General features: G+C 36.4%; 1 protein-coding gene and 1 pseudogene across 1 annotated transcript; one reads left to right on the forward strand and one right to left on the reverse strand.

Annotated features, from left to right (window-relative positions):
• Positions 1–18,726: 18,726 nt before the first annotated feature.
• Positions 18,727–23,210, forward strand: LOC110727844 (annotated as a pseudogene).
• A 17,909-nt stretch (positions 23,211–41,119) lies between these two features.
• LOC110728268 (uncharacterized mitochondrial protein AtMg00810-like) lies at positions 41,120–41,849 on the reverse strand. The gene is made up of 2 exons (XM_021907943.1): positions 41,507–41,849; positions 41,120–41,442 (listed from the first exon to the last, which is right to left on the reverse strand). Exons 1-2 carry the CDS (start codon positions 41,847–41,849, stop codon positions 41,120–41,122), a joined length of 666 nt encoding a protein of 221 aa, XP_021763635.1.
• Positions 41,850–60,441: the final 18,592 nt, after the last annotated feature.

A 60,441-nucleotide genomic window follows, 5' to 3' on the forward strand; every position in this document is an offset into this window, starting at 1 on the left:
TCATATATTGTTGGTTCTAAAGTTATTGTTTTTACTGATCATGCAGCTTTGAAATATTTGATAGCTAAGGCGGAATCAAAGCCAAGGCTACTCCGGTGGGTTCTCTTGCTCCAAGATTTCAACATCGAAATAAAAGATAAAAAGGGAGCAGAGAACGTAGTGGCAAACCACTTGTCACGTATCAGGTATGATGAGGGTAAGGATTCTCTACCTATAGATGATTCTTTCCCTGATGACAACCTATATGCAGTTGTAGAGCAATACCCATGGTATGCAGACTTCGCCAATTATTTAGTGGGTGGTACTCTACCCCTTGACTTGTCCTATCAACAAAGAAAGAAATTCCTTTATGATGTTAAGCATTATTTTTGGAATGATCCTTTTTTGTTTCGTGAGTGTGCAGATGGATTATTTCGCAGGTGTGTTCCCGAATGGGAAGTCCACGGTGTGCTTACCAGTTACCACACCTCACCATATGGAGGACATCATGGCCCCACTAAAACGGTGGCCAAGATTAATGAGTCAGGTTTTTATTGGCCTACAATGTATAAAGATGCTAACATGTTTGTGCAGGCTTGTGACTCTTGCCAGAGGATTGGCAACATCTCGGGGAGGCATGAGATGCCCCAAACAGGAATTTTAGAAGTTGAGATTTTTGACGTTTGGGGTGTTGATTACATGGGACCGTTCCCTTCTTCAAAAGGGAACCGTTATATTCTTGTCGCCGTAGATTATGTATCCAAGTGGGTTGAGGCCATCGCCACTCCTAACAATGACGCCAAGGTCGTCCACAAACTTCTTAAGAAAACCATCTTTCCAAGATTTGGCGTACCTAGAGCTATAATAAGTGAGGGAGGATCTCACTTTCATGAACAAAAGTTGGACACCCTCCTCAAAAAGTATGGTGTCTACCATAGGACAGGTTTAGCCTACCACCCCCAAACTAGTGGCCAATTCGAGGTTTCCAACCGCGAGATCAAGGCCATTCTAGAGAAGGTGGTGTCAAAATCAAGGAAAGATTGGAGTGACAAGTTAGACAACACTCTTTGGGCATACCGAACAACATTCAAGACACCAATTGGTACTTCACCTTATAGATTAGTTTATGGTAAGGCATGTCATCTTCCCGTGGAATTGGAGTTTAAAGCTTTTTGGGCAATCAAGGAGCTTATCATGGACTCTAAGGTCGCGGGTAAGAAAAGACTCCTCCAACTCAATGAGTTATATGAGTTTAGACTGTCAGCATATGATAGTGCGCGAATCTACAAGGAGAAGACCAAGAAGTGGCATGACAAGAGGATCTTACCAAGAGAGTTTGCACCAGGTGATAAAGTTCTTCTCTTCAATTCTAGATTAAAGATTTTCCCAGGAAAGTTGAAATGTAGGTGGTCCGGTCCCTTCACTGTCACAAGGGTGAATAAATTTGGCTCGGTAGAGTTGGTCAATGACAAGGGTGAAGAGTTTAAGGTAAATGGCCAACGACTGAAGGTGTATCATGAGGGCGCTACTAGTAGAGATGTGGAGGAAACCTTCCTAACTCCACTTCCAACCTGAACATCAAGGTGGTAAGGGGATCGTGCGAGAGCCTGTTAGATCTATGTTGATTAATAAATTGCGAGAGCCTGTTAATCATGTTACCTGTGCATTGTTAATTATTAATTACTTTGTTCTATCCCGGAATATTAATTGTTGGTGAGCCTGTGACCCTAGGCTTCCTTATTATTGTTTCTTTTCTCCCTAAACTTATTCTTCGTAGTATAGAATTTAATCCCAAAAATATTGGTTAATTAGATAATTTAGATTATAATAATTAATTAGAAGTAAAAAGACCTGTTTCCCTGTGGAGTTCGACCCTACTTCCCTATCTACTTTAGCTAGAGGACTTAGGTAATTTTTTTTTATTGGGGTCATGCGGGACCTATATAAACCAGCGCTTTGCGGGAGGCAACCCGTATTTCTTGCTTTCTAGACTAGTTTTCCTTTTTATTTATTTTTATTTTTATTTTCTTTTTGAGAGGCGAGGATAGTGTAATTTTACCGTTTATAAGTGTTTTTGTACGGGTATAGGTTTAAGAGGTCGAAAGACTTAGAAAAAATTGAAGACGAAGAAAAGCTAAGGAAACGACTGGGCACGGGCCCGATCGGGCGCGCAAGAGAAAGATTTTTTCAGCCTTTGATTCGCCCGATCGGGTGTGGCTGCCCGATCGGGCGCGAGAAGAGAGCTGAAGTCGAGCTTTTTTTCCGCCCGATCGGGCGGATCTGCCCGATCGGGCGCGCAAGTTCAGTCACAAACTCGAGCAAATTTCGCCCGATCGGGCGAGCAAATTGAGTGAAGGAAAAGATATGTCGGGCGAAGCTCGCTCGATCGGGCGAGCCATAGGGCGAATTTTTCGTTCGTGTTCGCGCCCGATCAGGCGGAGCTCGCCCGATCAGCGCTCGCCCGATCGGGCGTGCAACTCCAATTCTGGAATTCAAATGTTCTGCCCGATCGGGCGCGCCTATTTTTTGGCCGTCCCTTATATTTTTCTTCTTCTTTCTTTCCTCATTTCCTTCTTACTTCATCTTCTTCTCCGTTACTTTCTCTCTCTAAAACCTCCATTCTTACACCTTCAAACTCACTTATTCTTCAAGATCCTCTCCAATCCTTCTATCAAAACTCAAAAATTTTTACATATTTCTAATCCTTTCACCTTTCTCTACAATCTAAACCCAATTTCTACCATTTTCTCTCAACTTTTTCTAAACCTTAAGAGAGAGAAACCACTCAATTCCTATTCTTTACACCATCAATGGCTTTCAAGAGGTCAAGAACGGTGAGGGGGGAAGGCTCAAGGAACCAAGAGGCGAGAATTGATCCGGACTTGCAAATTCCGGGATGGGAGAGGGTGGTCATCACCACCCAAGAGCAAAAACAAAGGATGCTAAACCTCATCACGAGGCAGGTAATTCCCACTCGTTTCATTCATCACCCTACCCTTATTAGACTAGGAATTGATAAGTATGTGGAAAAATTATTCAAAGGAGTTGGCATGAGCGGTTTCTTTAACATGCATTACGATACTTATGATTATTTAACCTTAGAATTCGTTTCTAGTTTTAATGTCATAAAATCAAATGCGTTAATTTCTCATGTTCAATTTCGTTTATTCAATAATGATATTTGATTGACTTTGAAAGAGTTTGGTAAAATTTTTGAGTTGAAATCGGATAGGCCTCTTGAACCACCCCAAGACAACATTGTCGTTGTCTATCAATCCCTTACAGGGGATCCTAACTTGAACCTCCAACATGCTAAAGGTACTTGGATACAACATCCCGTGCTAAGGATTTGGCAACGGTTTGTTGGCCTTACCATTTTTGGAAGGCATGAACCCGCCAATGTTAGGCGGGATGAGCTTGAATTACTAGGGTCATACATGATCCCTAGGAGTGAAAAGCTCAATATAGTCCATAAAATGGCTAATCACTTCCAACGGGTGGCCAATGCGGCCAAGGCGGGTAGGTCTAGGGTACCCATCTACTTTGGTGGCCTAGCTACACATATAGCGGTCAAACACCTTAGCTTTGTCCCTAACGATGATGGTAAGGTCGCCGGCCCAACTCTTATGGACCTACCATATCTAGGTAGCCTTAACTGGATTAATATCATGGGAGGGGAGACATGGTGGGTGATCCAACGGGAATCGGGTAGGAAGGATAATTCTTTCACTTTACCCCACCCCACCTTGACCAAATTTGAGAAGGGGAAGCCTTCTTACACTTTTGAGCTTAACGGTCAAGGTGAGGTGCAACCACCTCACCCTTCACCTCAACCCCATCACTCTCCCATTGACCACTGACCATTCACCACATTATCCACCACCTCAACCCTTTACATACGATATCCCCACTTCCTCTACCAACTACAACATAGACCCCAATGCCCCTTATGACTTCTCGGCTTTTAGGAGCCAATTGGATAGGATTGAGACGGGGCAAGGGAGAGTTGAGGGTTTGGTTAGGGATTTGGATGCTAGAGTAGGGTCTCTAGATAGAAGGGTTGGTTATGTGGAGAGGAACCTAGGGAGGGGTTTATACCCCATGTATGATGACTACGCCCGTAGGGGGGCTATTCCCCCCGATTCACTTGTCCCTGATTGGTTCCAATATCCGCAGGGTGGATATACGAACCCAAGTGCCTTTGGTACCTACGTCGACTACTCATCGGTCCATGGATATGGGACCGATGTACCTTTTGGTGGGCTTGGGGGGAATGTGGACCCTAACTACTTTGCAGGTGGTTCGGGGTATGGAGGTGGTGACTCTAGCCATGGAGGAGACGGTTCTAGCCACGACGGGGGCTATTCGAGGATGGATGAGGATGAGGATGAGGAGTAGGCTACTCTCCCAAGTCAATGAGGGCATTGCTTGATTTAGCTTGGGGGGGTGTTCTTTCACTTGGTAATTCTCTTCCGTTTCTCTTTTTATTTGCTTTCCTAGTATAGTTTTTATTGCTTTCTTATATATGAAAAATACAAAAAAATTGAAAAATAAAAAAAATCAAAAAATACGTTCCAATGAATTATAAATCATGCTTCCCTGTGCCCCGTACTTGAGAAAAATTTGTTTTGATTCTTGGTTATTGATAATGAGCATTGTGGATTTGTTGGTCATGGTTTGAAGTTTTATTGCTTGGATTCCTAAACATGAGTCAATCTTGCCCAACTAGTTGTGAATATAGTGCTTGACTAGTTGATTTGGTTAGGAAATGTGTGATAGTTCCATAATTCCTGGTATGTCAATGAATTTGAGTATTGATTTGCAACTATGAGTAGTGTTTCATGACTTATTATTATGCACATGAGAAGGACGAAGGCGTTCATTCTTTAGATAGCCTTCAGAGTATTAGATACATTTGTTCCCTTCTTATTACCCATGTTGTTGCTTGTGCCCTTTTATTGATTATTTAGCCACATTACAAGCCTATATGAGCCCCATTGGTTACTAGTCCCAAGCTTGGCTTGGGGGAGCTATTAGTTGGTGAGGTGAGGGAGTTGTGGTGTGCACATTATTTGCACAATGTGGGAATAAAAGAAGAGTGATTATTCTTTGATTTTTGATTGGAAAATATCGATGTTGTGTTTCAAAGTTGAAAATTTTAATATGAGTTAAAAAGAAAAAAAAAGAGCAAAAGAAAAAAAATTAATGCTCAAATGTTCTATTTGAAGGATGTTCAAGAAAAAATTCAAGTTTGAAAAAAAAGAAAAAAAAGAATGAGTTCAAGGTTTATTTTTCACTCAAATTTCTACATTATCATATTTTTATGAGTGATTATTGTAAGTGTTGGGATTGTTTATGATGATTAAAGTTGTATTTGGTGGTTTTTGTTGGAGTTAGTTATGTTTTTGGAGATGTATGATCATCATTATTTTGATCATGGGTTTATTAGGTTTTGGCTCCCTTAATGCATAGCTTTTCTCTCACATAATCCCAAATTTATCCTACCTTTACCCTAGCCTTACATTACAAGCTTAAAAGACCTTCCGACCTTGTGCATAGAAGTTATGTAAATGTGAAAGTGTTGTTTATCAATGCAAGTTATGATTTGGCATATTTCGAGTCGATTAGTAGGATGAGCGTTTAATGTTTTTATACACACAAGAGTGTCAGTTGGGAGGGCATTGTTCACATTAAAGGGGGTTGGTTGGGGAGCGATCGAGTACATCCTTTACTCGCCACATAAATGAGAGTTGAGTGTGTGAGCACTAGTCTTGAATTCTATATGCTCTTGTGGTTTGCTCTACTTGACAATTGTTGGGGAGGAAGGGTGATTAGATGAATAAGATTGATTGATGTTGAAGCATGTTCATTAGATTTGCCTTGAATCGTTGGTTTTTAATTTGATGATTAGGGTGAAGTATGTTTTATATGTTCATTGATGAGTTTTTTGCTAAGGGATAAGCATAGGTTTGACTTGGGGGAGTTTGATATGTCCATTTTATATAGTGTTTTACCCCCGTCCCTTGGTCGTTATTAGTAGTGTTTTTGGTTCTTTCGGGCCACTTTTATTACTAATTTGTGTGTTCTAGTGTTTTCGTAGTTTTAGTTGTATTTTACAGGAAATTGCACTCTTGGAGCATTTTCCCGAGCTTTATGGATCAACTACGGAAGCTAGAAGGACATGGCCACTTTTGGAGCCCAGGATCGGTGAGAGCCGGTGATTAAGGGCTCGGTAATTGGGATCCCGAGGCATTTGGACCAAGTGTTCGAGACCCGAGAGGAAATCTGGATTGGGCCGAGAAATCTAGCCCAATCGAAGTCCAAGCCTCAAGGAGAAGCAACCGCCCGATCGGGCTACCTCTAGCACGATCGGGCGCGGCAAGACTAGTAGGCTGAGTGTGCTGAGGCGCGCCCGATCGTGCGAGCATCTAGCACGATCGGGCGATGCTGCTGGGTAGGAACGCGAAGAAAAAGGCGCGCCCGATCGGGCGCGCGTTTCTGGAAGACCTGATTAAGTTTAGTTTTAATTCTTGTTTTAGGAAACGTTTAAATACGATTTTGTACGGAATTATTAGATTACATTCTTTCTTAGACTTTCTCTCTCTACTTAGTATTTTTCTCACTCTTAAATTCTCTCTAAACTTTTGTTCTTAATACTTCCTTTAATTCCAGATTTATTTTTGGTACAATTTATTCCCTTTTAATTTCAGCTATTTTAATTGCTTTCTTGATTATGCTTTTACTTATTTACTTGATTGGCTTAGTTATGATGATTTGTGAGTAGTTTCATTCTAGGGTTTATGGGGATCCATAATTAATATGAAGGGATAGTTTGTTAATATTGATTATTGATATTGCATGATAATTTCTTATTGAATTGTTTTAATTCTTTGCAATTAGATTATGAATCGAGCAGATGTAATTTGATTGTGAATGTTTAGCAATATTGAATTGATGAATCGAGCAGATCTTAATTTAATATCAAAGGCTATTTTTAATAGGAACTTAGATCTAGTAAATTGCGAGAGCCTGTTAGATCTATGTTGATTAATAAATTGCGAGAGCCTGTTAATCATGGTATCTGTGCATTGTTAATTTTTAATTACTTCGTTCTATCCCGGAATATTAATTGTTGGTGAGCCTGTGACCCTAGGCTTCCTTATTATTGTTTCTTTTCTCCCTAAACTTATTCTTCGTAGTATAGAATTTATTCCCAAAAATATTGGTTACTTAGATAATTTAGATTATAATAATTAATTAGAAGTAAAAAGGCATGTTTCCCTGTGGAGTTCGACCCTACTTCCCTATCTACTTTAGCTAGAGGATTTAGGTAATTATTTTTTGATTAGGGAATACGACTTTACCCTGTCACCTTCACCCTGTGAACGGTTTACAAGTTCCTAAAACTTGTTGGCGACTCTTTTGCTCTATCTTCTTTCCCTTTGGACGCCACCATACTTAAGTGTATGACCACAGTGGGGTTCAAGCTAGGGATAAAGCTTGAAATATTCCCTACACTCCCTAAAGGAGGAAACATTATTATAAACCTAAAAAAACAATAAAGAAACAAGGATTGGGGCTCTCCACCGATTAAAATCGATGGAAGGCCTTCAAAATTCAATAATGGAGGCTAGGGTTTTGGAGAGAGAAAGGAGGAGAGAGAATATATATATATATAAATATATATATACTAGTTTTGTGCCCGTGCGATGCCCGGGTTGTTTATTGAATTTTAAGATAAATTTTTAATCTATATGTCAAATTTTAAAACATATCATTGATACAAAATTAGTTAGAAATTGATGTGTTTTTGTGATGATTTAAACCATATAGTAGGCTTGTAATGACTAATAATAATAACATTGGTGAAAAACGTTTCTTGACCCATAACCTGAAATAATGACCCTGCTGAAATGACTCGTGACCCGACCCGATTGACAGGTCTACACACAGTAATATAATTATATTAGATTGTAAAATACATTGTTTTAATTGATTAGAATATATTATAAATAATGGATGTGGTGCATTTTGAGCTAATTCCTTCGCTCCAGAAAAATACCATGATACAAAAAATAAATTTATATGATAATTTATGAGTGTTATAATTTTTTTTTTAATAAATTATAATTTAATTTGTACCTATGAAATATTGCTACTTTATCGAAAATAAAACTCTAAATTAATAGTTTTATCCTAAAATTCTATCCAAATTTGATTGAAAATACAAATCTAAATTAACTTTTTTATCCTACAAATTGAATTCTATATAACTCTACCCTACGTGGTGCGACACTTGGCGAAAAGTTGGAACGCCAAGTTTCATTATCTCGTTGTCTAACTAAAAGTTTAGCTTTATATATTAGTTATATGATTTGCACGTCTGAAATATTGGTATTTTATCGAAAATAAAACTCTAAACCAACAATTTTATCCTAAAATTCTATCTTATGAAGTCTATTTAAATCTATTCAACGTGGCACGACACTTAGCGAAAAGTAGGAACGCCAAGTGTCGCTGTCTCGTGACCTGGCTAAAAGTTTAGCTTTATATATTAGTTATATAATATATATATATATATATATATATATATATATATATATTTATATATATATATATATATATATATATATATAATATATATATATATATATATATATACTATCTTCATTAACAATTATTTGCAACAAAAGGGATCTGCGCGGACCCTAAGCAAAAGTTTTTAATCTTGATTATTGAAATATAAGGGTATGGGATTAAGTATTAATCCTATCTAAAAAAAAAAAAACCCATAACCACCGAAACCCAGACCCACCACCAAAACCACCGGAACCACCAAACCCACCAAAACCAATGACCCAAACCCACCGGAACCCATGACCCAAAACCACCACCATAACCACGAACCCAACCAAAATCACCACAAACTAAAACCCAATGAACCACCACGAACCAAAACCCAGAACCACCACGAACCAAAACACCCACGAAACAAAACCACCCATGAACAACCAAAACCAACACGAAACAAAACCACCCACGAACAACCAAAACCCAGAACCACCACGAACCAAAACACCCACGAAACAAAACCACCCACGAACAACCAAAACCACCACGAAACAAAATCGTTCACAAACAACCAAAACCCAGAACCACCACAAACCAAAACACCCACGAAACAAAACCACCCACAAACCACCAAAACCACCACGAAACAAAACCACCCACGAACAACCAAAACCTAGAACCACCACGAACCAAAACCAATTACCCACCCACGAACAACCTGCGAATACACCCGCAAGCCACCAAATCCAACCACAAATCAAGCAAACCACCCACAAATAACCAGATCTAAAGCCCACAAATAAGGATGGATTGGAATTTGAAAAGAGATTAGAGATGGAGAAAATGAATTGAGAGATGAAGGAGGAGAGAGAAAGATAATGGGGAGATGAATTGATGAGATTAATCTGATTATTAGGTGTGAAGGTTTGGATAATTAATAATTAATTTGAATTAAGGTTGTAATGTTTTGTAATTCTATGTAGTATTATTTACTAATAATTTTTAAGTGAGGGTATTTTAGTCATTTTGACAGAAAAAAGTTACTAAAATAGGAAAAAAAAATAATTTTGTTGCAAATAATAGTTAGCACCTTTTTTTGGTACGTAAATGTTGCAAATAACTGTTAACAGAGGTAGTATATAGATATTTGAACAACTTTAAAATTAAGTTTATATAAATAATTTTATAAATTTATGTTTTCTTTTATTAATTTAAAATTGAGTTTATATAAATAATTTTATTAATTTACTTTTTGAACAACTTCCCGGCAGGCCGCGTGTCGGGCCGTGCGCGTGCCAATTTCCGAAAAATTTGTTCACGACACGGCCCACAACTAGGCAGCCGTGCCGTGCTGGGCCCGTGCTGCCCGCATGCCGACACGGCCCATGCCCCCATTACCAACACCACAACATACACGAACCCCGACCCACCATTTCGGCATCTGTTTCTAACAGCGGATACGAAAACCCTAAGGAAAAAGTGAGAATTAAAGGGCATTGTTAACCGTAAAGGGTAGATATTTTACGTTTTCTAACGAGCATTTCCTCCATTGAAATTGCTACATAATACCTTAAGAAATCGAAATTTGATGATTTTCGATTAACAGTAGATTGTGAAATTGAATTTTAATATCTAAGTGAATTTCGATCAAAAATTCGATCAAACACATTGAAATTGATTTTTGATTAAAATAATTACTAGTATAATCATCTTGAACTTAGAAGCTTCTTCAATGGTGGAGGGAGGGGAGAGAAAACACAATACCTGCTTCTAGCCTTCAATGTAGTACTGAATTGTGAAAAAGGAAAAAAAATTGAAATGACATATTTATCCTTATTTTATTATTAGTTAAAAAGACAATTTTAACCCCATAAGATACCAATTCAATATTTATCTAGAAGAGAAACAGGAAATTACCTATTTTTTTCTCTTTATAATACGGTTATGTAAAATTATACGAGTATTAATTTTGAAAGAAGGTAAGGTATAATTGTAATTCGTTTATCATCTTTAAAAAAGGATGAAGAAAGGAGAAAAGAGAAATACACCCTCCGTTTAACTTTGTTAGTCCCCTCTAGAATCAATCACTTAAAATAAGAAAAGGAGGAATTTTAGTAATTTGGAATTTGATTATTTGCAACTTTGTAATTAATGTTTTCTTTTTTTTTATTTGTTTTATTTATGGTTATTGGCTATAATTAATCACCTATAATAAATTTTGATTGGAAAATTTTCCATGTCAGAAATCCACTAGCACATACATTAACCAATCAAAATTATTTGATTCTTTAAACACCCAATTAGATTAATTATTCATGGATTATGAAAATTATTCACCTTATAATAATGTTAGGAAATATTCAATATGGGTACATCATTTTGAAACGCCCAAAATAGTATATGGGACTAACAAAATGAAACGGAGGGAGTAATAATTGACAAAGTATTTGCATATACAGAGTCAATTGTTAACACCAAAATATCGTGGTCCTGTGCTAATTGTGCTACATATAAAATTCATCAAACCAAACCACAACTATTGGTGAGAAGGACTGTGTGTTTCATCCTCCGTAATAATAATTGGAAGGATACTTGTAGGCGTCGCTCGAAGTGCGGCTACGTCAAAGCATGTGTGAATATGCTTGGCACTCTTAGGAAGTGGGAATTGACGTATACGATTAGGGACAAGGAAAGTAGGGAGCCGCCAACAAGTTTTAAGGAACTTGTAAACCGTTCACGGATCATTAAAGACAACCACGATAAAGGGACAACGAAAGGCAACAACGATTGACCCGTGAAGGTTACACCCCATTCATAATCTATGAGATTACTAACTCCATATGGTTCGAAACCACAAAAGGAGGATCGGGGATGATAGTACGAAGTGAGTCATGGAGTCACATTCGCCCGTATTGGACTCTACTCGATTCTTATAGTGAAAAGTGATTCCTGCGAACTCAAAGGTATACAAACAAAAATTCAATTTGCTCCAATCTATTATTAAGCTAAATTGGTTTAATATTAATGCAACACATAATTCTAAAATATTGTGATCACTTGATTTAATAACAAGATTAAAAAGGAACCTAAACCGGTTGTCCAAATTATCTTATTAGGCGTGATTTTCAATTACATATTCCCTTTAAACATGCAATATAGTGATCGTAAAAATAATAGAATAAACATTAATATTGGAAACAATTTAACAATAATAACGTTAGTCAAATCAAATATAAAATAACCTAATCATGATGCTAGCAATATTTAAATAAAATAAGAGTAATTAAATTAATTAATCACTCACATTCCGCGCGTCCGTTTAAATTGCTACATCATGAATAAACTGTTAGTAAATTCAATAAAAATATAAAGCAAATGAAAATTAAATTAAATAAATATAGATTTGATTTGGTCCAAAACCTCAGTTATTTATACCTTTCACGCCTTGGTTTAAGGACGAAACCTCGGGTTTAGTATAGACTCCTTGGAGTGCTTAAGGGAAAAATGGTGTAATTAGGAATATAGGCTTAAGGCTTAATTAGAATATGGAAGAGAGAGAAGAGAATGATTTTTGGTGTAAAAGAGAGAAAGAGAGAAGGATTTGATGATCAAGCTTTTTGATGATTGAAAAAAGGGGAGATATGACCTCTATCTATAGAGAAAAAAGAGGGTCGAAGAATAAAAAAAAGATAAGAATTCGAAACGGATAAAACTCTTGCGATAGACATCAGTTTTCACAGTGTTTATTTTTTTATCATATCTTTTGATCCAAAAATCGAAATAAGATAAATAAGATATCGTTGGAAAGATCTTGAAGTCTAATTTCTAACCCAATTAAAATCAGATTAAAATATTTTATAGAATAAAAGATATAGCCGAAATAGTGAGACAATGTCAGTTTTGGATAGAGTTTGTAATTTTATTCATATCTTTTCCGTTATAGCTCGGAATTAATATTATAATATATCATTGGAAAGATAATTTCAAGGGCTATCCAACCATATAAAATTTGGATAAAAAATATGAGGCACGAAAATAATATCTGTCTATCTTTGAACGTCTTTCAATTCGAATAAAATTAGGACTTTTATAAGAAGGAGTTTTATTCAATTTCAAACTCTTTTATCTTTTCTTTTCAAAAAGGATCATTAGGATCTTTTAGAAACTTATAGAAGTTTCTAATTAATCCTAATTGGTTTAAGAATGAGATTAAATAATTTGGACCCTCCACATGATCATTGGGTCGTAGGTAAGGTGGCTTAGGTTCGGTTTGGGCTCAGTTTAATATTTTGGTCATAACTTATTCGTTACAACTCAGATTTGGGCTTATAATATATCGTTGGAAAGCTATTTTAAAGCCCCATCCAACTACTCAATCATTGGATCCAGATTATGGACTAAAATAAACTGGATCAAATGTTTTTATAAAAAGGACACGAAAAGAATGATTTTAAAGGACACGAAATGAATTATTTTGGGTTTAAAGGCACGAAAAGAGGAACATAAGCACGGTTGCTAAACACAACCTTCACTTACTTTACACACCCCCCCAAAAACCCAATTATGCCCTTACCTTCTCATATTCTAATTCTTTTGTCTCTTCCCTCTCTTTCACCCTAAAATCCCAAAACATTCAGTTAAACCATACACCCAATTCATATAATGCCAATGGAATTTCATAAATTCTTTTCAAGCTAATTATCAGAAATTCGTGACTTCGTCATCTTTGCTACTAATCTTTCATTGTTGTGGTAAAGGTAACTTCACAATCTCCCTCATTTTTCAATTAATTTTAGGGTTTATTTTCTGGGTTTTCTGCGCTCGAGTTTGACAATTTTGGGGCTTTAAGTGTTCAATTGCATATGAAGTGTTAGTTTTTGTAATAAAGATCAAGCCAAGTTGATAGCAATTTAAGTTAAACAAAGGGAGTCGGAAAAAGAGTTTGTTCATAAGTGTTAACTAATTTCTAGGTCGGGGTTTAACACTTCTAATTAATATTAATCAGTTTCAATGGGTTCAGTTGAGTTTAAGGTTTTAATCAAATTACATATTGATTTTCAATTGATTTTCAATTAGGTACGGCAAAAGCAGCAGGTGAATGTTGATGCACATGTCATGGTTGGTAATGGTGTAAGCTTTGGGGTGGTTATAAGAGGAGCAGCAGGTGAACTGATTGCGGCTGCTGTCAAGAAGATGGATGTGTGCTGGTCTTCTGATCTGGCAGAAGCAGGAGCTGCAACATATGGGGTGAATATCGCCACCAGACTGGGGTACAATGACGTGGAGCTAGAATGTGACGCGCTAAATGTTGTTCGAGCTGTTAACAGTAAGCATACAGGAGTTGCCCCAATCTACTTGTTTTATGAGGATTTTATCAGAGCTAGTCTTGATTTTAATTCTTTTAGTTGTAAGCATGTTAAACGGGGGGAAATGTGGTTGCTCATAGTGTGGCTCGTTGGGAAACTACTTTTGATATCGAACGTATTTGTATGTCTGTTTTCCCCCAAAGCCTAGTTGCTTTGGCGGAGCTTGATCTGATTTAATAATATATTAATATTCCACCCTTGTTTGCTTCAAAAAAAAAAAAAAAAAAAAGGTAAGGCAAGAAGAGAACTTAATTTATTATAGACATGCATACTAGTCAGAAGTACTGAAATTAGTTCTACTATGGAGATAATTACCATTACAATCTCTATTCTATATAATCACTTAGCACATAAAATATAAATTCCTAAATAGTGCAAAACAAAATACTAAATGAAAGTAATAAAATATAATTCCTGAAATCAATCACTAATGTTATAGTTGAAGCACAAAACAAACTTTTTCAAACAAGCTAAGCTACTGTTTAACGTCCTCGAACGTTTGCAACTTTGTGCCACTGATTAATTCTTGATTGCAAAGGTTTGTCCCATCCATTGACACTACCAAAATTGAATTAAATTAAATATACAACCAACACATACCATTATAAAGTGCTCAGATGACTTTAAAAACCCAAGTGTTATAATCCGTTCTGGAGAGCTTTTTCCGTTTTCAGCAATTAAGGGTAGAAAGGTCAAAAATTGGTCCACTGCCCAACTAACAACTACAACATTATATTTAGTGGCAATGATGAAACCCATATCAATCATACTCATCCAGTGAAATTTTGGTGCTGGTCCCACGTAATGTTGAACAGAATGCAAAGTCCTCTTACAGTCACGTTCCCCTAATACATCAAAATACAAGGTATATCTATTTTCAATTTCAATAGCTAGTTCATGCCTCACGGTTGGCCATCGATGTTCATCCATCGAGCAATGGCTCTATACCCACAATTTCCATCTCCAATAACATTATGGATATACTGAACGAAAGGCAGAATGGGCAAAGGTAGATCATCAGCAAATGGAGCAACATTCATAGACAGACCTTGGAAATTCTTTGAGGATTTAACACTTTTATTAGAAGAGACGTGTGTAGGAGATTTTCCACGACCACAAGAAGAAGACATACCACGTCCAGGAACAGAGGCAGATGAAGAAGATTGTCCACGACCACGACCTGTGACTGTCGTTTTAGAATATTTAGCGCACATTTGTTCAGTGTACTCCCAATTGCATGGGTCTCTTTTTGTAGAATTATTCTTTGTTGATGGACGACCTCTGTTATTTTCATTACACTCTGGCTCTTTCAAACTTGTGAATTCAGGATAAATCATTTTTTCTAATTCAGCTGCCAATTTTTTCTTCCTATCTTCAGGTTGATTCAAAATCTCCATAAAATATGAATGTAATACTTTATCAATATCATGTTGACACTCAAATTCAAATTTATCTGATGGCATATCTTGTGAAGAAGCATCATCTATATTAAGCAATTTCCAAAAAGGGTGAATATCAGAAAGTTGAATGCTCCTACCTTCACGTTCCATTGTCATCATCTCATGCGCGCATGGAAGACCATGTGTCTTTCTCAAGTAACACCCACAAATAGTATCATCCACACCAACAGATTCCATCCGTTTATACTCATTATCAAGTAAGCGTAAAGCTTTATGAGTAATTTTGCCTCTTAAAAACATAAAGAGTCGTAAGACAGTGACATGGGGATCTCTGTTTTGCGACCTTTGAAAAGTTGCCTTGATTTCGTGTGTTTGTGACTCTAAAAAGGTTAATTTTTAAATTACCACCCTAAAATGTAACCATTTTCGAACTAACCACTCGTTTAATTTTTTATTTTAAATTACCACCTCTTAAATTAAATAAATGTTCAGATTACCATCCATTTCAAAATCCCGTAGATTTTATGTCTATAGGCCCCACCTAACACTTATTTTGACCCTTTTGACTGATTTTTCCCCTAATTTTTCTCTTTAAAAACGATCTGTAAACTTTAATTCACATTTCCTTCACCAAATTCTATCAAATTTCAAATAGAAAGATGTGAATTGAAGTTAGGAGAGTGTTTTTAAAGAGAAAATTTGGGGAAAAAATCAGTCAAAGGGATCAAAATAAGCGTTAGGTCGGGCTCACAGACGGAAAATCCACCGGATTTTTGAAATAGGTGGTAATGTGAGCATTTATTTAATTTAAGGGGTGGTAATTTAAAATAAAAAATTAAACGGGTGGTTAGTTCGAAAATGGTTACATATTTAGGTGGTAATTTAAAAAATTTCCCTCTAAAAATGAGTGAATTTTAAGCCATATGGTATCCAAACTCCTAGTCGAGGTCTTCAACCAACATTTTAATGATGCATGCCCACGCCCTATATAGTAAGAGAAAAATGATTAAAAAAATATTAATCTACTAGTTTCATGTATTTTCATAAAAAAAAAAAAAAGCAAATATAGATTTCTTATAAAATTAATTAAGTACCTGTTACTTGTTTTGTTTCCAAAATGTAGAACATTCATCGTATATGATCGAACAAATCTGTTTTTATATGGATAATCCATGATTTATTCACATATTTGAGGATAGCAGGCATTTTAGCAAAAGCGGTAGTCATTTCTTTGAACCTTTTCTCATACATAGCAATAGTGTTAGCTTCTACTACTCTTTGCCACCTTTTCACATAAGCATTCACAATAAGTCGATTTTTTGTCAACTTGCACACATAATTCTCCACATTTTTCTGAATATGCCTTGTACATAAAAGATGGGAAGAATTGGGAAATACAATGGCAATAGCATTCATAAGAGCCAATTCCCTATCAGTTACAATTGCACCTGGTAATTTATCTGGATCAAATAATTATTTCACACAACTAAGAGCCCATTCATAACTCCCTCTTTGTTCATCTTTTAACCAAGCAAATCCAATAACAAAATTTTTACTAGTGGGAACCATGCCAACTATTTCTAAAAAAGGCATTTTATATTTATTTGTTTTGTAGGTGCAATCAACTATCAAAACGTAGTGAAATAAACGCAGCATACTAATTACATTAGGATGTGCAAAAAATATATCCCTTACCACATCTGTGCCTACTTCTTCCCGATGCCACTGAATGTAGCCATTATCAACAATTAGTTTCATAAGTTGTTGCATCACAGATCGACCTCCCAGTGACTCTGTTTTAAACTTTTGACTGGCATTGTATATGTGCTTCACTGTAATCATGCAACTTGAGTCACAACAGATAATCATGCAACTTGTGTTAAAAGAGTACTCATCATAGTTGTTATTCGTCCATAATCTTGATATTTTGGTAATGCATATGAAACAGACAACATGACTTTGTTCAACATGTGCGAAATAAAGTATTATATATTGTTAAATTTATACGAAATTCAGTCAACGATTTTGATTATCATTCACAATAATTGCTGCTTTATTTAGATTATCATTCACCATAATCTACTCTCACAAACCAATCGTACAACTGAAGTCAAACTTGTAACACAAATTTGTTATTAGGTGATCCAAGAGCTTTCTTAATTGGTCTACATAAACATGTGAAAGTTTAATTTGTACAGTTGTGTAATTGAAAACAGAGTTAGTGTAAACGAAATAGAGCAATTGTTACACTCGTATAGAATAAAGTGTACTCGAAAAAAAAATTATTAAAAATCGATAAACTTACATTAATTCCAAGATCTTCCAGATCAAATTCATCATCCATTGTAATCCCAATGAGTAATTATAAATTGATTTTGGTACTCTTGTGACAAAGAAGGAGAAAAGATAACTTTTTTTTTTTGAAGGGGAGGAGAAAAAGATAACTTTAATATTTCTATTAGGGTTAAAAAAATAAGGGAAAAAGGGTGAGGAGAAAAGATAACTTTTATATTTCTATTAGGGTTAAAAAATAAGGAAAAAAGGGTTGCGTCAAGTAAACCTAGGTTGCGTTTAGCACCCCCCAAAATAAGTTATGGTTTGGGGAAATGGGATAGGATTGGGTTGGTTTATGAAATGGAAATATGGATTTAAGCACTCCAAAGATTAAATACTCAACCCGACCAATAATGGCGGTGAAAGGTTGTTCATCATCGGGTTTGGTTTTGGGGAGACATTTTTAGATGTCTACAATACTGGAACCAAATCACTCATAACAGAACCGTTAATTCGAAATAGCCTAAAGGGTGAATCGGATTAAAAAAAAAAAAAAAAAAAAATCAAACCAAACCCCAAACGCAATGCAACATGCATCTTACAGATGTGTTGGGGTTGTTAGCATTAAATTATAAAAAGACTAAAAAACACTAAACAAACTTTGTTTGATTTAGCTCTTACTATAAATAATCTACTTATAGTAGATGAAATTTCATCAATTACATACTACTAAAAGCGAATCCGTAGGAACACTTGGCAAAATATTATTAAAAAAATTCCCGCCAAAATTACTTTCTAAATAAAATCGTTATTATATAAAAATAAAGATTGCATTTAGGTTATGACCTCTTTTTTTTTATTTTTTTTTTATAAAATTTAAAATAAACTTCCTAAAATATCAACTTGCACATTATAACTATAAATATTTTCTCTCACATGTTTTAATTGTTTTTATATATTTCATGCACTTTAATACCTGATGAATCGATTCATTAATTTTTATATAATTATATTATTATCATAATTATTCAACAACCGTGCATTTGCACGGAGTTTAACCTAGTTAACTAAACAAGCAAAATAAACGGTCTTATTTTTTTTCTTACCTAGCCACTCTTATAGCTTAAGGCATAGCCATGGGAATCAAGGTTCATGGAGTCCCCGTAGGTGCCACCCTTCGTGTTTTGGTGATTCTTGAAGAATTGGAGATCGATTAGAATTGGTTCTAGTTGACATGAGATCTGGTGCTATTAAACAACCTTTTCTTTCTCTTAGTGTAAGCAACTAAGCATCTTATCATATTACCTCCGTTTTTCTAAGTTAGACTTACTATCCGTTTTTTTTATAACTTTTTTTTTTAATCATATACTATTACACTTGTGGAATCAATTGTATTTAACAAATCTCTAGGCCCTGTTCTTTGAGCTGTTGTGGTTTGCTCTGCTGTGCTAAAATCTATTTTGCTATGTTAAGTCATGTTCTATTGACTTATGCTAGCTCTGCTCTATTGAGCCATGTTCTGCTAAGTATTAATAATCTGCTCGGTTTTGTTCTGCTCTGCTCAAAAGCTCAAAAGATCAAGATCTTATTTTCTATCTTCTTTTTATAGAATAAAAGTACTTTTATGCATAATCCTCATTTTCATCTCCCTTTAGTTTTTTGTAGCAATAACATTTGAATAAAGAGGTAAAAAAAAAAAAAAGAACGTGTGTTTTGTTTCATCTATTAAATACAAGACAGTAAGGCACTACACATAAATAAGTACCTTCGTTTCTTATTATTTGCAACAAATTAAAGAAGTAGCTTGCTTTTCCACATTAATTTTTGAGCTACAACACTTTTTAGCAACAAAGTGTTCCAATGGTAAGCTACAACATTTTTTAGTTTGTAAAAAATAAATTTTACAAAATTATTAAATAATTATACACATGTTACAATATGAGTGGAGTTTATTTGTCTATTTTTCAACCAAGCATGTAGCTTGTTTGAGCTACAATTGCTAGCATGTTGCTCAATTTATTGTTCTCCAATGGTAAGCATGTAGCTAGGAATTTTATTAATATTGCAAGCAAGTCCTTACAATTAAACTATTGGAGATGCTCTCACTCTTACAAGGTATAAGAAACAAAGTTAGTATTTTTATTTAAGTTATTTTCCATAATTGTTTTATATATCAAAATTCAAAACTGTAATTACTAATCAAAATGTTTCAGTATGATTTAATGCAAAGAATGATATACGTTATACTCCATTTTTCCGAAAATAGTTCGAACCCTTTATTGAGCATAAAGTTTAAGTTGATAATAATTTGTTGAGACGTTATTAAGTATCGTTAAAATGAATTAGAAGAAAGTGGTGCCTTGTTTTTTTTGTTAAAGAAGTAGATGTAATAAAATAAATCAAGTTTTATTATTTTTTATTTAGCAGTTGAATGTGATGGAGAGTGATACTTTAATTTTTTGATAATGGAAAGAGAGATTTTTTTTTTCCTCATAAAAAAATAATAATAGCAGAGTTGACCTTTTCCAATAGAAAGCTTTCAAACTAGTAGTTTGGATGAATAGAATAACTATTCGAACTATTTAGGACAAAGATTGATCGGAGTATTTATTTCTTATTCAAAATTGTTTTTATATTTGGGAAATTTGTTAAAACATAATCTCAAATTTCATGTATTTGCTTTAAATAATCTCAAATTTAGATTATTTTTAAATAATTTCAACTTTGGGGTGTATTCACTCAAAACAGACCCATATGACCGGTAACTTGTTAAACAAGTAAATTTTATTTTTTAATGTTAATTGACACGTGTCATCGTGTTTATGGTAAAAAATATGTTAAAGAAATTAAAAAAAGGTTAAAAAAAAAGAACAAAAACAAAACTCCCAACCCCAAGCCCCCCAACCCACGACAACAACGCAACCACCGTCGTCGGCCTGCCACTGACCTAGCTCAAGTCTCTAGCCTCAGCCTACCGCGGCCAGACCCCCTCCCCCACGCGGCCACCAATACTCAGCACCGCCCTTTGCCTCCATCCCAACCACCAAATCTCCTAGTCAAACCACCTCCTCTCTCTCTTTCCCCCTCTCTACACCGAAAGGTAAAAAATGGAGAGGGAGAGATAAAGAAAAAGGGCGGTGGTTAATTGACAGGATCGGAGGGCATATTTTCGTGGTTGAGGAAAGTGAGAGAGGATGGTTTCAAGGCCGATCAAGGTGCGATGATTTCGAGGCTGGGCAAGGGGAAGGTGGTGGTTTCTGGCCGGCAAAGAGGAGGCATAAGGTTTTTGGGCTAGGCAGCAAGGGGAGGGAAAAGTGTCGATCGCTGGCTGGGAGGGAATTTGGGTGGTGACGTGGTGTGGCTGCTTAAGGAGAGGGGGGAGGGTTTTGGGGCAGGGGATAGGGAAAATATGGTGGCCGAAGGTGTTGGGGAAGGGGAGGAAGAGGGTATTTGTGATGGTCATGGGAGAGTGTGGTGGCGGCAGTGGTGGAGAAAGGGTGGCATTAGTGGCTGTGTTTTTATTTTTTAATTGAAACTTATTTTTATGTAAAAAAAAAAATAATTAACAAATCACATTATGTCCCAATAACGTGTTATAATAGCTTAATAACCGGTTAGGGCCCAAAGAAAGCGAATACACCACAAAGTTGGGATTATTTAAAAATAATCCAAGGTTGGGATTATTTAAAGCGAATACGTGAAAGTTGGGATTATTTTTAACCAATTTTCCTTTATATTTTTGCCTTAACTTAGAAATATCATTAAAGCTTGACTCACTTGGTAAATGTGTTACTAGTTACCATAGATTCTTACATTTTATAATATGAATATTAATATATATTGTAAAGTGAAGGTATTTGGAGATGGAGATCCCTTTAATTTAATGGATCCCACTTATCTAGAGTCTAATCATAGTCTTTCTCAGAGAGACATCGTAGATTTCATTACTTTCCATATATCATTCGTAAATGTGAAAATTGACCTTCATCAATGATTTCATGCATCAAATTCGATACTTTGTTTAAATTGAAGGAAATAGAGGGAAAGCAAGAGAAGGAAAATGGAGAGATGTATTATTTTCTTTCATTTGGATAACAAATGAGAAATGGTGGAAATTGGAGGGGAGAAAAATGGAGGAACTAAGTTGTAAGAAATTGATCTCTCCAACAATAATGGAGAAATTTAGAAAGGAAACTCATTATTCTTCCATCCCCTCCCTCCCCTCCTTCCCCGTCTTTTCCTTCCTCTTTCTCTATCCAAACACACCATGAGGCTCTTTTTTTTTTGCCTTTGCAAAGGAGATTATAGCTTTTTTTTTTTTTTGAATAGCAAGGAGATTATAGCTTACATCGATCTTTTAAATTCTTTTTTTTGTCGTGTTATTTCAGCCATTTGGTCAAGTTCCAGCATTTGAAGATGGAGATCTCAAGCTATTTGGTAAGATATGATGCACCTTAAATTACATATCATCAACATGTAATATTTTGATTGCAACTTTGCAAGTGGTCTAGTACTCTAGTGGTTGAAGAGTTTAATCTCAAGCTGTTTGAAATACATATATCTATTTTTTTAGTTATTATTTTCAGGCGAATTGAATGACTTATTATTTTAAAAATTTTATACTCCATATTTATCACGGAGTAATATAATGCATCCAGTTAGAGAAATTTATGAATCCGCCACTAGCCTGATTGAACAACTTTCAATAACATGAATTATGAGCATTGTGATATTGTGAACTTGTGATTAATTAGGTTATGTCATTTAAAATTTTGATTAAATCTTCACTAATATTAAACAGAATCAAGAGCAATTACAAAATACATAGCACACGCCTACGAAGGCAAAGGAACTTCTCTTATAAATAAAGACAAAAACCAAATGGCAAACATAGCCGTTTGGATGGAAGTTGAGGCTCAGTGATTCCATCCTATAGCCACTAAACTCATTCATGAGCTTTTTTTTACCGATTTTTTTGGCAAGGAAACCGACAACACGATTGTTGAGGAGAATGAAGCTAAGTTGGCTAAGGTCCTTGACGTGTATGAGGCACGGCTAGCAATGTCCAAGTACCTAGCTGGTGAATGTTTCACATTGGCTGATCTTCATCATATGCCTGCCCTTCAATACTTAATGCGTACAAAAGTGAAGCAATTGATCGATGAACGCCCTCATGTTAGTACTTGGTGTAAGGATGTCTTGACTAGGCCTGCTTGGGAAAAGGTTTGGGCTTTGCAAGAAAAGAGGTTGAAGGGGTTGAACTAAGGTTTTAAAATTATTATAAGTTGGTATTTTAATAGTTGTGTATATGTGATTGTGACTTGAAAAATTTATACGTATGAATTAATAGTTTTTAATGCAAAGTTATTAAAATGATAAACGGTAGCTTATTGTATGTTCAGCGAAAGGTACGTATAAATTAATAATGAGAACTTGGCAAACTTATTAAAAAAAAATTAATAAACGGAGGAAGTATGAATGAAGAAAAAAAAAGTATTGTGCAATCCGTAATCATCCATTTATCATTCTCTTTCCCCTTTCTTAATTAAAGTGTTAGATTAATTAGAAATGATGCATGCAATTGCTTATGATTTGTGATTTATAGAAATGTGCCCTAAGGTATGAAATATTAAGAGAGGTAAATCTTAGCACAATCATCTAATAAACCACGACAATAGACCTAGCCATGAAAGCAATTTGTACTTTTGTAGTTAGTTGACTTGAAGTAGATTACATGAAGTCTTCATGATGAAGACAACTATTGAGGCCATGTATGAAAATGAAAGGGGGAAGGTGAAGGAGGGGAGGTGGTTGGTGGTTGTATTATTTATATTCCAAATTAGAAAATGTAATTTATGAAATGTTTTATTTTGTTATTAGATAATAATAAAAATATAAATATTCAAAATATCATCATTGTATTATAATTTGTCTATTTTAATAAAATATAATATAATCTAATATATATAAAGGGGAGTTTTTTTTTTTTTTTTTTTTTTCCGAGTTTTTAGAGAGTCACGTAGGATTTAATTTTTTTTCAGCGCGCCATGCAGGATAATAAATCTTAGTGGTAGCCAATTAAATACGAGATTATTAATTTTTTTTAGACTTAAATAATTTAATGACACGTAAGCAAAATTGGCGAATGAGATTTTTCATTTTAAATTAATTAAATATAAAATATTTTCTATTGATATCAGGAATTGTATCTAAATATATAACAAATTTTAGCACATAAATACATATATGAAAAAATTATTTTAAGAAAAATCAAACAAACCGTGCATCGCACGGGCTTCATCTAGTAGTATCTATAGTTGACTATATTTACTGACAAACATGAGAAACTTAAATACTTAGTAACAAAGTACCACATCGGTACAAACAAATTATTTTTATTTTATTTTTATTTTATTTATAAGGAAGTATAGAGCTATAGACCAATTTTCATAACGGTAAAGAATATTCTGCCTTTAAATACTTAGTAACGAAGTACCACAGAGCTGTACATAGTAGTTGTGCTACCATGTTAACTAGATTAGTACTCGTGCGATGCACGATTTAATTAGAATTAAAAAAAATCAATAAGAGAGTGTAAATAATTAACCACAAAATGAGGGTTTTTAATTTGAAAAGAGAAAAATCATTAATATGTTTTTGATTAATTGATGTTCACAGTTTTATTTATTTTTAAGTATTATTTTTTCCAATCTTGAATTTCAAAAGAAAATAATAGGAAAAAAATGATGATGTCATAAGAAAATTGGAGGGAAATTTTTTAATGATAAAATAACACGTGTACACAAATGATGTAAGGGGTTTTTTTTCTTTAGTTATAGTTATAGATTTTCATAACGGTGAAGAATTATATTCATATTTCACCTTTAGGCAATTTCGTCGAACTAAATCCCAGGCACGTAGTACTATCAAGTCGGTTTGACAGTTCAGTTTCGGGTTGATTTGAAATTTGGTCGATTTGAAATCGGTTCAAGTGTCTTACGGGTCTGTTTCAGTTTGGTTTAATTAATAACCGATTCGATTCGGTTTCGATTTATTCTTGAACGGTTTTAATTCGGTTCGGGTTGTAAACGGTTCGGGCAGTAAACGGTTCGGTGCAGACGGGTTTCGGTTTGTTAACGGTTCGATGTAAACAGTTTTATACCGGTTCAAACAGTTTTGTGTTGAAAACAGTTTCGAGTTAGAAATGGTTCGGTTCTTTTTCGATTCAGTTTTATTTTAGTTTGGTTTATAACTGGTTCGGTTTGTTAACGACTTCGGCTCTTATACGGTTTAACGTTATTCGGATCAGTTCCATTTTGCATTTACTAAATTGTGGTTTTTTATTTCAAAAATTCGGGTTTTATCGGGTCATTTGGATTTAGGCAGTTAAACGATTTTGGTTTGAAATTTGATAGTACTTGCTAACCTTTTGCTAGTTAACAAGTTTTATATCAAGCCGAGACTTCATCACTTCATATTTAGGCATTATATTATATACAAAATCTCATTGATTTTATAAATACGTATCATGTTATTTTCATGTTTAGTCATACCGATCTTACTAGTTTATTACGAGGTAAATTATAAAAGTTTAGTGTATTAATGAATTATTATTGTTTTATTATTAGGTTATTAGCTGCTTCTTATTTAGTCACCTAATTTTTTTTTTAAAACAATTTAATAATCTAATTGATATGTCATAATCATGATTTGATGAGTTGTTGTGACACGGAAATTACAGTTTGATTTATAGACGGTTCGATTTGTAAGTGGTTTGGTTTCTAAATGGTTCGGTGCAAACGAGATGCAGTTTGTTAATGGTTCAGTGTAAACGGTTTTTACCTTAATTCAAACTGTTTCGGTTGGAAACGGTTTAGGGTTAGAAATGGTTCAATTCTTTTCCAGTTCGGTTTGATTCCAGTTCGGTTTAGAACCGGTTTGGTTTGTTAACGGGTTCGGTTCTTATACACTTTGACATTATTCGGATTAGTTCGGTTTCGGGTTTACTTAAATATTGTTCGTGTCAGTTTTTGGCTTTAAAAAAATTGGTTTTTAATTGGTTCGGTTCTCATTTGGGTCGGTTGGTTTCGGGCAGTTAAACGGTTTCGATTTGAAATTTGACAGCACTACGTACATTACATCATTACAAACGTAATTAAGTTCAAGATCTCATCAATTATTGTTAATTTAAAATCATAAATTCAAAGTAAACAAACTCATTTAATTGGAAAAGACAGTTAAAGTTATTTTAATGGGACTAATTCAGCTCACATTATAAATATTCTACTTAGTATAGATGAGATTTCATCAAATTAAGTCAACAACCACTTTTATAGCCAACTTCATTCATCTCTTAGAGTATTCTCGTACATTAAAGTTTAAGGCATAAACATGGGAAACAAGGTTCATGGAATCCCTCACGGTGCATGATGAAATCTGCAATCTAACAGATTTCTCTTAAGAATTTCAGCAGAAAAACTCAGAGGATTTAGAGAGAAGAGTTAGAGAGAGAAAGAGTTTTGAGAATGTAGAATTTTATTCATGATTGAATAATGATATTACATCCCCAAATCTCTATTTATACAGAAATATTTTAATACAAAATATTGTTACAATGCATAACAGAATTCTGTTATAACAAAATTCTGTTAGAGAAGAATGTTGAGCTGGCAACTATAACTAACTCTGAGGAGAAGCTTGTAGGAGAATCTGGAATCATGTATAAGCTTCCAAAATGGCTGTAATAACTTGTGAGGAAAGAGCCCGTGCCACTTCCATGATTGCTTCATGCTGTATTGCAGTGTTACGAGCAAGATACTCTGAGGTGGCAATACTGGAAGCATGCTTATCACTAATAGTGCAACCCTCAAGCTAGGGGTAGCTGAGGTATCAGTCATACCAAGCTTGGACAACAGAAACTTGAACTGCGGTCCAGAAATGGCCTTAGTGAATACATCAGCTAGTTGCTGATGAGTAGGCAAGTAGTGTAGCTCTAAAAGACCATCTAGGACTTTATCTCTTGTAAAATGCACATCAATTTCTATGTGCTTGGTGCGTTCATGATGCATAGGGTTCTTTGCTATGAGTATAGCAGACGGGTTATCACAATATAGAGTGACTGGCTTGAGCTTTTGTACTCCAAGTTCTTCAAGCAACCTAACCAGCCAAGCTACTTCTGAGGCAGCAGATGAAAGGGCTCTATATTCAACCTCTGAAAAGACTTAGAAATCGTTCCTTGTTTCTTGGATTTCCAAGATATTGTAGATCCTCCAAATAGCATAATGTATCCAGTAACTGAGCGTCTAGAATTTGGACAACTGGCCCAATCAGAATCTCGTAGAGGAATAATTGGTCGTTGGACAATTACCCTAAAACCAAACAATATTTCTACCTAAACCAACCTAAGACAAGTCTAGGGTAAGCAAAGGATCGTATCCACAAGGAATAGGTAAAGAACACCAAGAATATGAAACGGTTGTAAGCGAATTCGGTCACAAATTGGGTTTTGATTGGTTAACTAGTATATAAAGGAACGCTAGGGGAACCAGGATTCAACACCAACCAAAACCAAGGAATCAATAACAAGGATAAATCATGAGCACACATGGAAGATAGAATAGGAACTTAACATTGTCTTCTTTCAAAGTCACAACATAAATACTCCTTAGATTAAGCGAGCATTAACATGACAAGGATTAAATCTCAAAGATAGGAAGTGGATTTCTAGCTCAAGTTTGTCTCTCGATCGTTCCGAACTAGTATGAGGCACAAATAATTGGGATTTCTCACCTAATTACCACACTAAAGCATCTTACTCAATGAAACCGAGCACCCACAATCATGAAAGTAGCATAATCCAATTGCACAAGAAAGGACTCACCCCAAAACTCCATCTTTCGATGTGAGAAGAGGGATGGACACATGATCATGAAGTGGCCATCAAAATACACATGCAATAATCAATTCAAATACAAACAATCATCAATCCAAGGTAGAACATGAAAAATTCCAAGTTAATCAACCATATTTTGGTTGGGTTTTCACCCAACCCCTAACTAAGAGACTACTCACTAAGCATGGTGAAAATTACTCTATCAATTAAATCTAAGGTTTTCATGAATTCAAATAAGTTAGGAGAGAGATAGAATAAGAATGGATTAAACATGCAAGAACAAATAAACAAGATTAAGGGAGAAATTATCAATTAAAAACAATTAAAAACTGAAAATTAAGAGTAAGCGATAGAGGAAAGAGATTACTTAATAAACTTTAAGGTTAAGAAATTGTTGAAATTGATGGAACAAACTTCCAATAATTCTTACAAATGATTGAGTTTTTGAGAAACTAAACTAAGGGAGAGGAAAACTATGAACTAATTAAGAGAATAATTCTAGAAGAGTTAAGGAGGCAGAAGGTCCCAAAAACTGAAGTCGAGCATCCTATTTATATGCCCCAAAATTACATTGTAAAATTTGTCAAAATCGGGCTTCAGAACATGAGGAGCGCCCGCTCCTCTATATGGAGCGCCTGTTCCTGGCTTCTTTGCGTGCCCGCTCCTAGTGGTACAGGAGATGGCAGAATGCTGGGAGGTAGGGAGGAGCGCCTGCTCCTTCTGGGGTGCACGCCCGCTCCTTCTGGAGTGCGCGCTTGCTCCTGCTTGGAGCAGGGGAGACATAATGTAGTGCTGGGTTTAGGAGCTGCTGCTCCGTGCTAGGTGCACGCCCGCTCCTTCCTGGTGCAAGCTCCCTCAAAAAAGTCTTCAAGCTTGAGCCACTTAGCCAAATTCTCATTGCACCTACAAACACGAGCAAACATATAAAAAGAAACGGGGAAGCCAAAAGATGCAAATTACCATAAATGGAGTTAGGGAAAGGGATTATACTAGGGGATAGAGTACAAAATCGTGTTTAAAATGCCATGATAAGTGGACAAATAAAACACTTATCAAATTCCTCCAAGCTAGCCAATTGCTTGTCCCTAAGCAATTCACTTGGCGCAAAACAAACCAATAGATTAGTCCGTTCAAAGAAAAGCACATGTAAAGATAAAATAATCCTTAAGCAATAAAACTCGAGCATAAGGTATATGCCTAAGATCAACCACGGTCATGACTAGCCAAGGCCTAGCTAACCTTCCCGAATGTACTCAACTTTTGTCCATTTAACTTATCTTACCGCGTCCCCAACACAAAGTTCAAATTCCCCCTAATGGTAGTGTCTCATAACTCCTCGAAGGAGCCAGAAGAAACATAGACAAAAGAAGGTTTTAGAACACTCGACATCTCAATGATAAGTACCCTCTCCATATGCTTGTGAACCAACTCCCTCCATCGACAATGGCTTCAACTACTCTACTAATATTACAAAACTCAAGGATTACAACACAAGGTTAAGGCATAGAGAAAACTAGAAGTGCATTGTAATTAAAGCCAAGCTAAGATGTATATACTAAAAGCAAACCCACATGGGTTTTAAAATTTTGACCCAAATTACAAACCATGAATAAACTTGACACAAAACCGCACCCCCAAGCTTATTTAATTGCTAGGGTGGTGGCTATTAATCACTTCTTTTCTTTCTTTTCTTTTTATTTTCATCATTTTTTTTTAAACTTGGATATTTACATCATAAACTACTAATTACAACAAATTAAAGATTGAACTAAGAAAACAAGATTGGTATGCCTTAACCTTTTTTTGTGAATAAACAATACATAACAACTTTAATCAATCACTAAGAGTAGTTTAGGCCGCAATCTTGGGAGTTGGGACTCAAGTTCTCGATCTAGGTACTAAATCAAAGAGGATCCTTGCCACTCATTCAAAATGTAGTAGGCTTGAAAAATTTTAAAACCTCACTTTTGGAAACAATTTGGGATCAAATACTACCTTTCGGGGTTCAAATTCCTTTGATATGGGCGACAACTTCTTACCACAATCCTAGACCTTAAGTCTCGTACATTCGGTAAGGTTATTCTCACACTAGCCTAAACTAGCCAATTTTATATTCAACCAAGGGCATCTAAACCTTGCTCGAAATTTTATTACCAAAAGAAAGCAAATATCCATCACATGCAATCCAATATCATTATTGAGGACTAGTCTAAAAGTAAAAGGTTTTTTATTTTTTATTTTTTATTTTTTTCTAGAGAAATATAAACAAGAGTAGGAGGAAAGGAGTTACCATTGACCTTGATGTAGTATCTTTCATGTGTACAAGATGATAAAAGAATAATGATTAGTAGCAAAGCAAATAAAGATAGAATATCACGAGTGGATCATGTAGATGAGAATCAAATAACATTCTACAATTCATTGATAAACTAGTACTTGCAAAACTAAGGCAATTATATCACATGCATTGAATTCATTTTACCATTAAAGATACGAATCGAATCATCAAGTCAAATGACTACAAGCAAAGACAATATATACAATGTCTAACCTAATTAAAGAAACCATTTTTTTAATTAAGAGGGGGGGGGGGGAAGAGGCACTAGCTAAAGAATTTGGATTAAGGGAAGAAGAACAAGCTAAAGAAGATTGGAAAGGAGAGGAGAAAAAGAGGAGAGGAGAAGCTAACTAAAGAATTTGGATTTAGGGCTTTGGATATTTTGGGTTTTGGATTTTTGAGTTTTGGATTTTTGGGAAGGAGAAGAAGCTCATCAACAAATATCATCACTAATGGGGAAGCACATAAACCAAACCAAGCTCATTAAAATGCGGACATTCAACTAATAATTAACCAACCAAGATAGGCGGAGCATAATCATATTAAGCACAAAACTAGCAACATCAAATCCCAAGTCAACACAAGGCCTAAATACTCCCCCAAGCTAGACATTTAGTTACCGCTTCACTGAAATAAGATAGGCAATGAACTAACCTCCCCAAGCTCGGGATTGGCACCGTCCTCGGTGTCCCAAGAAGTGAAAGGGGCATTGAAACGGTAACTAGAATGTCTAGATCATCTATGGCGCCCCGGCGAATAGTGATAATTGTAGTTGAAATCTACATCACTAGAACCGGGCGGGTCGTCTACATAAGGAGGTAGATCGTATTTGGGGCAAGAGCGGTAGTGACCATAATCCGGCATACCTTGCTCACCCCAACCACCATCATAGCCGGGTGGGAACCCGTAATGCCCTCTTATGGGGGGATCAAGCACCTCCGAAGATGAGCTAGCACCACCAACCTCGGGGACGTAGTAATAGCTAGGGTCGTCCTTATAATCACATCCCCCGGGTTGTGTGTATTCATAAGGAGGATAGGAGCGAAGCTCATCAATCGAATAGCGCGGGCCTTGCTAATAAGGGTAGGTGGGTTGACCATTGTGCCAATCTGGAACCGGCCCTTGTTGAACGGGTTGGTTGGGATAGCTGAGGTAAGGGGGAAAGTCTCCCCTCTCAACTTGATGTTGGTAGCTTCTCTCCGCTACAAAACTTTGATATTCATTTTGCTCAAGGAGTCTTTGGTTGGTTAGATTCAATTGGTTGAAAGCATATTCTACATCAAAGAGGGAAGATGAGGAGGAAGAACCATCTACCCTAGATCGGGGGATGGAGGATGTACTCGCACGATGGGGTATAGGTACATCCTCATCATTACCGGCCATACCACGTGGAGGCTGCTCACGTGGCACTTGCCACGTGGTCCCCACCGAGCTATTAACCGCCGAATTTGGGAGAGTGCAATAATGCTTCCCATTGACTTTCCAACTATAGAGAATATTACGGCCCGGAATTTCAGTAAGGAACTTCATATCATTAAGTGTCTTAATGTCAAGCAAAGTGTGGCCATGAATCGGGGTCATTTGGTCTAGCATAGACCCAAACCCTCGTTTCCTCGCTATAATTGAAATCATCCCCCCACATCTAATCTCACCACTCATCTCTCCACTCTCCCTTATTTCCTCGCATCTTCTAATGAACATGTATCCCATGTTCACATACCCTTCCACATTTCCTTCGAATCTTGAAGCTAGGAAGAGGCATTTGATCTCCTCTTTAGTTAGCTTCCCTAAGTCTTGTTTAGAGAAACAAGCATAGCTCATGATTCTCATGAAGATTTGAAGGACGGGGTGGATGATGTGGCTAGCATGGCTAGGCCGGGTTGTGAAATTGGGATACCCCTCAATGGTATTCCACCAAACTTGCTCCTAATAGCTTGAGAAGTAAGTACGAATGGGGTCATAGACTTGGTTAAAGACGGGCCATTTAAAAATTTTGTTCAATCTCGTTAAGGTTAGGGTCTTCTCGGTATTGAACATTTGAAATTTAATCTCACACTCTAATGGCTCCCCCTCTAGGTTTATGTGCTTCATAGAGACCGTTGATAGGAATTCAAGAGTTAGGGACTTGTAAGTCTCCTCCCTATTGTTTAAGAAGTTTAGCCAACCGAAGTTTTTGGCTACCCTTCTAATTCCATCATCGACCCCTGGAAGTCGCATTGAATCTTTATGATAAAATCGGGCTGGGATGATTTTTCTTCTTGAGAGTTCATTGAAAGCCTTTTTGTACTTTTCCTTGAGTTTAAGTGGTTGAATTGGGTTAGGATTTTCTTGTTGTGAAGGGGAAGAGGATGTTTGAAGTTCACTAGTCTTTCTTATCTTAATCCCTCCGATGAATTTCTTCAATTTTGGTATAGAAAAGGCTATTTAGGAATATCATATCACTCAACAACAAACAACTTCACACCACCCTTAACTTCAAACCCCCTTAAAATCCAAGTGTACATGTTTCACAATACAACCAAAATATATTCCAACACACAATTTTTCAAGAACAGTGCACTTCACAATTTCACAAAAATCAAAATAAAAAATTCACAAAGTTTAAGAAATTTTCAATTATAAATTCAACTATTCTAAAAATCATTCACAAAATTTTTCTAACAATTATCCATAGACAACAGTACTTGCTTAAATTCACCTAATCATGCAACTAGTCACACAAATTAAATGAAATTAGCAAGAATTAAGAAATTTTAAAGAAGGAAGTTGAGTAGAGTAATGGATTATACCAAATAGAGTATGGAAATACTCTAAAATCCTCCAAGAACACTCAAATTTTGCTCCTCCTTCTTCAAGATTAAACCTTTTGCTCTTATTCTTCAATGGAGAAATTAAGGTTTTCAAAATTTTGACCAATTTTGTGTATTTTTGTGATAGAAAGAGAATTGGAAGGGGAGTGAGAATTTGTGAATTTTGAGTGAAAAAAGTGAAGAATTGATGAATAATTTGAAAAGAGAAGGTAGAGAATATGGTGTTTTAGAGTGAGAAAGAGGTGGGTAAGGATGAGAGAGAATATGAATGAGATGAAATGAGAGGTGAGAAGTGAAAGAGGGTAGAAAGAGATAAGGGGGAAATCCCCTTATTTTTACCTGGATTGACGAGGAGCGGGCGTGCAGGGCTTTAAGAGCGCCCGCTCCTCTCTTTGAAATCCACTTTTGATCTCTCTTCGTAAGTAGGAGCGGGCGTGCAAGGGTGTCGGAGCACCCGCTCCTTCCAATTGTGTCGCTTACTGATCCTCTTTTAACAATAGGAGCGGGCGTGCTGTAGTTTTGGAGCACCCGCTCCTAGCAGCCTATCCAGATCCTGATTCATTTTGAAAATATTTTTATTTTTATTTTTTTTGCTGATGAGTGGAGCGGGGGTGCGGGGGGTGTAAGAGCGCCCGTACCTAAGCTGACTGAAGTTCCTACCTCAATTGAAGGACTTAGGAGCGGGCGTGCAGTTGATTTGGAGTGCCCGCTCCTAAGTTGAGATGAAGTTCCTGATTGTGTAGAAGGTTTTAGGAGCGGGCGTGCAGGGTGCTAGGAGCGCCCGCTCCTAAACTTGCTAAAGTTCCTGCTTTCCTTGAAACACAATGGAGCGGACGCGCTAGCTTCAAGGAGCGCCCGCTCCTTTACTGGATGGCCGAATTTGCCTCCTTTTCATCTCCCTTAGCAAACCACCTACAACAAAAGAAAATCACCAAACAAACACTCAAATTTGTTAAAGTGTTAGTTCGAGCTTTCTCATCATCATATTTTTTTTCTTTTTAAAAGTAATAAGCAAAAATACTCTGGTTGCCTCCCGGAAGCGCTTCTTTAACGTCACTAGATTGACGAATCTCCGATTAAATCAATCGGAGTCATTGAATTCTTTCACTTTAATGAAGTGAACCACACCTTTCTTGTCACCCTCATAATATACCTTGAGGCGTTGACCATTCACCTTAAAAGTTCCGGTGCTCTTACTCCAAACTTTGATTGAGCCATAGGGAAATACCTTAGTCACTTGAAAAGGGCCACTCCACCATGATTTTAGCTTTTTGGGAAAAAGCTTTAACCTTGAGTTGTAGAGAATGACCTTATCACCTTCCTTGAAGTCCCTCTTGATGATGTATTTGTCATGGAACTCCTTTGACCTTGCCTTGTAAGAGCTTGCACTGTTGTATGCATGCATTCTCAATTCCTCTAATTCATGCAAGTCTAGCATTCTATTCTCTCCAGCACTTTTAAGGTCAAAATTCAAGGCTTTGATTGCCCATTAAGCCTTGGGCTCCAATTCTACGGGCAAATGGCAAGACTTCCCATAAACCAACTTGTAAGGAGTGGTTCCAATGGGAGTCTTAAAAGCCGTACGGTATGCCCATAAGGCATCATCAAGCTTTGCTGCCCAATCCTTCTTGCTTCTAGCCACGGTCTTCTCAAGAATGAGCTTAATTTCTCTATTTGATACCTCCGTTTGGCCTCTTGTTTGAGGATGGTAGGACAAACCAACCTTATGGTGAACTCCATACTTACCAATAAAGCCTTGAATGTTCGATGAGCAAAATGAGACCCTCCATCACTTATCACAGCCCGTGGAACACCAAACCTTGGGAATATTATTTTTCTAAACATCTTCATCACCACCTTTGAATCATTCTTTGGTGACGCAAGAGCTTCCACCCATTTGGACACATAGTCCACTGCAACTAGAATGTGGAGATTACCTTAAGATGAAGGAAAGGGACCCATGAAATCGATCCCCCAAACATCAAACACCTCCAATTCTAAGATCGGGTTTTGAGGCATCTCATTCCTCTTTGAAATGTTCCCGGTTTTTTGGCATTTGTCACAAGTCTTCACAAAGACCCATGCATCCTTGAAGAGACTAGGCCAAAATAACAAACATTGCAACACTTTTGCCGCCGTTTTGTTTGCTCCCATATGACCACCACATTGTGATGAGTGGCACATATGAAGCACATCTTGAATTTCATCATCGGGAACACATATTCTCAAAAGATCATCCACCCCTATCTTGTACAAAATAGGATCATCCCATATGTACATCTTGGACTCATGCTTCAACTTTCTTCTTTGTTGAGGGGTGAATTCTGGCGGAATCGCCTCACAAGACAAATAGTTCACAATATCAGCATACCAAGGAAATGACTTTGCTTGGATAGCATACAAAACATCATCTTTTAGCTCATCATTAATCGGAAGTTGATCAACATCTTCATCTTGAATCTCAAACCTTGACAAATGATCTGCTACCAAATTTTCCGCCCCCTTCTCTTCTTTCACCTTTATATTAAAATCTTGCAAAGCAAGCACCCATCTCATCAACCTAGGCTTTGAATGTTTCTTGGACATGAGATACTTGATTTCCGAATGGTCGGTGTAGACAAAGGTCCTTGAACCCAAAAGGTAAGAACGGAACTTGTCAAAAAAATAGATTACCGCAAGAAGCTCCTTTTCGGCTGTGGTGTAGTTCTTTTGCGCATAATTCAATGTTTTTCTTGCATAGTGGATCACGTGCACCCTCTTTTCTTTCTTTTGCCCCAACACGGCACCAACTGACGTGTCACTCGCATCACACATTAATTCAAAGGGGAGACTCCAATTCGGAGCTTGCACTATTGGTGTCGAGATCAATGCATTCTTCAACCTACAAAATGCAACTAAACAAGCATCATCAAATACAAAATCACACTCCTTTTGAAGGAGTAAGAGGTTTTGCTATCTTAGAGAAATCCTTGATGAAAAGCCGATAAAAACCGGCATGTCCCAATAAAGATCTCACCCCTTTCACATTTTTAGGGGGTGGGAGGTTCTCTATTACATCCACCTTAGCCCTATCAACCTCAATCCCTTCATGAGAGATTTTATGGCCAAGAACAATGCCTTCTTTAACCATACAATGACATTTCTCCTAATTGAGGACAAGGTTGACCTCTTCACACTTTTTCAAACATTGTGTGAGATTAATTAAACAATCATCAAAAGAACTTTCCCCTACCGAGAAGTCATCCATAAAAACCTCCATTTCTTTCTCAATCATATCCGCAAAAATTGCCATCATACATCTTTAAAAAGTAGTGGGGGCATTGCATGAACCAAATGGCATCCTACGGTAAGCATAGGTGCCATATGGACAAGTGAATGTTGTTTTCTCTTGATCATTCGGGTGAATTGGGATTTGAAAGAACCCGGAATAACCATCAAGATAACTAAAATACTTGTGAGCCGCTAGCCTTTCCAACATTTGATCAATAAAAGGCAATGGGAAGTGGTTTTCTTGGTGGATGTGTTTAGCCTGCGATAGTATATACACATCCTCCAACCGGTAATAGTTCTAGTAGGGATGAGTTCACTTTTTTCATTTTTAATAATCGTCATCCCCCCCTTCTTAGGGACTACTTGCACCGGTGCCACCCATCTACTATTTGAAATAGGATAAATGATACCGGCGGCAAGTAGTTTAAGAACTTCTTTCTTGACCACTTCAAGCATTAGAGGATTAAGCTTTCTTTATCTTTCAATTGATGGCTTAGCATCATCCTCCAATAAAATTCGATGCATGCAAAGCGTTGGGCTTATACCTTTCAAATCATCCATTTTATATCCCAAAACTTTGTGATGCATCCTCAATAAATTCAACAATTTTGAGGTTTCAACCTCATCCAATGAAGCATTAACAATAACCGAAAAAGTAGAAGATGGACCAAGAAACTCATACCTCAAGTTGGATGGTAGAGGTTTTAGCTCTACACTTGGACATTCCTTACCATTGTCGTTCATGAGCTCTTTCTTCACTTCTTCTTCTCCAATCACAAGATTTACTTCTTCCTTGTCCATGGGGGTGGAGTCAAGATTCTCCCCAATTGGCTCCATCTCCATGTCTTCATTGCAAGACCTATCTTTGCTTTCAAGTTCACACTCAAGAGAATAATTAGTGTTATGCAAATGCAATTGTATGGATTCATTAATAACATTCTCAACAATATCAATACTCATATAATCATCCATGTTGGAAGGACATTTCATAACTTTGTTCAATTTAAAATCCACTTTCTCTTTTCCAACAAGCAAAGACAATTTACCATTTTTCACATCAATAATAGCCCCTGCCGTGGCTAAGAAAGGCCTACCTAGAATTATGGGGACATTCAAATCCTCATCCATATCAAGTACAATAAAGTCCACCGGAATGTAAAGTTTGCCCACCCTAAGGGGGACATCCTATAATTTTCCCACAGGCATCTTAACCGAATGATCGGCAAGTTGAAGAGAAATGTTAGTGGGCTTTAACTCTCCTAGGCCAAGTCTTTTTTCCATAGAGAGGGGCATCAAGGTTATGCTAGCACCAAGATCACACAAAGCACGATCAATTACCATTTCACCAATAGCACATGGAATAGAAAAACTACCGGTATCTTTAAGCTTACTGGGCAACTTATTTTGAATAATTGCACTACAATTTTTCGGCATATTAATCGTTTCCACAGAGTCAACTTCTCTTTTATTACTCAAAATGTCTTTAAGAAATTTAGTATAAGTTGGAATTTGTTTTATAGCATCGGTGAATGGTATGTTAACATAAAGCTTTCTCAAGACTTATAAAAATTTAGCAAATTGTTCATCAAGTCTAGACCCGGCAAACCTTCCCGGAAAAGGAAGTTTTGCCACATGAAGCGGGATTTCACTCTTATTTTTTCTTTTTCAACTTCTTTTACTTTGTTTTTCTCTTCTTCTTTCTCTTTTTCTTTTTCCACTTTCAACTCTCCATGGGAATCACTCATTTGTATCACATTTTCTTTTAACTTCACACATTCTAAGTCATGTTGCATTCCTTTCCCTTGTACCTCCCCCAAGATTTTCCCACTTCTAATTACAATGGCATTAGCTTTCTCTCTAGGATCTAAACCTTGGCTAGGCAATGAGGTACTAGACTTTCCTTTAAGGGCACTATCTATTTGGGCCATTTGATTTTCCAACATTTTATTGTGGGTTCGCTTTTGCTTTAAGCTTTCCTCTAAGTCATTTGTCTTTTCAGTTTGGGTGTTGATGAATTGCTCCATCATACTTTCTAAATTAGACTTAGGAGGAGGAGGGGCTTGAATTTGAAGTGGTGGTTTAGGAATAGGGGCTAGATTTGGTCTTATACCTCCATTGAAACCGGGTGGGTTGTGAGTGGAAGAGTATTGGCCTTTTTCTTGGTACCTATTGTCATTACTATGATTATGTTGATTATTAGACACATAGTTACCACCACCACTAGCTTGACCATGACCTTAACCACTACCTTGCCCATAGGTTTGGCCACTTCTCCAACCAAAATTGGGTGATGTTTCCATCCCTCATTATAGGTGTTGGAGTAGGGGTCAAACCTAGGATTAGCATGCACATTATTAACTTGTTCCACAGAAGGGGAAGGGGAACATTGCTCATTCAACAAGGGACACTCCGAAGATATATGGTCTTCACCACCACATACTTCACAAGACACCAATTGCATAGACATATTATTATTTGAAGAGTTAGATGCATGTGAGTTTTGGAGAGGGGAAATGGGAGGGGGAGAAGATTGCATTTGATCAAATTTAGAGGACAAGATATCTAATTTTGAGCTAAGCATATTGATAACACTAACCTCATACCTTCCTCCCTTTTTAGTGGAGTTCCTCTCATCATGACTCCAATCGGTGTAGTTTTGCACCACCTCTTCGATGATTTTGAGTGCTTCCAATGGTGGCTTGTTCATGAGTGGACCACCCGATGCTCCATCCAATAGTATGCAATCCGCCCTCAAGAGACCCCTATAAAACCCATGTAATAAGAGCCAATCTTACATGCCATGATGTGGGCATTGTTTTTGGTAGCTCTTGTATCTCTCCCAAGCATCATAGAGAGACTCATCGGGTTCTTGTTGGAAATTTGATATTTTGGATCTCAACTCCGCCGTTCTTCCAAGAGGTATGAACCTCCCAAGAAATTCCAAAGTTACCTCATTCCAATTTGTCAATGAGTTCGGATTCAACCTATCAAGCAAATCACTTGCACTCCCCGTGAGAGAAAATTCGAACATAATTAGAAGGATGTATTCCGGAGTCACCCCATTTGCCTTCACGGTGCTACAATACCGTGTAAATTGCTTAAGATGTGCAATGGGATCCTCATGCTTGGCCCTAGAAAATTGATGGCCCTCGATCAAGGTGATAAGGGCGGGCCTTATCTCAAAATTGTTTGCCTCGGTGGTGGGAGTAACAATCTCGCTCGCTTCTTGATATGGTAGAGGGACACCAAACTCTATCAAAGTTTTGTTCGGTTGGGCCATGTCGAATTGGCAGATAGGTGGAGTAGTTGGAGAATTTTTCCCTGGTGATTCTAATGGAATGGTGCCTCCACTAGATTTATTAGAACTAGAATGATCGGACTCAACCTCAACTTGCGGCTCACTTGAAATAGCACCGCTAGCTATCGCCCTCTGTTCTCTTCGATTGTCCCTCACAACTTTTTCAAGCTCGAGGTTCAATGGCACAAGAGGAAGTTTCCTATTGTTGCGTTTGGGCATAAAAAAAGAAGACTAGATGGGATATTAGTAGTTTAGTCAAAGAAAACAAAGAAAAATAAAGCTATACAAATGAACTAGGCTCACATATCTCATAAGTAACTCAATGCTTAACGCCATTCCCCGACAACGACGCCATTTTTGGTAGAGGAATAATCGGTCGTTGGACAATCACCCTAAAACCAAAAAATATTTCTACCTAAGAGACAAGTATAGGGTAAGCAAAGGATCGTATCCACAGGGAATGGGTAAAGAACACCAAGAATATGAAACGGCTGTAAGCTAATTCGGTCACAAATTGGGTTTTGATTGTTAACTACTATATAAAGGAACGCTAGGGGAAACGGGATTCAACACCAACAAAAACCAAGGAATCGATAAGAAGCATAAATCATGAGCACACATGGAAGATAGAATAGGAACTTAACATTGTCTTCTTTCAAAGCCACAACATAAGTACTCCTTAGATTAAGCACTAACATGACAAGGACTAAGTCTCAAGGATAGGAAGTGGATTTCTAGCTTGAGTTTGTCTCTCGATCGTTCCAAACTAGTATGAGGCACAAATAATTGGGATTTCTCACCTAATTACCACACTAAAGCATCCTACTCAATGAAACCAAACACCCACAATCATGAAAGTAGCATAATCCAATTGCACAAGAAAGGACTCACCCCAAAACTCCATCTTTTGATGTGAGAAGAGGGATACCACATGAGCATGAAGTGGCCATCAAAATACACATGTAATAATAAATTCAAGTACAAACAACCATCAATCCAAGGTAGAACATGAACAATTCCAAGTTAATCAACCATAGTTTGGTTGGATTTTCACCCAACCCCTTACTAAGAGACTACTCACTAAGCATGGTGAAAATTACTCTGGCAATTGAATCTAGGCCGGGTTTTCATGAATTCAAATAAGTTAGGAGAGAGATAGAACAAGAATGGATTAAACATGCAAGAACAAATAAATAAGATTAAGGGAGAAATTATCAACTCAAAACAATTAAAAAACTGAAAATTAAGAGTAAGAGATAAAGGAAAGATATTACTTAATAAACTTCAAGGTTAATAAATTGTTGAAATTGATGGAACAAACTTCCAATAATTCTTACAAATGATTGAATTTTTGAGAAACTAAACTAAGGGAGAGGAAAACCTTGAACTAATTAAGAGAATAAGTCTAGAAGAGTTAAGGAGGCAGAAGGTCCCAAAAACTGAAGTCGAGCGTCCTATTTATATGCCCCAAAATTACATTGTAAAATCCGCCAAAATCGGGCTTGAGAACAGGAGGAGCGCTCGCTCCATTAAGTGGGAGCGCCCGCTCCTCTATATGGAGCGCCCGCTCCTGGCTTCTTTGCGCGCCCGCTCTTAGTGGTACAGGAGATGGAAAAATTCTAGGAGGCAGGGAGGAGCGCTCGCTCCTTCTGGGGTGCACGCCCGCTCCAGCTTGGAGCAGGGGAGGCATAATGTAGTGCTGGGTTAGAAGCAGCCGCTCCTTGTTAGGTGCACGCCCGCTCCTTCCCGGTGCAAGCTCCCTCAAAAAAGTCTTCAAGCTTGAGCCACTAAGCCACATTCTCATTGCACCTACAAACACGAGCACACACATAAAAAGAAATGGGGAAGCAAAAAGATGCTAATTACCATAAAAGGAGTTAGGAAAAAGGATTATACTAGGGGAAAGAGTACAAAATCTTGTTTAAAATGCCCTAATAAGTGGACAAATAAAACACTTATCAGAATCAGAATAAGCTCTAAGAGTTAAGGAGTCAGAACCCTGCAGTAGAATACCTTGGCCAATAAAGCCTGCTATATACCCGAGAACATGATGCAAAGCATCCATGTGAGGTTGCCTAGGCTGATGCATAAACTGACTAAGTGTCTGAATAACATATGATAGATCAAGCCTAGTATGAGTAAGGAAATTCAGTTTCCCAACAAGTGACCTGTAGAGAGCTGGATTAGGACAGAAATTACCATAATTTTCAACAAGATTTAGATTTATAGGCAAGGGTGTTGAGGCTGTTTTTGAAACATCCATTTCACAAAAAGAAAGTAATTCTTAGTGAATTTCTTCTGTGTCAACCAATTCCATCTTGCCGATGTTTCACTTTAATGCCAAGAAAGTAACTAAGCATCCGAAGATCCTTGATACTAAAAGTATCATCAAGATGCTTCTTTAATCTGAGAATTTCATCAGTATCATCCCCTGTGATGATTATATCATCCATATAAACAGCAACAACTATTAGATACCCTGCACTCCTTTTTAGATATAAATAATAATCATTCTTTGATTGAGAGTAGCCCTGCTGAATAAGTTCATTATGGAGCTTAGAGAACCATTGCCTGAATGCCTGTTTTAATCCATAAAGGGATTTTATGAGCTTGCAGAATTTATTTTCTGGGTTTGGAATACGCTGAGGCATTTTCATGTAGACTTATTTCTTCAAATCTCCATGTAGTAGGAAGGCATTGTTAATGTCTAATTGATGCAGAGGGCATTTAAAAGCAGCAGTAAGTGATAGAATGCACCTGATTGTAGACATTTTCACAACTAGTGAAAAAGTTTCTTCACAATCCACACCATATTTTTGAGTAAACCCTTTAGCAAAAAGTCTAGCCTTGTATCTCTCTAAGGTACCATCAGCCTTTAGCTTTAATTTGGATACCCATTTTCACCCTATTGCCTTCTTTGAGGGAGGAATGTATACAATATCCCAAGTTGCGTGCTTTTGCTTCTAAAGCTGATATTTCCTTCTGCATTGCTTGAACCCAATTATGGTCTTGAGAAGATTCTATATAGGAAACATGGTCAATTAGATGAGAAGTGTGCGCAAGATTATTTCTAGAAATAGCAGGTAAGGCATCAAAAGACACCAAATAACACCAGTGCTTCTGAGTAGAGTAGCACTTGTAATCCTTCATCCAGATGGGTGGTCTGGAAATTCAGGCAGACTATTTAGAAGGCAATATAAAAGGAAGTTGTGAGGGTGTAGATAAAAAAGGAGAACGAGAAGGAGGAGTAGTGTTTGAAATAGCATCTGCAGAAGAGTCCTCAAAGGTAACAGTCTGAGTTTGAGAAGAAGCATGGGAGATATTTTGATTTTGAGGACTATCAGGATTTGGAACTACAGGTGGTGAGAAAATATCTGAGGGCTCAAAATTATCTAAAGAATTAGATGTGTGTCTAGAGATAAAAATGGTAGGGGTAATATGGTTTGTGTCATTGAAATGAAAAGGAAAGTGATGTTCAGGAAAGGTGACATCTCTTGTGAGTATGATCTTGTAAGTGTTTAGATCAAGCACTTTGTAACCCTTCTGATGTAAAGGATACCCAATGAAAACACCTGGTGAGGCTCTAGCATCAAATTTGCTTCTATTAACCTTTGATGTAGAGAGGAAACAAAGGCATCCAAAGCTTTTAAAATGATCTATAGAAGCTTGTTTATTGTGAAGTTTCTGGTAAGGTGTTGAATAGTTAATAGACTTTAGAGGCATTCTATTGATTAGGTAAGCAGCACACATAACTATCTCTCCCCAAAATCTTTTAGGAAGTTTGGATTGAAAAATGAGAGCTCTGCCAGTCTCAAGGAGATGTCTGTGTTTGCGTTCTACCACCCCATTTTGCTGAGGAGTGTTAGAGCAGCTTGTCTGATGAATAATTCCATGTTTGATGTAGAATTGTTTCTTTTGACCTTTTGTTAACTCCAGGGAATTATCAGACCTCACACATAAAATTTTGGATTTAAATTGTGTGTGAGCATACTCAGAAAAATTAATCATGACATTAACAGCATCACTTTTAAATTTGAGCAAATGAACCCATGTATATCTTGTAAAATCATCAACTATAGTCAAAAACTGATTGTATCCATTATATGTTTTGTCTTTATATGGACCCCATACATCAATATGAATTAACTTAAAAGGTTTACAAGTTTGTATTGAACTAGTAGGAAAAGACTTTCTAACTTGCTTAGCAGCAGGAAAAATTTTACACAAGACATGGTCAGTACAATCTTTGACATGCCATGGCAAAATATGTTTAAAATAATGAAATGATAAATGACCTAACCTAAGATGCCACAGCTGAGCTATCTTAGTGGTATTACTAGTTTTATCCCAAATAGTATTATTACAACTCTTAGAAACACAACTAGGTAGAACACTACTGCTAGGCAACCTCTTGTCTTCCACACAATACAGACTAGCATGCAGATTATAAAGATGAATTGAACTCTGTGAAAGGCCCTGCAAAGACATGTATTCTAAGTCAATGTGACTGTATAGTTTAAATCCTTGCATAATTTGTGAACATACAGTAAATTGAATTTGAATGCAGGAACATGTAGCACATCAGTCAAGAATATAGAATTATTGACACAGACTGTTCCAATATGCAATACATCCACTTTACTACCATCAGGTATGGTTATAGTGTTGTTTATACCTGTTAACTTCTTATTAGAAGTAAACATATTCAGATCAGTGCGTATATGGTCAGTAGCACCACTATCAATCAACCAGCTAACATTTAAAATAGTGGAAAGACAGAATTTACCTACCAAATTTGCCTGAGCATCAACATCAGGTGTAGTAGATGCTGGAACAGAAAGAGAATCATTGTTTTTCTTGTTTAACAAACCAATTAGATAATTATATTGATCCACAGTGATAATAGGTCTAGCAACCTGTTCATTCTGATTCTCATTCCCAGCTATTGCATCATTCTCATTTTGCTGAGAAGCTGTAGCAACACTTCTCCTTTTCTGTCAAACATTCTTTTTAAACTCATCTAGATAGCCTTGTAATTTCCAGCAAGTGTCAATTGAATGACCCGGTCTATTGCAATGGATGCAGAATGTATATTTCTTGTTTCCAGCCATAACTTGAGTATTGGAGTTACTTTGATTATCATACTTGAAGTCTTGAGGCCTGTAACCTTTGTTCTATAGCCTATCACCAAATCTTCTAGTTGATACAAATGTCATAGAATCATTGGATCCTTGATTAGCACTGTGTATATTACTCAGTTCCTTATGCCTTTCTTCCTAAATAAGAAGCCTTAAAGCCTGAATTAGATGAGGTAAAGGATTCATCATCAAGATATTACCATGAACAGCAGCATACTGCTCAGTGAGCTTCATAAGAAATTACATCAGCCTCTATATAGCTTGAAAATTTTTTGTGTCAAGTTACAGGTACACTGGTTACAAGTACATGCAGGGAGAGGACTAGCATCATTCAACTCATCCCATAGCATTTTCATCTTAGTGAAGAATTCTGCTATTGACTCGGCACCTTGGTTTTCCTCTGATAGTTGCTGTTTAATTGAGTACAACTGAGGTCCAGATGTGTATCAATATGTATCCTCAAGGTCCTTCCATATCTCAGCAGTAGTATTGAAATAGAGAACACTACGAGCTATAATGGTGTCTAGATTATAAAGAATCCAAGAAATTATCATATCGTTGCATTTTCTTTATTGTTTGAAGGATACATTCTCAAGACTAGGTTTAGCAATTACACTAGTTACAAAACCTAATTTGTTCTTTGCTGAGATTAATAGTCATGATCCTCTTCCAATCGGTGAATCCTTCACCATTGAACTTATCAGTAACAAATTGCATCGAATTCATGTTAGAAGGATGAATGTATTAAGGAGAGGAAGGATCTTGACCAACAGGTAAAGGCATATGTGAAGAACCAGCCATTGTTCAAACTCATAGAGAATTTTGCAGAAATTACGCAACAACTTCTAGAAAAATGAATATGTAGAAGCAAACAACAACCAAATGGAAGTGTAAATCAACTTCACGCAATAACTACATTTAGAAATCTCTTAAAGTATCAACAAATTGCAGAAATATGCAAGAATTGCAGAAGATTTGGCAGCAACAAATTGCAAAAAAAAAAAATCAAACAAAGAAATCAATACCTCAATTAATGAAAAATTGAGAGGAGAACTTAAGAAAAACCGAGCGGAAGTAATGATGATTGAGAAATTCAGAGCTCTGATACCATGATGAAATCTGCAATCTAGCAGATTTCTCTTAAGAATTTCAGCAGAAAAACTCAGAGGATTTAGAGAGAAGATTTTGAGAGAGAAAGAGTTTTGAGAATGTAGAATTTTATTAATGATTGAATAATGATATTACAGCCCTAAATCTCTATTTATACAGAAATATTTGAATACAAAATATTGTTACAATGCATAACAGAATTCTGTTATAATGCATGACTGGTAAAGTCGACTCATAATGCATCACTTAGTCTTCATCGTAAAGCATGACTGGTAGAGTCGACTCATAATGCATCACTTAGTCTTCATCGTAAAGCATGACTGGTAGTGTCGACTCATAATGCTCGATGGGCAAGACGGCTTCAACACCTTATACCATGAGAAATGGGGTTTCACCGATTTCCCCTTTCGCAGTTGTCAGGATGGCCAATAGGACATGAATTAATTCTTCTGCCCATAAGCCACCTACTTTTTCAATTTCCTTCTTGATGCCGTCTGAGATGAGTTTGTTGAAGGCTTCGACTTGGCCGTTCTCTTGGGGTCGGCCTACTGATGCAAAATAATTTGAGATCTCTTGATCTCCCAACCAAGTTTTGAGTTGAGGCGTTTCAAATTGAGGGCCATTATCAAACACCATAGACATAGGTACACCAAATCGGGTGATGATGTTCTTCCATATGAAAGAGATGACATCCTTTGTCTTATTGTTTTTGACCGCCTCCACCTCCACCCAATTGGTGAAGTAATCCACAGCCATATATCTTTTCTGCGCAAGCGTGTAAGGACCTAAAACGTCCATGCCCCATTTAGCAAATGGGACTGGGATGTGGATTGCCGTCAGGTTAGTAGCCGGACGATGAATGAGCTTGCAAAATTTTTGGCACTTGTCATATTTTATCACCATCTCTTTAGCGTCTGACTCAAGAGTGGGCCAAAAATAACCCTGTAGCTTGGCCCTGGTGGCTAAGGATTTGCCGCATATATGGGAGGCGCAATATCCTGCATGCAATTCTTCGAGAACTTCCTTCCCCTTTTCTGGGGTAACATACTTCAGAAGAGGTTTCAAAAATCCTGTTTTGAAGAGTTCTCCATTTCTCATCCTAAAGTTTGCAGCTCTTTTCTTCATGACGGCTGCCTCGTGCGGTGAGTCCAGGAGCGTGCCGTCTGTGAGGTAAGCCCGGATGCCATCCATCCAGGTAGAGCTTCGGTCAAGGATTCCAATGGGCTCTTCATATATGCTTCACTTTTCAAGAACTTCCCAAAAGACTGACCGAGGCGTGTCACAGCAGGAGGAAGATGCCAATTTGGATAAGGCATCCGCCTGGTTGTTGCCAGACTTGGGAACTATACTTAGATGAAACTCTTCAAGTGTCCCAGCCTCTTCATTGATAGCCTAAAGGTATTTGATCATTGCCAGATGGGTAGCTTCGTATCGACCCTGATACTGGCTTACGACCAACTGTGAATCAGAGAAAACATCAATTTTTGCAGCCCCTGCTGCCTTACACATGCGGATTCCGGCTAGTAGGGCTTCATATTCCGCCTCGTTATTCGAGGCCTGAAACTTGAACCGTAGCGCATATTAAAAATTTTCCCACTCATGAGACTCATAAATAGTTCCTGCACCACAGCCGTTTTTTGTCGAGCTCCCGTCTACATACACTTTCCAAACATGATCAAGGTTATCCGGAGGAACCGGTCGTGTCATTTCGACAATGAAATCGGCAAAGGCCTAACCTTTCACTTCCTTTCTTAGTTCATAAGTGATCTCAAGACTTTGCATTTCAATAGCCCATTTCAACATTCCGCCGGATGATTCCAAGGTAGACATTAGCCGCTTGAGGGGTTGATCGCTGTAGATGACCACCAGATGTGCCAAAAAGTATGGTTTTAGCTTCTTGAATGCCATATACAGAGCAAGGCCAAAATTTTCAACCATGGGGTACCGGAGTTCAGCATTTCTAAGTACATGGCTAATGAAATAGACCGAGAAATGGATGTCGTCTCTCTCAGCAAGGAGAACAGCACGGAGGGCATGGTTTGAGACGGCTAGGTACATGTACAACGTCTCTTTGGTAAAAGGGCTAACAAGCCTTGATAAAGAGTGCAAGTGTTCTTTCAATTTCTGAAAGGCCGCCTCAGCATCATCCCCCCATTCAAATCTAGTCTTCTTCCTGATTACTTGGAAGAATTAAAGGCATTTGTCACCTGACCGGTTGAGGAACCTCCCCAATGCCGCCAGGAAACCGGTTAGTCCCTGTACTTCCTTGATAGTGCGGGGAGACTTCTTGTCAATCATTGCCTGTATCTTCTCAGGGTTAGCCTCTATCCCCCTTTGATCAATCAGGACTTCGAGAAACTTCCCAGACTCAACACCAAAGACGCATTTCTTAGGGTTTAACATGACCTTATGCCGCCTGAGTGTGGTGAAGGTTTCTTGGAGATCAACAAGGTGATTCGTCTGCTGCTTGGATTTGTTTATCATGTCATCAATGTACACCTCTACATACCTCCCAATTTGATTAATGAATACTGTATTAATCATCTGTTGGAAGGTAGCCGACGCACTCTTCAAGCCAAACGACATCACAATATAGCAGAATAACCCCTGATCAGTGACAAAGGTCGTCTTCTCTTGATCTTTTTTCCACAGGGGTATCTGATGGAAGCCGGAGTAGGCATCCATAAAACTCATCAAGGCATGAGCGGCTGTAGAGTCGACTAGGCTGTCGATGTTTGGAAGCGGATAATTGTCCTTTGTTCACGCCTTGTTGAGGTCTTTGTAATTAACACACATACATCAGGTACCATTCTGATTCTTTACAAGCACAACATTCGCCACCCGGTCGGGGAAATTACATGGCCGAATGAACCCAGCATCCAACATCTTTTTTACTTCGGCAGCTGCCGCCTGACTTCTTTCCTAGCCGTGTGTAGGCGTTGCTCGAAGTGCGCCTACGTAAAATCATGTATGAATATGCTTGGCACTCATAGGAAGTGGGAATTGACGTATACGATTAGGGACAAGGAAAGTAGGGAGCCGCCAACAAGTTTTTAAGGAACTTGTAAACAGTTCACGGATCATAAAAGGCAACCACGATAAAGGGACAACGAAGGCAACAACGATTGAAGACCCGTGAAGGTTACACCCCATTCATAATCCATGAGATTACTAACTTCATATGGTTCGAAACCACGAAAGGAGGATCGGGGAGGATGGTACAAAGTGAGTCATGGAGTCACATTCGCCTGTATTAGTCTCTACTCGATTCTTATGGCGAAAAGCATTCCTGCGATCCCAAAGGCATACAAACAAAATATTCAATTTGCTCCAAACTATTATTATGCTAAATTGGTTGAATATTAATGCAACACATAATCTAAAATATTAGTGATCACTTGAATTAAATAACAACATTAAAGGAACCTAAACCGGTTGTCCAAATTATCTTATTAGGCGTGCTTTTCAATTACATATTCCCTTTAAACATGCAATATGGCGATCATAATAATAAAATTGACATTAACATTGGAAGTAATTTAACAATAATTCCAACAATATAAAATCGTTAGAAAAATAATAGAAATAAAAGGAACATAATTCTTAATTTGATTATGTCTGCTTGCAACTATAAAATAATAAACGAGTTAGTAACTTTAAGGAATTAATAAAACGATAATTAAATTAAATCAAATTAAATAGAGTTGATTTGGGGCCAATCCTTCAAACAGTTCTACCTTTCACACCTTGGCTTAAGGACATAACCACGAGTAAAGTATGGACTCCTTGGAGTGCTTTAACAAGGAATTTTGTAAGAAGAAGGGTAAGGCTAGTATTTAGGCTAGAGCATAGAGGAGAGAAAATAGAGTATTAATTGATGCCCCCTACATCATAAATGAGGGGGTATTTATAGAAAATATGTGCCGAGGGAACACACGAAACCCTAAAAAGATAAAAAAAAAACCCTAAAAAATGCACCGCGACACGGGAAAGAGCACAGTGACACGGGGAATCATACCGTCAGACGGGGAACATGCCCGTGACACGGTGGACAGCCGCGTGACACGGGAAATATTTAGGTTACAGAGAACAAAACGCGTGAAGGGTTTACGCGGAAAGGACACGGAATTCCCCGTGTCACAGTAGGTGCACCGTGTTACGGGGAATCCCACGGTTAGACGGGGATCATTCCCGTGACACGGTGGACTTTACCGTGTCGCGGGATCCTGCAATCCATTTTTCCGTCTAAATTCATTTTTAACCCTAATTTCGTTCAACATTTTTAAGTGCCGATTGATAATTTCGGGCCATTTCTGATTTATTATTATTAATTGGGCCAAAATAAAATAAAAAAGTTTTAGGCCGAAATTAAAAAACTATGCTTTGCCTAAACATCAAGACTCATCCATGGACTATTCAAAAATTGAAATTAATTAATTAAATACGATTTTTTAAGCACTCTCGGGATTAAATACTAAACCCGACAATAGTGGCGGTGAAAGGTTGTTCATCGTCGGGTTTGGTTTTGGGGTTACATTTTTAGGTGTCTACAAAAGCCCCCACTTTGACTGAGTTTGTAGAAACATTAGTTTCGAATACGATATTCAAAGTAGTCGATAGGGACAGAGAATGATTTAAGACATTCTGCGATCCTAAATCACTCTGTATACGCCGATACCTACCGAAAAATGTTAGTTCCACAGTTAAAATAGTAAAGGGATAGAATGCATATCTAGCACCAGTGTATCGGTGACAAATGAGTTTGGCAGCTCCCTATGCTTGAAGTAATCCACCGGATGACGTTCGGTCAAATGCTTTCCATGCTTGAGGAAAGCCGACTGATGAATTTGGTAGCTTTCTAAGCCTGAAGAAACCTACTGGATGATACTTTCCATGCATGAGGAAAGTCGGCGTATGATTTTGGTTTTAGACTATGCTTGATGAATTCCACCGATAATGCCTTCATGCTTGAGGAAAACCGACAGATAAATACTTTCCATGCTTATGGAAAACCGACAGATGAATACTTTCCATGCTTGAGGAAAGTCGATAAATGATATAATCGTTGACTTCTTCGTGCTGAGAGGTGACAACGATCGAAAATTTTTCCATGCTTGAGGAAAAATTTATCTACTGAAATTACAAGTCTCTGTGTATCGAGAACCTTACGTCGGAGTAATAGTGGTTCGATTGTCCCCGAACGTGGGTCGTAGATGATTTTCCTTCAAATCGACTATCCGACCATATTAGGTGTTTAAAATATCGAAAAATATGACTTTGATGCTCACTAGGTTACAATGGTAATTCTGGCACCCTTTAAATATCAGTTAGATTTTTCCACGTAATTTCAGTGAAAAATCAACTGTCCAAAAGCTGCAGAAAATTGTTCAAATTAGTCAAAATACCAGGAATATTCTTCTGAGAGTGTGCAGGATAGACAAAGACGCACCGTGTCATGGGGAGAAATCCCGTGACACGGTGGGTTGCCCCGTCTGACGGGGGAATTCCCTGTGACGCGGGAACCTTTTTTATATATATTTTTTGCTAAAATCTTCGACGCGCCACGGTAATAACACCGTCCCACGCGCGTGAATGCTGTTATTTGTTAACGAGAATAGGGGCACGGGAACGGGGTACATTTTTTTGTCTTTAAATTCGAGCTCCTGCTTCTCATTTTCCCCATTTTCATTCTCAACTTCCTTCTGTTCTCACCTTTTCTTCTCTTTTCTTTTTTTTTATTCCGGCATCCCCGACCCCCGTGCCATGAAGCCCGGCACCGGCGCACTACCAAGAACCACCGTGACACGGATCGGGTTACCGTTGAAGATGAATAATACTGTTTTTTTTTTCTAAATCCTATATTAGGTGCGTTTATCAGAAATTGAAAAAAAAATCCCTACCCTGCTTGCTTATACGTGTAATATTAAGGAATAATTAGAGTGTTTGTTGGTGTATTATTGCTTCAAAATAGTAGTAGTTATTATTTCCTATTCCTTATACTGTTAGTGGTTTAGGATTAGGAACCAAGGGAGTTTGTTATTTAATTGATAATAATTGTCAGTAGTAGTGGTGGTTATGCTAGAAGTTATGTTGTTAGTGGAGAGATTATTTAGGCATTTAGTATGATCATGTGATTATTATCCCTAAATTATTGCTTTAGTTTTTTTTTTTTTTTTTTTTTTTTTGACAGGAAATTATTGCTTTAGTTGTTTATCTTCTATTAAGTATTTAAGTAGTGGTATGTACGTTTATTTTGTAAGTGCAATCTAATGAAAATAGTTGTATTATTATTATTATTATTATTATTATTATTATTATTATTATTATTATTATTAGAATTAGCTTCAACATAGAGTATCTAATTATTCTTTCTGTTATTTTGTAAATATCTTTTATTTATTAGTCAATATTAATAAGGAAAAGCAATCCTATTATGGGGCGTTTACAAAGAAAAGATATTTACAAAAGACATCTAATTATTTCTTATACGTGTAATGCTAAATATTTGTTACAAAAATTATGGGGTGTTTTTCTAGGTAAAGGTATTATAGGATATTTTATTAAATTTATTTGTTACAATTATGTTAGTAAATAAATTCCCAATCTGAAAAAGTATTCTTATCATTAAATAAAATATCACAATTAATTCATAAATTTGTATAAATAAACAATACGAATTTTTTACGCTTTAAAGGAAAATACATAATTATTTTGTAAATACACAATTCATAATTTTCTTAAAAATACAGAATATACAAAATTATATTCAAATGAAATACGTAAGGAAGGTGATCCCATCGTAAAAGGGTCCTTCCTTAGATGCCCATTGGCCCTTTAGAAGCCCAGGACTTTACACTTGTTAGGGTGTATTAGGATTTGAATTCCTGACTGTTTGGGAGACCTTGAATAAGAAATGATTCTCTCATCACGCTTTTTTGTAAGAAACAAGTAGGAGTCGCCAATGAGTTTTAGGAAAACTCATAAACCTCGTTCATGCCTTTCTTCCATGTGGAGTTCATGGAATAATTAGCGCGAATCATAAGTTTACCCATGCCCAAATTGGTCTACATAAACCAAAAATGAGTTCGGGAGCGAGGGTACTAAAATAACGTTCCTTTTAGGGAGGAATCGCTATTCTAGCCTAGTACGGCCTCTACTAACTCTTCCTTTTTCACAATTTCATTCCAAACAATATATGCAACGTGATACCTAAAGACTATGTTAGTTGATTTTATTTATAAACATTATTCACGTAGGAATCACATTGCAAAAGTCGTTATTCTTTGTTTCATAAATATTCGTGAAAAGAACAAAATAAACAATATTCGTCTTGTCTTAAGTGATAAAACAACAATTAATTATCAAATTCTATTCTTGATTAACAAAAGAATACTATGTGAATTAATTAATTAAAAGTTTTTTTAAGGTGATCAAACAACACTATTTATTCAATTAAGGTTATTTAAACAATAAAGGAAAAGTGATTTATCTAAGTGCTCAAGAAACTAACCGTTCTTCTTTTATATTAAATCTCCGTTTAATGTGTTTATGGACTTTCTTTCTTCTTTGTACCTTCAAGAGCTTCAATGGATGGATTAGGTTTGAAGAGTAGTTGGGAAGAAAGAGGAAAAAGTAATATGATAGTAATAGAAGTTGAGAGATTAGGGTTTTGAGAATAGTAGGGTTTTTAATTTTGAATTTTTTCGGTCCCCGTAATGCTGAACGAAGACCCCTATTTATAGGCGTAGAGATCTAGGTTTTGGGTTTTAGAGTCGCGCCGTCAGGTGGCACGCGCAACTCAGAGAGTCGCACGCATCTCAATGAGTCGCACGCGCCAGGCGCGCGCAACTGATTGAGTTGTGCTGGTTTGCGGTTTGCCTTGTACAAAAGCGCGTTTTTAAAATTTCCATAACTTTTGATTGCGAAGTCGGATTAAGCCGTGTGAGATATCATTAGAAATCTCTGAATGTCTACTTTCCAATGCCATTAAAATTAGGTTAAAATATCTCTGATGTCTACTTTCCAATTCCATTAAAAGTGGGTTAAAATATGTTATGTATCAAAAGTTATAGCCGTTAGAGTTCAAGGGTGTCGGTTTTAGGGCCCAATTTAGTGTTTTGATCATAACTTCTTCATTTTGGCTTGGAATTGAGCTTATAAATAACCGTTGGAAAGCTCTTTGAAAGGGCTATCCATTTTTATAGGCCTTGAATGGGAATTTTATGGTTGGTTTACCTGTTTGGCTCGGTTTTTCAGCGATGTAGGTTCCATTGGATCCAATCATTGCATTTGATGCATTTGGGTCCGTTATTAATCAAGTTTAAACATGTATGGACATGTTTTAGACCTAATTAGTAATCGGACAAGGCTCTAAGATAACATTTTCTCAAATATAGGTTTCAACTTACTTCATAATTCTTTTTATAGTCCATAAACATTTCAACTTCGATCTAACATGAAGAACATATTTTTGTAACATCATCGCACTTCTTTCGGGACAAGAGGCCAAAAGTAGGTTTCTACACAATACATGATATATTTATATGTATAAATACATATTATTATACGGATTTTTTTATACCGGTTTTTATACGAATTATAAAATCAAATTAAATAAGGGTTTAATGCTCAATATTTAAAGGAAATACATATTTATATACGGTTTTATTTATACGTATAAATACATAATTTTTATATGGATGTTTCTTAAAAATACAAAATATGGAATTATAATTAAAGGAAATACATGATACAAATTTATTTATATTCGTATATAATATTTAGATTATTTTTTTATACCCTTATTTAATTTGATTTTATTAACAAGGAACATATTATTTCGAATGTGAAAAGAACATAAACATAGTACGGTGTGTGCATAATCTCATTAACATAAATAAATAATATGTAAAAATAGGAAAAGTTATAAAAATAATACATTCTTGCAAATTGAAATTTTGTTACATATTCCAAAAAACTTCATCAAAGAGTTGATTAACTCTAAAGAGTAAAATCCTAAATAAAGAGTTTCCATTATCTTTTTAGCTTTCCTCTTTTGACGAATTGGTTTATCAAAAAGGGAAACTTGAATAAAGAGGTTGTCCTTGATTAGTCGCCCTTCTCTCCTCGACCAAGTACTGTGGAAAAGGAATTTGGGGATATTCATTATTAATTGTTTGACTCAAACTTTATTCAACATGCAATGGATGGAGGAAGTGAAGAAAGGTTGGAATAGAATGTGAAGAAAAATGACGTAAATGGAAGGATATGAAGAATTAGGAATAGAATGTACCCCCAACTCAAATGACGGAAAAGACCGACTCATGCATGAACCTAAGACATGGTCATGGTGATACATACTCGAAGTGTGTGCTAAGACTAGTGAGTGTAGGTGACATGTTAAGACTCGTGTCATGCCATGTGGCTAGACTATGTGACTAGACTCAATTAATGACTCGACAAGGTGTTATTGACAGCGAAATTTAACCGACTTTATTAGCAAACTGGTTAATTAGACACTAGGTGATGACTCGATCAATAATCTGAACTGTCGGCAAAACGACAGATTTGGCGTCGCACTGTGTAGTGTAGTGCCAGACGACAGAGCTGTCGCCAGGCGCCACACTCCACAGAGTGGCACTACAGTCCAGACTTTGGCGCCAATGCTGGAGCTTCAATCTGGGACTGTTTTCGGTGTTATTAATAAACAGGGGTATGCCTAAAGTCGTACTAGGTCAATTCTGATTAAAATATTAGACTTTATTGACTCTAATTAATTAATTAATTAATTAATTAATTGGGCAAAGTTCTTTAAGTCATTAATTCATTTAATCTCAACACAAGTCAAACAAACGGTTAAGAAAACATAGATCAAATGCACAACAAATAATGCACAATTAGTCAAGTAGGCTCAATATGATGCAATGAGTTTGCAACCTAACCATGGATGTAGTTCTCTAAAGTTCGGGATATGATTTAGTCAATAGAGGGTCCATGGTTAATTGTCCGGATGCACCGTATGGAAGCCTAACCGTGAAGGGTTGGCGCGAGTTGATGGGACACCGCGATGTTTAGAAAAAACTCGCTTCCATGGTTTGGAAAATTCAACATTCTCGGATGTACCCTTTGTTGCTCAAAGCGTTCAATCAGGTAAATGGAGCATGAATTCCCAGAGGGTTATGTCCATATGAAGAACACATATGGGTTTCAGAAAAGTGAGAAAAAATTCAATCAGGAAGTAGGATCGAGCAAACAATACGAAAAACTGGTCGAAATTAGAACGCATATTTCTAGCTCGGTATTGGAAGAATTTGGCGCTAGCAAACAGAGCTTGGCGCCAAGTTTTAGCTATAGCGCCTGGCGCCAATGCTGGCGTCTGGCGCTACAGTTAAAATTCTGGCGCCAATGCTCTGGTTGCTGACGCTAATTCCTACATGCCTCAGTAGCTTTCTGTGCTCGATAAAATTTTCCGGTTTCGCGCAGTGCTACTTCGGTCCTAGTTGTGAAAGATATTCCTCAAATTTCCTACGTGTAAAATCCTATGTTTTTAACTCATTACAGATGGTCTTTCCAATGATATATTTTTTATGCATATGACAATAATGTTAATCAAAATTACGCACATGAAATACTTAGAACGTTTCGAGTCTCATCCACTCATTCTAAATCATTGCCGAAACAAATTTAGGAATTAAAATAGAAATCCTCCCTAGTGGAGTCGCCAAAAACTATAGGGAATAATTTCAAACGTTAATCCCCTAGCTTGAATCCCACTGTGATCATACACTAAAGTACGGTGGCGTCCAAAAGGGAAGAAGATAGAGTAAAAGAGTCGCCAACAAGTTTTAGGAACTTGTAAACCGTTCATAGGGTGAAGGTTACACCCCTTAACGATCCAAGAGATCGTCAACTCTATAAGGTCTTGAACCAAATAAGGGTTTGGGGATGAAGGTACAAATTCAACCTAAAAGAGATTGAACCTGCCCTAATAATAGGCCTCTACTTTATTCTGATCGTATTCATGTGCGCTTTCTGACTAACATGCAATAAATAGGATTAGCCCTAAACCTGTGTATCTATATGTTGGTTGAATATTAATGCACAAATAAACTACTATTGGTGATCACTTGAATTATAATCATATTAACCGTAACAAGATTATTAATTATCTTATTAAGCGTGATTACAAGTACAAATTTCCTTTAAACATGCATAAAGGGTGTGATCAAGCAATAAAAATAAATATCAAGCAACATAATAATAACAATAAAAATAATAATCATCATCATAAAATTATAATCATAATAAAAATAAATTATAATTAAAATAATCATAATAAAAATCAAATCAATAATCATCATAATAAAAATCATATTAATCATAATAATAATCATGTTAAAGCATAGCAAGATCCTAGGCATGATACTAACAAGATTAATAACAAACCCTAGCATGTCACTAAGCAATAAAAATCAAATCTTTAACCCTAACATGGTACTAGCAATCATAAATAATAATCTAAACATGAACTTTGTATCATAACATCAATAAAAACCATCAAAATACTTATTTGGATGCCTCGTACCTCTTTCTAATGAAAAAATACACACGTTAGTAACTTCAAGGAAAATAATAAACAAACAATTAAATTAAATAATTGAAAGAGAGATTTGGGACCAAACCCTCAGAAATTAAACCTTTCACGTCTAAGGCGAAGGCAACTTCGAATATGGCTAGGTGTTTCTAGATCTAATGAATGCGGAATTTTGTATGTAAAAAGCTAGTTTAGAAAAAGAGAAAGAGAGGGAAAAGAATCAAGAGAATCGGTAGATTATAGGTGAAAACTGATGATTGTTGATTAAAATTGGTTATTGATGAAAACTGGTTATCGAAAACGGAGTTTTTAGGACGTTATTTATAGAGAAAATCAGCCAAAAAGATAAAATATCAAAACAGAGTCTGGCGCACAAAAATGGAACCAACGCCAACGCTGCCTGTTGGCGCCAGGCGCGAGGCGCTACAGCTGGCGTTTGGCCCTGATTTAGAAAATCACGCGTTTTGTTAAAATCAGATAAAAATTGCCGTACAGGAGGATAAAATCGTATTTTTCCTCAAAAATGCTCTTTGATTTTAATTAAAACTCTGAAAAGTTAACAAAAGTCAATTTATGAATGCTAATTGAATTAGGAATGAAAAGAACCATCTAGAATAATCTAGAAGACTAAAACCATTTCTAATTGCATTAGGAATGATAAATCTATATTAGGCCCTCCTTTAGATCATTGGGCCGTATATAAAGCTCAGACCGGGCCCAGTTTAGGAAATTGGCTATAACTTCCTCAATATTCATCGGAATTGGGCTCATAATATATCGTTGAGAAGCTCTTGTCAAGCCCCATCCAACTACACTACTATTGGACCCATATCATGGACCAACCAAACCGGATTGGTTGTTTTTCTTAAAAATAAGTTTTCAAAAACAGAGAGAAGAGAAAAGAAACTAAAACTATCTACAACACTAAACCTTCCACACTTTCACTTCATTCGATTATGATTCGACGTGAAAGGTACTCATCACTGGGTTTGGTTTTGGGGAGACACAAATGGGTGTCTTTAATGCTCTTTTCCCCTCTCTCTCTCTTCGTGCTCTGCATCTCCCTCCTCCACTATATGAAATTACACTTCTAAGGTGAAGGAGAGCACAATTCTCAATTTTTGGGTTGCAATGGAAGCAATCTACTCCAAGTTAAAAGCTGCAAGGAGCGAAAGATTTTTTCAATTAATAATTCACTCGTTGATCTGTGTGATAGGCTTTTGATTTTCCCCTAATTTTTTGTTGTTTTTTTTTTCAATTTTATTAAATTAGGGTTTCATTGTTGTATTAGATTATTGTTAAATTTTCCACAAATCAAGCTTCAATTTTATTGTAGTTTCAATTTGCTTGATTTATTCGGCTGATTGTATCTTGTATTTCTTTACATCAACATATTTTGTGTTCTTCATTCTACTTTAATTTGTAGTTTAGCTTATAATTTGGAAAATAATTTTTTATTTTTTTAGAAAAAGTATTATGGAAATAAATGGTGGAGAAAAAGAAATCAATTTTGTAATAATAGATTACCAAATATTTCCCGTTGTGCAAGTATTAATTATATTGTATATATATTTAGTCAAAGTAGATAAATAGCTTCCTAATTTATAGTCTTCTGTTAAGTGTACGTTTTGTATATTGCTTCCTATTTTGTAGCCTTGGTCGAGTCAAGCCTCTTGTTAGACATATATGTTATATGTATTCTAAGGCAATCAATGATAATGACCTAGGATTATATTCTATATTTTAGTCAAGTTTTGTCTTTCTCAATTTTCCAAATTAAATAATGAAGTTTGATGTTTAGGTATGCCTAAATAATAACTATGGATATCTAAATGCGAAATTTAAATTATTATGCTATCTTTACATAATAAAATTCAAATAATGGGCACGCCTGAAGTTAAATTGGAGATATCTAAAAGAGATGTTAATGTATTTACGCTTTATATGGGTTTGTTTTCTACAGAAAAGTTATCACCTAAATTGTCACCGATCAGCGGATTCTTATCCAAATTAAAGGGTTTTTGGACATGTAGACACCCAAATGTGTCTCCCCAAAACAAAATTCAATGATGAATACCTTTCACGTCGCTTGATTATCGAACAAAGTGAAAGTGTGAAAAGTCTAATGATGAGGATGTTTTTATTAAAATATTTCTCATTCTGTTTTCAAAAATATTTCTTTTCTTACTCATATTTACGAAAATAGTCAATCCAATTTGTTTTGGTCCATGATAAAGGTGCAATAATAGTGTAGTTGGATTAGGCTCGGAAAGAGTTTTCCAATGATATATTATAAGCCTAATTCCGATGAATTATGAGGAAATTATGGATTAAATTAGATTAGGCCCAATGATTTTCAAAGGTGGCCTGATGATCTAGAGGAGGACCTATTAATTATATTTTAAATATGATTTATTTAGAATAAAATATATTAAATTTGATTTCAAAAACTGCTCGGACGCATAATTACGTGCAACCGGAGTTAAAGGTAATTACACTTGGAAAAGCGCGTTAATTTTTGGACCAGGCGAGACTACAGAGTCGTCGCCAGGCGCTGGCCTTCGTCGTCTGGCGATGAGCTTGTCGTTTAGCGCTGACTTTTGTCGTTTGCGACAGGAGGTATTTTATTCCGAACATGATTTTCGTCGATCCTGTGCTATTTTTCCTATAAATAGGGGTCGTATCTCCTTGTTTTAAAATGATCTACATCTACAATCATCTCTCCCCCTCTCTCTCTATAAGCTAGAATTTTTCTCTCTCTTCTTTTTCTAAACCTTCCCTCTCTCAAAATTCCTCATACATTAGCTTTAGAAATACCTAGCCAAGTTCGAAGTTATCTTCGTCCTGGACGTAACAGGTTTGATATTTCTGAGGGTTTGGTCCCAAATCCCTATTTCAATTTTTTAATTTAACTGTTTTGTTTATTACTTCTCCTTGAATTTACTAACGCGTGTATTTTGTTATTAGAAATAGGTACGAGACATCGAAGTAAGTACTTTAATTGTTTTATTGATATTTTGATATAGAAATCATGCTTAGATTGTTATTTTGATCCCTAGTATAATGTTAGGATGTTTTATTGCTTCCTAGTATCATTTTTAGGGTTAATTTAATATTTCTAATATCATTTGTGATTATTATGATATTTTCTATTTCTTTCCTTATATCTTGTTAGTATCATGTTAGGGATAAAGCTTTGATTTTTATGGTTTAGTGACATGCTAAGCTAGGGTTTGTTATTAATCTTGTTAGTACTATGCCTAGGAACTTGCTATTAATATTATGCTTTATTTTTAACATGATTATTTCAATTATGATTATTATTATTATCTTGCTTGATATTATTATTCTTATTGCTTGATCACCCCTTTTATGCATGTTTAAAGGGAATTTGTACTTGTA

The sequence above is a fragment of the Chenopodium quinoa genome, unplaced genomic scaffold (assembly GCF_001683475.1).
Source record: "Chenopodium quinoa cultivar QQ74 unplaced genomic scaffold, ASM168347v1, whole genome shotgun sequence".
Taxonomy (NCBI): Eukaryota; Viridiplantae; Streptophyta; class Magnoliopsida; order Caryophyllales; family Amaranthaceae; genus Chenopodium; species Chenopodium quinoa.

Excerpts from the sequence above, each read along its gene's own strand:
- LOC110728268 (XM_021907943.1), bottom strand. The coding sequence starts at position 41,849 with ATGCCTCAGCGTATTCCAAACCCAGAAAATAAATTCTGCAAGCTCATA. Across the intron at positions 41,443-41,506 it reads ACATCGGCAAGATGGAATTG|CCTCAACACCCTTGCCTATA; the intron begins GTTGACACAGAA and ends TTTCAAAAACAG.